General features: G+C 42.0%; 3 protein-coding genes across 7 annotated transcripts; 2 read left to right on the top strand and 1 right to left on the bottom strand.

The window, feature by feature from the left end:
- Positions 1–29,729: 29,729 nt before the first annotated feature.
- Positions 29,730–30,267, top strand: LOC100278520 (F8M12.18 protein). Its single transcript, NM_001151768.2, has one exon. The coding sequence runs from the start codon at positions 29,780–29,782 to the stop codon at positions 30,122–30,124; it is 345 nt and encodes a 114-aa protein (NP_001145240.1). The 5' UTR covers positions 29,730–29,779; the 3' UTR covers positions 30,125–30,267.
- Positions 30,268–50,370: 20,103 nt separating this feature from the next.
- LOC100383162 (RNA binding) lies at positions 50,371–70,857 on the bottom strand. 5 transcript variants are annotated; one of them, XM_008670157.2, is made up of 18 exons: positions 70,386–70,857; positions 69,231–69,301; positions 68,486–68,564; positions 65,591–65,673; positions 60,172–60,223; positions 59,161–59,228; positions 58,884–58,950; positions 58,724–58,803; positions 58,586–58,650; positions 58,388–58,450; positions 56,022–56,178; positions 55,822–55,899; positions 55,195–55,728; positions 54,841–55,020; positions 54,572–54,763; positions 54,071–54,106; positions 53,926–53,972; positions 50,371–50,759 (listed from the first exon to the last, which is right to left on the bottom strand). In XM_008670157.2, the coding sequence occupies exons 1-17, from the start codon at positions 70,723–70,725 to the stop codon at positions 53,934–53,936; spliced, it is 2,184 nt and encodes a 727-aa protein (XP_008668379.1). In that variant the 5' UTR covers positions 70,726–70,857; the 3' UTR covers positions 50,371–50,759; positions 53,926–53,933.
- On the top strand, positions 51,893–52,977 carry LOC103647240 (uncharacterized). Its single transcript, XM_008671801.3, has 2 exons — positions 51,893–52,324; positions 52,405–52,977. The coding sequence occupies exons 1-2, from the start codon at positions 51,893–51,895 to the stop codon at positions 52,975–52,977; spliced, it is 1,005 nt and encodes a 334-aa protein (XP_008670023.1).
- Positions 70,858–72,089: the final 1,232 nt, after the last annotated feature.

Genomic DNA, 72,089 nt, shown 5'->3' with positions numbered 1-72,089 from the left:
GAACCTCGCCCATAAGTTGGACGATGTCGTTGTAAGCACTGTTTGAAATGTTGTGCTTCGACTTTATCGCCATTAGTCTTGTGAGAGTCCCAAGAACTGACATCTGAGTGTGCTCGTGCAGTCTCTCTTCTCCCGCGGCGAGTAGCCGGAAGAATTCTTGAGCATCGCGTGGAAGCTGCCCCGGCTCCTCAGCGTTCATTTCAACCTCCCTACCAAGATCATGCAACATATCGTCCATCCTATCATGATCGTCATCAAGCTCCACCTCCGCGTCAACGTGTCTAATAGACTCTCCATGCCGGTACCATACAAGGTAGTTCGGCATAAACACACTTTTGCAAAGGTGTTTCTCCATTTCTTCCTTCTTCTGAGGCCACTTGTTCTCGCAGCGATTGCAAGGACACTTCACTAGACGACCAGTTGCATCTTTGAAAGCGTGCTCAAGAAAAGCCTTTGTTACACCCATCCATTCATTTGAATGTGCCCCATCCTTTCTCCACCCGTCATACATCACCCTTCGATCACCGTCCATTTTAAAGGCTAAACAAAAGTCAAAGAACATCAACGATCGTCCGTGGCTTAATTAGGTGAACTCCCTATTAGGTAAAGGCCCTAAACCCACCCAAGAGTGTAGGCTGATGCTTGTGATTTATGACGTGTAGCCTACGATTGTCGCTAAATTTCGGCAGCATAACCCCGCTGCTCTCCAAGCACACGCCTGAACATGGTGTGTTGGAGAACAACTGAGTTACACAACCGAAATTCCGCGTAAATCGTAAGACACATATCACAAATCACAAGCATCGGCCTACACTCTCAGGCTGTCCAAAATACGTGGACAATTCCGGAGCGGCAAACCTCACAAGCCAATGTGACGTTCGCCGTTCCCGAACGGGTGACGCATACGGTTCGCTACGGTTAACGATTAAAACTAAACTCTAAACATTAAAACATAACTCGGAGACAAAATATGAATTTGAATTAAAGCAATAAACAGTTAAACTAATCACAACACGACAAGATGACTAATATAAATTAATGACCTCGGAGCCTCGGCAATTATACTTGCCTGATGGCGCAAATGCGGGCGAGTCGAGGCGGGCGACGACGCAGCTGGGAGACCTTCGCGACGGAGCGGGCGGGCGTGTGGGCGGCGGCACGGCGCAGGGAGGCCGTCGCGATGCGGTGCAGCGCGCCTCGGGCGGGACGACGGCGCGGCGAGGGACGGGCGGGGTGCCTCGGACGACGGGCGTGCGGGCAGCGGCGTGGGGCTCGGCGGGGCGGGCGTGGGGCTCGGCAGGCGTGCACGGGCGAGGGGCGCAGCGTGTAGGGGTAGGGGCACGGCGTGCAGGGGCGGGCGTGGGCCTCGGCGGCGTGCAGGGGCGCGGTGAGCGTGGGCTCGGTGGCGCGGGCTCCCTTAGCGCGCGGGGCGGCGGCGTGGCACCGGCGACGCGGGGACCGGCGGCGTGGGCACCGGCGGGCGGGCGCGGGCACCGGCGGGCGGGGTGGCACCGGCGGCGCGGGCACCGGCGGACTCCCTTAGCGCGCGGGGCGGCGGCGTGGCGCGTCGGCGCGGGCACCGGCGGGCGGCGGGCGGCGGGCGGCGGGCGGTGGCGCGGCGAGGGGAGGGCGAGCGTGGGGCGGCGGCGTTGGGTGAAACGAGTGACGCGCGATTGAAACGAGCGGGGCCGAGGACGACGATGTTGGGCCTCTATTTTCGTCGGCCTCACTAGGCCGACGAAAATAGAGTACGGTTAATGATGTATTTTCGTCGGTTTGGCCATGGCCCACGAAAATAAGCGTTATTTTCGTCGGCCTAGTGACCGACGAAAATACGTTTTTGTATTTTCGTCGGCCTGCCGACGAACATATCGATGGGCCCACGAAAATACGCATTATTTTCGTCGGCTTAGGGACCGACGAAAATAACGTCAGTATTTTCGTGGGCCGGCCGACGAAAATATCTCGGCCCACGAAAATTTAGGCGTTTCCTGTAGTGCCACTTCAATGAATGCATATGAATGCAATGCATATGTCCTCTGCCATCATACCTCTAAGGGTATGAAGCCGCATCGTACCCCTCCTCGGGCAACGTATGATGCTAAGTTGTACCGGTACGGTCGGACCATAGGTCACGACCTAACTTCAGATGCAAGTGAATCATGCAATGTATATGGCATGCTACATTTATCAATATACTTCACTTCCTTCACATACAATACAACCTCAAATAATACTTCATTTACCTTCACATACAATACCAACCTCAAAGAATACTTCATTTACCTTTAGGGGTGTGAATTAATCTCATGAGTCATACTCGAATCATAATCATCATCAATATATGATTGATCATCAGTATAATGCAAGCAAGTAAAGCATCACCATAGAGTCCAATTATGAAAGAATTTTATACTTTTGAATATTAGAGTGTAGGCAAGCAACCACCGCTACATTCACTTGCCTTCATCGAAGAAGAAAAATGTACTAGGCATGATCTGGAGTGTAGCCACCTGCTAGCGGGCATAAAACTTAGTATATATATTTCGCAAACATTTGCCAACAATCAACAAATCGCTCCTACACCTGAAACCAAGACCTGGTGGAAAACCTCCCACTCTAAACCACATGCCATACAGCAGCAACGATGTTTGTTAATTTTGTATCTTTAAAATTATAACAGTGGTGATATCAAAAAATACTCTATGAGTATCTACACAAAATACTCTACAACTTCGGCATTCAATGGACAAATTAAATTCTGTCATCTATAAGTTCTAAAACATCTGACACGATAACTGACTGAATCTGTTTTAGACAGCAGCATAGTTAACATTCAAAATTCGATATCTCACAAACTACTCAACCAAAAATCATGAAATTCTGCTGGAAGTAAGAACTTTTATCCCTCTACAAAAGTCTCCATATCTGGGAGAGCCAATTCGGCCATTTACCTGATGAAACCTACTAGTGAACAGACCCGCTCATTTCTGTCAGGCCAACAGAAATAGCCACAGTAAAACAAACATAACTGGAGTTTCATAATTCATATGAATGCACTCTTTAACAATATGGAAAGCTTATGAAATTATCTACATCTTTTCTTACAAACCTAAGGTTTAATTCTGTTTATAAAATTGCCTAAATCGTAAGAGAGCAGTTTCTGCACAGAATTAAGAGACTGAAAAACGGCTATAGTCAAACTGCAATAATCTCTGATCTGATGTCCGATTGAGGTGTTCTTCATGGCCACGGAAAGATCAACAAATTATCTACGACTCATATATAGACTTTTTATTTTTTTGAGGCCACTAAGACCACAGAAAACTGGCATGAACAGAAACTGTCGAATCTGCCATTCTGCAGAAAACTAAATTCGAGATCAAAACCTAACCCCACATCTAATCCAACCTCTAATCCTTCAATCCACATGATCCACAACCTCCAAAAGCACATAATTATATGGAGGAACAAGGATCCCATCCTTACCTAGGGTTTCCCCAAGCAAATCTGCAATAGATGGGGGGTAGAACATCTCCTTGATCCTCTCTTCCTCTTCAATCCATCTTGCTCCTCCTCTTCTCGATCCTTGCTACGTGGGGGGGGAGGAGATCTAGGGAGGAGGAAGAAATGGTGGGCGGCTGCCATCGGAGGAGAGGGGGCGGCCAACCCAAGGGAAAAAGGGGGGAGGGTGGCGGCCAAGAGAGGGGGGTGGAGGGAAAAGGGGTGGCCACCTAGGGTTTTGTGGGAGAAAAGAACCGACGCCCCAAATGACTTCTGCCTTTGCATCCAACGACCCACAACCCTTTCCCACATCCACGCACCAAAGATCAACTTTTGGTCCACATTTTTTTGGGATATTACACTCTACCCCCCCTTAAAAAGAATTCGTCCTCAAATTCGGCCACTCCAAGCAAAACACCTAAGGTACCCCATATAGCACCACCATTCAAAACATGGGTCCATTATTGGTCTTAATTAACACAAGAACTTCTACCTTGGACTAATTGTCTAAGGAAACTACACAACCTGACATCAAGCATGAAACAACATGCAATGAAGCTCAAAGCAAGTCATAGATGCAATCAACACTACAATTTCACACCATCGAATTTGGATGCAACTATACATCAACATCAATGTCTTAAGACATCACTCTTTTATGAAGGGGTAATATGCACTAAGCACAACCCTTACCAACTTCAACAATTAATTTTAATTAAATGGTGAAACATCCACACCCGACGAATGTATAAGAAGATCAAACACTTTACCTCAAAGCACCACGAAACAAGTAGTTCTATTGAAACAAAACTCCTAATCTTCCTAAACCTTATTCTTGCCATCATGAAAAGATAATCATGTAATCTAACATTCTTTGCACCCCGCAAAAGGGAGAAAATCTACAGAACTAATGGAGCAATAAAGCCAACAAGAATCCAATAACATTCTGCGCAGCATAGGTCATCGAAGAAATGCCAAAAGCTCCACAAAAAGCACTGACAGCACAACAACACAATACTTGGTTAACCAATGTCACTATACTTCATCCAACAACTCAACTAAGAAAAATGTCCAAACTAGTGAGGTTAACCTACACATAATATAAGTCTTCATCCACTATAGTTCTTAAACTTACATTTCATTCTATCATACGATGCACTCAAAGTACCAGACATACAAGGTAATAATAACCTTGTAATCCTTCACACGTTTGACAAACATCTCAAGCTGATGTAAAAACCATATCATTTAGGAATAGGTGACTAACCACACACAACCAACTCTAGGCTTGGCACTGACTTCATTCAAACCAATAGATAGGTGGTCCAACAATGGCTCCACAAGCATGCATCGGGGAGAGAACCATCTGATCCTCAACGTATTAATACATAATCCATGGATCCAGAAAATCAAAGATTTATTCTACAACTAGCATGACTAACATGCAACCACTTTAAACCACATCTAGGCTTTGTGGCTACTAAAACACACAATAGAAGAGAGATATGTAAGCCATTCTAGCTAGGTAAAGACTTCCCCCAAAATTCCTATAAAAGTACCAATATTCATTTCTTTCAGAACTGGTTTCTCGACATAAACAATCATTCTTTGCAAAGATAGTTGGAACTATCCACCAACCGCTCAACAACTTAAATTCAAATTGATGGTTACCTTGTAACCCAAAACACGCAATTCACACTCCTCTTAGAAACATCCTCAATCAAGCATATATAACAATATTATTGTAATAAAACTCAACCATGAAAAACATGGTGAAAACAACATAGGCATACTTGTATATCACAGGCATGATAACAACTTCAATCTCACAAAAGACCAGCGATATCAAACACATTAATAAAACAATATAAAGATTTAGAGATAAATTATATCAGTCATTAAGTCATAAACAACTTACCACATCACCATAAAGGAATGGGAAGGGGTGAAATTATTGTCACCTGCACTTCAAAGACATTAATATATATCAAAGATATTTGTACCCATACCCTTCCTATATGTGCAGGTGTGTCAAATTTATCTTCAAATTGCCAAGAATCTAAAGCCTATGCTTTGATACCAACTGTAACATCCTGGGATCCACAAACACCCCGAAATGTACTAAACTACACAACTAACATTCATATATAAAATTTCGACAACATCTCCTTTGAAAATTTGCATAAACGTGGAAGCAACCAAGTATAAACAGATATCATGATAAGAAAACATACTAGACATTAATAATCTGCTAGCAATGGGAAGATAACCATAACGACATGAACTGAATTAACTAGTGTGCATGATTAGTTAAAAACAAACATCCTTTGACAAAAAGTTTCAAATTAAATCATGGTTGTGCCTGGGCAGCGTTATTATGAGAGTGAAGGTGGACGTGCTGCTATTCCCCTCATTCCTAACATGAATCAAGTACCTGCATTGAGTAATGCAAGAGTGAGATGAAACATCTCAGCAAGTGAATTGTTTCGACGAGATATTTAAACCAAAAAAATTGAATTAATCAACATTTTAAAGGGATCACAATTGAGCTCAGAAATACTTATAGATATAGAACTCAATAGTCCCAAAATAACCAATGTCATCTCATTTCCTCGAACAACCACAATAGGTTGTATAACACTTTCCTGCGTCAACAATACCTGCAAATATCACTTCGATGTATGCACAGTAATGCAATGTGTAAGTCCTCTGCCTTCATACCTCTTAGAGTATAAAACCACACCATCTGCAAATACCACTTCAATGAATGCATATGAATGCAATGCATATGTCCTCTGCCTTCATACCTCTAAGGGTATGAAGCCGCATCGTACCCCTCCTCGGGCAACGTACGATGCTAAGTTGTACCGGTACGGCCGGACCATAGGTCACGATCCAACTTCAGATGCAAGTGAATCATGCAATGTATATGGCATGCTGCATTTATCAATATACTTCACTTCCTTCACATACAATACAACCTCAAATAATACTTCATTTAGCTTCACATACAATACCAACCTCAAATAATACTTCATTTACCTTTAGAGGTGTGAATTAATCTCATGTGTCATACTCGAATCATAATCATCATCAATATATGATTGAGCATCAGTATAATGCAAGCAAGTAAAGCATCACCATAGAGTCCAATTATGAAAGAATCCAATACTTCTGAATATTAGAGTGTAGGCAATAGAAATAACAGGTCAGAACGGAAGCAACCACCGCTACATTCACTTGCCTTCATCGAAGAAGAAAAATGTAGTAGGCACGATCTAGAGTGTACCCACCTGCTAGCGGGCATAAAACTTAGTACAAATATTTCACAAACATTTGCCAACAATTAACAAATCGCTCCTACACCTGAAACCAAGACCTGGTGGAAAACCTCCCTTTCTAAACCACATGCCATACAGCAGCAACGCTGTTTATTAATTTTGTATCTTTAAAATTATAATAGTGGTGATATCAAACAAATACTCTATGAGTATCTACACAAAATACTCTACAACTTCGGCATTCAATGGATAATTAAATTCTGCCATCTATAAGTTCTAAAACATCTGACAAGATAACTGACTGAATCTGTTTTAGACAGCGGCATAGTTAACATTCAAAATTCGATATATCACAAACTACTCAATTAAAAATCATGAAATTCTGCTGGAAGTAAGAACTTTTATCCCTCTACAAAAGTCTTCAAAGCTGGGAGAGCCAATTCGGCCATTTACCTGATGAAACCTACCAGTGAACAGACCCGCTCATTTCTGTCAGGCCAACAGAAACAGGCACAGTAAAACAAACATAACTGGAGTTTCATAATTCATATGAATGCACTCTTTAACAATATGAAAATCTTATGAAATTATCTACATCTTTTCTTACAAACCCGAGGTTTAATTCTATTGATAAAATTGCCTAAATCGTAAGAGAACAGATTCTGCAGAGAATTAAGAGACTGAAAAACTGCTATAATCAAACTGCAATAACTCTCTGATCTGATGTCTGATTGAGGTGTTCTTCACGGCCATGGAAAGATCTACAAATTATCTACGACTCATATATAGACTTTTTATTTTTTTGAGGCCACTAAGACCATGAAAAACTGGCATGAACAGAAACTCTCGAATCTGCCATTCTGCAGAAAACTAAATTCGAGATCAAAACCTAACCCCACATCTAATCCAACCTCTAATCCTTCAATCCACATGATCCACAACCTCCAAAAACACATAATTATATGGAGGAACAAGGATCCCATCCTTACCTAGGGTTTCCCCAAGCAAATCTGCAATAGATGGGGGGTAGAACATCTCCTTGATCCTCTCTTCCTCTTCAATCCATCTTGCTCCTCCTCTTCTCGATCCTTGCTGCGTGGGGGAGGGGGAGAGATCTAGGGAGGAGGAAGAAATGGTGGGCGGCTGCCATCGAAGAAGAGGGGGCGGCCAACCCAAGGGAAAAAGGGGGGAGGGTGGCGGCCAAGAGAGGGGGTGGAGGGAAAAGGGGTGGCCACCTAGGGTTTTGTGGGAGAAAAGAACCGACGCCCCAGATGACTTCTGCCTTTGCATCCAACGGCCCACAACCCTTTCCCACATCCACGCACCGAAGATCAACTTTTGGTCCACATTTTTTTTGGGATATTACAAACACCAATTCAAAGTAATGGCTGATGTAGATGCTAGAAAGTATGCGTGTGAATGCAAGCATTGGGAGCATACATGTATGTTATATTGGGTAATTGTTATATACGACAGTTTATTTGTAAGTGACAATAAGCGGACACATCATTTATTTGTTTTGTTGTAGGTCTGCTTTGTGTACATCTTTTACGAACATTTATGCATCTTCAGATTGAACGTATTCCTATGGAATACATCCTTCAGAGATACACCTACTCTGCTATACAAAATGTGACTTTTTCGAGGGATGATAAGAATTTTAAGGGTAAAGACGGTGAGACTAAATCATATAGGCAAAAGATGTTGCTTAAAATGGCAATGAAATTAGTACATCATGCAAGTCTTTCAAGGGCGGGGCATGATAGAGCCCTAGAGATGATGGATGAACTACTTTTGCTACTATCGCGTTTGGAGCCAGATATAGAAGGTGATGATAGTACTAGCAATGGCAAAGGCATCCAGGTATTTGTTGTATTATTTTAAATATCCGTGCATGTTTCATACATGATAATCTAAGTTTTTATGCTAAGTAAATGGGAAAAATGTGAAACTTGCCTAGTACAGGGCGAGGGGGATGATGTAAGAGACATACCAGGAGAAAATCTACCGACTAGAAGGGCTAAGGATGGTGTATGTATATATATATATATATATATATATTATATGATGTTTGTTATGTGTAATAGTGTGTATTTTTAGTAGAAAAATAACTATTTATTGTCAAACCTGTGATTTGTCTGGAAATTCAATTGGTGCCTAGTATACATGAAGGTGGTGTGTGCGATACCCGATGTGCTATGACGCTACAAGTACTGGAACAGGTAATACATGCATATAAAAAAGGAAAAGTTGGTTACAATACACAACAGTAATGGTTAGACCTTGATGCTGATTATGATGTTAACATCAATGGTATGTGTGGGCAGCACGGTGCTGGACAGTGGACCACTGGCATAACAATGAGTGATGAGTGCGCAACAGAACTGGCGATTAAAAAGATTATGGTATTATTTAAAACACATGTGCATGGGTATTTTTAAAGTTTACGTACAAAGAGATGGTTTTATCTGCTAATATTCCAACACTGAGAATTCTTTAATTTGAAAATTGTAGAAGCTAGATTTTAATGTGAGTGGAGTAAGCTTGAAACGACCAGATAACGCGAAGCCAAAGGGCAGAACAATCAGTGAGATAGAACAAAGAGTTATTAAGTTGGGCGCAAAAGGGGTCAAGAAGAAGAATAGAAAGTGCCAAAGGTGTGGCATTGCTGATGGTCACAACAGTCGCACTTGTCTATCTATGGAGGAGAATAGGCTTCGGTTGGCCAGCCTTACTGGTCGGAAGAGAGGGTGGCCCCTAGGTTTTAGGAACAAGGGTTCATCTGATGCTCCAAGTTGGAATGAGACATCCACTTCAAAAAACATCGCGGGGGTATCACAGACAATGATTCGTCTAGTGGGGAGTAGATGAAACACATGTTAGGACATTTGTAATGTAGTAACATATTTGTTATTACACGGATGGACGAATTTGTAAATCTGATACTAGTTGATATTCACAAAGTATGAGTAATAATGTAGTACTGCCTGAAATGGAAAGTGTTGTAAACTGTATATCAATTTTGCGTAATTGTGTTATCAAAATAGTGTAATCTATCACTGCAGAAGATATGGTGGCAAAGACTGGTGAATAATCGCTTTGTAAAGAAAACACACAGCAACACATATGATCTGATAATTGCAGTTTGAACTGAACACTGTATTAAAAAAGAGTGGCTTCATAACTTGTTTAATACACATAGGTCCATGATATACCAACTAAAACAAAAGTTGCAATACAATTCCATATACATGAAACAAAATTTGGTTTCACAAAAGGTTGCTTCATAACAGACAGTTGATCCAGCGACACTACTTGCGTGCAAACTTTACTCTTTGAATTTCTGGAGGCAACGGGAGGCACTTGTTCTTGCTATGAAAATATGAGGTAGTATAGAGAAAGAGATCGTAGGTCACGCGAGTCATCCTGCAGAAAACACATTTTGTCGAACTAATTAGGTTATAAAATAAAGGTGGAACGTAAAAAAACAAACTGTATAACCAAAAAATCACTTACTAGTTGTATATATGCCTTGATAGAACCATCCATGTAGTCATAGTATTGGATGTACCAAATGATGAAGAAGCCACAGTTGTTAGATCCCGCTTTCATGGTGGGACACATAGGTGGCATGTCGATTGGGAAGTTTCCAAATTTAGGAATGCGTGAATTGGGCCGGACTTGTTGCAAAGATTTGTTCAACCTATTCATTATAACCCTAGCCCATGGTAATTTCCTTGAACCTATGTCCATTTGGGCGTAATGATACATCTTCCACGTAGTACCACCTAGTTCTGGACCATATGGATTGGAATCTAAAATGTGAATGCACCGAAACTGAATATTGATGACATACAATGTCCAATGTCACGCACGTAGTATAGGGACCATGATCTGTTTATGATCACAAGTTAGAGATATGAAATGATACCATTAGTGTGTAGGTGAGACATTAATATACTTGCATAGCAGAAAAAATAAGCTTCAAACAAGATAACGCTTTATACCGATTTGCAGTCAACACAGTTGTCCAGCTGAGGCAGTGTCTTGTCCAGGTAATCATCATGGATAACTTGATTATAACCCTGAGGGGACTTGTTGTGGCGTTCCTGCTCCTCAAAGTTGAGCAGAGCCTAAATAAGCATAATTACTGTGTCATATAAATCTGTAGGTAAAGTATGGTAAAATTAGGTGGATAGTAATGAAAGGTTACATACACCAACATTGACGTCCAGTACAAGTATGTTGTTGTTCATGGACGGGCGATGATTTGCATCATCATCGCGAAAACACTGAATGAAACACTGCATTAAAACATTATTGAGACACATCCCATCTACAAATGATTGTTGAATATCGAGACAATTTCCAATATATTCACCGAATTCTATGACATTCCTATATAATAATGTAAAAACATATATGTTAGTCATTATTTATGTAAGAAACAACAAACATGTTCTGTTTGTCTTAATAGTTGAAGACTAAAACTTGTTTGGGTCAATGGTTGGGGAGCACAAAAAATCATGGAGCAACCGAGCATAGTCCATCTCTGTGAACTGTGGCAGTGAGTACACATGTGTAGTGTGCAAGGTGTGTGTTTCCTCTCCAGATGCAACCTGAAAAACAATGCATGTAGAGAGTATACTAGTTTATGATCGAGTTACGTGAAGTTATGTGGTCATAAATGTATAATTAGAGTACTTACATGACCATTAGGTGTCTGATCAAAAAGGGTGCCCGTGTAAGTTTGAGTGTCATGAGATGCATCAATGTCACCTCCCTGCCCTAAAAATCAATGATAGTATGTTTAAAACCTTAGTCAGGTGTGAATTACATTTAATGGAAAATTGAGATTACAAAAGGATAAAACAAATATGAAACACATACATGTTTTTGCGGTGTGGCATCAAACATCGGTAAGTGTGAAGACGTATATGAGCTCATAATGTTGCAGTCTGGTATATGTTGAGGTGGGATGTTTATGTCCCTCAACAGTTTGTTGCCAACATTAAAATGGTAATCCTGTTGACATGATTATGGTTTTGTCTAAGATTTGGATGCAAAGTGGGAAATTAACATATAATGTAACAATGGTGAGATTGTATATAATACCTGCTTTTTAGAGTTTGAGTATGAGTTCGTCTCCATGGGCGCAGTAACGTCCAAATCATCAGGGCAGCCCTCAAATGCACGACGCATTTGTTGTTGCATTTCATGTATTTCCTCGAACTGGGTGCCTGTCAACTCCGTAGTCGGCTGCGAAGTTGGCATAGTCGGGTCCGGAGTATTTTGGGTACCGGAATGTATGTATGCCTCTATAAGAAAAAGGTTTTAGTAATTGAACAGAAACAACTGAAAATGGTGAACTAAACTACATAAATTGAAAAAAGTTACAATGTGGAAGGTCACCTGACGATAGATGATGAGATGTATCTGATGGTTTTGCTGGTTGAGGCGCTTCCGCATCATTGTGTGTGTCGACAGACTCCGCGCGAAGGACATCATCGATCATCTCAGCAAATGTGTCCGCTAATTCATACTGCTTCACAACCATCTTGGTAAGAGTATTTTTGATGGTGGAACACGCTCTGCCAACTTCGGAATCGTGCTCAACCAACTTTTCTACGAATTTCGGCCGGTCACGTGCTTGGAGCTGCTTGATCTTACTTGAAATCATATCCTTAATCAATGGAAGCTGGATATGAATGGTATGATGACCACAAGGGTCGGGACGAGGGACATCAAAAATGTTTTTCCTACCCCTTTGCTGTGAAATAATACATGATAATGCATAAGTCATAATTAATACGTAGAACAAATGGATATAATTATACATAAAACATTTGTCATGCCCAACAGTTAGTTGTGCACATGGATGTCCTGTATGTTTTGTCATAAACTAACCTCGGATTGTACATGGACAGTAGGGACAGTAGAATAGCAAGTTTCAGAGCTGCTTCGGAACTGAAAAAAAATGTAATATAAGTAAATGCATGAAATATACCCAGAAATATATTGAGTGGTGTGAAAAAATGAAGTATATGATGTCTATTGTGGGTTTATGCGGACTGGTACAAAAACTAATAGTGATGCTACAGATATACCACATGCCCATAATAAGTGAAATGCATATTTATGCAGGGTAATAGCTTCATATTGTTTTGTACAAATGACATACCACACAATGGCCAAATGGTTCCCCGCTTTGGCGTGGCTTCCTCTTATCAGCTTTTGTCAGTGCTTGGATAATGTTTTTATCGAAGAATTTTATGCGAGGTGTGCCATGTTTGTTGTGGGGGGTTGCAGCGTCATGCAAGTGGTCCAAATAATATAACTACAAAAATAAAAAATGAATTTATACTATCATGGGTGGTAATTGCGTAACTAAAAAAAGTAACACAACATTTTGCTGAGTATATCATAAATTAGATTCCATCCGAATTGCCAAAAAATGAACAGTCCAACATTATTTACTTACTAGTATGACAATTGAACATCCATATATCGTCGTGGACACGTTAGTAGTGCTTCTTGTATGCCACTTATGAGCAGCTTCGCAAAGGTCATTGAAAATTAAGTGGCACCAGTCTGTCTCATGGAAGCGATCAATTTCTTCCGTCAGTAACACCTCATGGCTAGATATGCCCCAGCTGGAAGTGGGGAACAACAACCTATTGAATAATAACAAAAAGAAGCATCTAATGGAGAGGTCATCGTCGTCTCCTTTTCTTAAACGGTCCTGCAGTGTTGCAACAATGAACTCATCTTTAGACAAACCAAGTTCAGCCCTCAGGTTATTGCCCGCCACTGCTTCATCGATGCCTAGTGGCTTACCACCGCCGGCATTCGGTAGGCCAAGGATTAGGTGGACAGTTTCTTTTGTAATCTTTAGTTCATTTCCTTGACCGGGGCGAATTGTCATGTCCTTGTGGTCCAACTTATCCATCAACCACCAAAGATGAGATCGGCTGCCCAGTGCATCAAGGGTCATGTCGAGGATATTGGAAAACCCTTTTCTTGCAACGGCTTGTCGTTGCCTCTCATTCAATATCTTGATGGTTATAATAACATCCTGGGGGTTGCATCTCACATTGAGCCTCTGAGAAAATGTATGAAAAATTGAAATAAATGGTGTATCAGCCATCAAATTAGCACACAGAATGTATGAGTTTGAAACTAATATAACATGGGAAATGAAAAAATGGTGGCAAAATGTTGCAAACTCAATATGATATTGTAACTGCAGTTCAGCGCATGGGAAATGAACGATATGCTTAGTGTATACTAATTAGTATTTAATATATATAAAAAATACGTAGAACATATAACCTGTCGTGAAGTTTCGACTACTTTCATCCTCTTTGTGCATCTCTTCTGTAAGATTTTGTTAGGAATTCCAGTAGCATTACGCTTCTTCATAGGTGTCATAAAATCATCGTCGTCATCACCAGTTCCAGTTTGGTCAGTGGATTCATGAATAACAGATGGTCTCTCGGCGGGTGCAAGACGATGACCGTCATGATTTGTGTTGGGAGGGTCTCCAGTTGACGCCAAATGCGGTATCTCAACAATAAACAAATCTTGGCTTGACTCGATGGTTATACGTTTAGGATTAGCCGGAGGACGATCCATGGACTTCATGTTGCGATAGGACACTGTTGGAGACTTGTTCTCAAATGCTATGAGTTAAGAACAAGGCAACACAAAAATTTTAATGGTTAAAGTCCTTCGTCCTCCGAAGTATTATCTCCCTTAGGATATAATGATCTTCAGACGAAGGTTATGAAGGACGTACCTTCATCATTGCAGCATATATTAATGAAAGACGAAGCATATGAAACATGATAAATAACATGGATAATTATACAACATCATAATATATCTTTTATTATATAATTGTGAATGAATAAGAACAATATTGAATTACATTTGTACCTTCGGCTTGACAGAAGACAAAAATACAAGTGTGATGCGCAAACGAGTACAAGTCAGCATGAACAGTACGGGGGTATTGTTCATCTATTTATAGACACAGGGCGCAACCTGTGTAAATTTATATTTATGCCCTTGATATTTACTATTGACTTATAGACAACCCAATGAGGACTAGATAGTCTTTTCCCCTTTAAGTCGGTTCCTTTTTCTGCCAATGAACCGAAGCTCCCTTGCGCGTAGCTTCGGAGCAACATCAGCTTTTGTCTCGACCATGCTTTTCACATCGTGTATGGTTTTAACCCGAGTCCGAAGGTACCTATCCATATATTACACTTGGGAAACATTGTTAAATCATGTTTTTGAGGACCTTCGGAAGACGAAGGCCCCCAACAATAGCCCCTCGCAGTATTAATTTGTTAAGATAACAAATTCAGACTGCGATATGGACGAAGGCCTTAAGCCGAAGGTCCGAAAAAACATCTTCCCTTTGCTAGAATAGCAATTATCAATGACAGACGGGGCCCTCCAATTTGCAGCGCACTGGGCGTATAAATATGGACTCACACCAGCTGCATTTGATACACTGTTTATGCCATTTACATTATTTTCTCAATCTTTTAGCTCCTGCCCACTAACGCTCGCTAGATTTTCAAGTCCTCTGAGCTTCGGTTTAAAATACGCATTTTTACCATGTCTGGTGAAAAGATGTCCCAGGAAAAAAAGGTTGTTGTGGAAACGAAGCTGGCTTAAGAGGCGAAGCTGTTTGAGAAGAAGGTTGTGGATCCTTATGTTGCTGGATTTGTTGAGTCGATGGCAAAAAACAAACACAGAGAAAATTACTAAAGAGATACTGGAAGGTTTATCTGAAGATATTGGTGACAGCGATAGCTATGATGTGGAAAGTGGGGATGAAGATTCTGAGGATCGGCCCTAGCGGCCAAGCCATTCAGTCTTCGGAAAATCGACCATCAAATAGAGTCATCTTGAAAACATGAGAGGAAGGTACTTTCGAGACATGTCTATTGTGAGGGCTGGCGGAGACAACAACGTCCCTGCCCCTGAGGAAAACAAAGTTGTAATTTACTGAAGCTTCTTCAAGGCTGGGCTTCGGTTCCCTTTGAGCAAGTTTGTACAGTGTTGAAAATCTTCCAGATCTTCCTCCATCAGATTACCCCCGAAGCTATAATAAGGATGGGGATTTTTGTCTGGGCAGTAAGGAGTCAAGGGCTAGAGCCAAGCACGAAGTGCTTCTGTAGTATGCACAAACTTTTATATGAGACGAAGGCCATTAGTAAAGAACAGTACCACAACAACTTCGGTTGTTATGGATTTATCGCTCGCCCCAACGCAAGCCACCCGGTGCCAACATTTTGGAAGAGATGGCCCGAAGCTTGGATGGAAGAATGGTTTATGTGAAAAATGATTTAAAAGCGAGGGAAGATATTAAGGAAGTCATCATGTGCCCCATCTGGTCCCGCTTCGGTCTTTGAAGGCCGAAGGTCGAAATTGATGACGCCGCCGAAGCGTGTCAGAAGGCCTTCCGTACTGTTTGCTCCTTCATTGGCATAAGAGATTTAATTCAAGAACATATAGCCTTCAGGGTATGGCCGCTTGTGGAAAGCTGGGAAATGCTGAAGGAGACCATCTCTGACTCTAGCGAAGGTGGTTTAGTCCGGCTGAAGTATACCTTTAGGTTTGGGGATAAGTTTGATGAACCAAATGATGACTGGCTGAAGTGTATTGAAGCTACTAGGCATGAGTTACTTGGGGCATATTCCCAAGACTGAGGACAATGCCTTGTCCGTAGCCTTCGGGGGTCGGAATAAGAAAAGGTTGAACAGGGTATTTGATGCTATTGGCTTCGTATACCCTGACTATTGTTACTCGCTGCGAGGGCAAGGGGTGAAAAGAAAGATTGCTGCTTCTAGAAAGGTTGCCGCTTCGGCCATCACAGCTGAGCCAAAGGGCAAGAAGATGAAGATTCTGACTCACCGGCTGCGTTACATTGAACCGGACGTGATACCTGAATTTGGCGAATGGGCCTCTTCAGCTGCCGAAACAAAAGAAACTATTCCGTCTGTGCAGAGCACTGAAGAGCCGGCTGTAATGCCGAAGGTACTTTTAGTCGAGCTAGTTGAGATGAAGGCTGATAAGGCTGAGAGGCCAAAAATTGGAGAAATAATGAAAATGTTAGGGATTTTGAGCCCTCCAACAGAGGCAACAGTGTCGAAGGTACAAAAGGGTTCTGTCGCAACTCCTAAGAGGAGAAGGATGGCGAATGTGTTGGATGTTGTGTTAGAAACAACAAAAACCTTGAGTCCTGCTCCTACAAGGAAAGTTGACAAAGCTGCTAAAGCGCAACCCGAAACTGATACTAAGCAGGCAGAAGTCGAAGCTGCAACAACTCAGACTGAAACCGAAGCTGGGCCTTCAGTGCCTACCGAGATGGAGCCTGCTGACCCTAAGGAAAATCAACAGAGCGGATTGTAACTGAAAAAATCGAAGCTCCTGCTCCCGAGGCTTCGAACAAAAGTATTGATTACGTTATTTGTCATGCTTCGGGAAAAGAACTATCCCAAGAAGAAATACTAGAAGCACAACACTATGCCCCAAAAATTGAAATATCCGAAGGGGGCATTAGTGTTCAATGGTAGTGGCGAAGAAGATTTTTTATACTGTCTCCCGGATAACAAAGAAATATCCGTTTGCTGGGAGATAGATAAAAGCATCGGATTCCCGAAGCTGGAAGACGGTCTTTTGATTTTATCGAAGGACGAACTTGCTGACAGTCTAGCATACAATAGCATAAAGGTATAAAAGCTAACTTTGTATTTGAAAATGAAATATTTTATTTGCTATACTCACTTCTGTCCTCCTCTTGCAGGGCTTAATTCTTAGCAATGCGCTTAGGGCGCAGAAAACTATTGAGGATGAAGGCTATACAATGGCTCTGAACAACCTTCGTTCAGAGGTGATCGAATTAAGAAACGAAGGTCTTGAAAAAGACAAAATCTTAATTTCATTGGTAAACAAAGTGAAAGAAGACGAAGCTAGTTTCAAGGCTCAGGCCGTAATCCAAAAGACTAAATTTGAAGACCTTCGGAAACAGCTGGTAGAAGCTAAAGAAAAATGCGCACTCGCAGAAGCTAACCGAGATATCAGCGAATATTGGAAAAATCATTTAGAGAAAAATGTTAAAGAACTTCGCACATCCAAGGAAAGATGCTTTGAAAAATCCTTGGACTGCGTGAAGAAAATAAAAGCTAGTTTCGCCAACGTGGGTGCCTATTCTACCGAAGAAAACTTCATACGAGGCGATCCCGAAGGTGTTATTGAATGGATAAGTGGGGAGGCCGAGACCTTCGAAGAAATCTTAAGTGATCGCGGGGATGTCTGTGCATTTTCCGGTGCGCGTGGGATTTCAGCTATCTTGGAGAAGGCAGGATGTGATCACATCAAGACCATGGCCCAGGCCGAAGCTGCCTTCTCTGCAGATGACACGAAGGATCCTTCAGCTGAAGCAACCTTTGTTGGGGACTTGTTCTCAAATGCTATGAATTAAGAACAAGGCAACATAAAATGTTAAATATCAAAGTCCTTCGTCCGCTGAAGCATTATTTCCCTGAGGATTTAATGAGCTTCGGACGAAGGTCATAGATGACGAACTACGAAGGTCTTACCTTCATAGTCCGAGGTAAAATAATGCGAAATAAAATATGAAGTATAAAACGTTAAAGAATATTAAGAATGAATAACATCATTTACTCATTTTACAATATAAACTGAGATATTAAAACATGATGTTTGATTACATTTATACCTTTGCCTTGACAAAGAGCAATAATTCTAGAGTAATGCGTTAGCAGTTACAGGATTGCATGAACAGTAAAGGAATATTGTTCACTATTTATAGGCACAGGACGCCGCTTGTAAGGAATTACAATCATGCCCCTTATAAAAGTTTACAACAATGACTCAGACCCTTATGGACTAAAAGGTCATTCTATCTTTAAGTCGGTTCGATCCTTCATCTTCGGATACGTTATAACATCGATGCTTCATGAGTGGTAGCTTCGACATCATGTATAAGCAGCTTTAGCCGAAGCTGTTTCTTCCTGCAGGACCTTCGGCGACGAAGCATGGTCCCAACAACCTTGATGGGCGGAAAATTCTATAATGATATCTGGATGAATGGCGACCGAGAGATGGCTTATGAAATTATAAAGAAAAGTGAAAAAGACACTCATGACACCCGGATAGAAGCGAGACAAGCTGAAGAAGCTGCAGAGCGCGAAAAACGTATAGGTACTGTTTCTTGGCTTTTAGTTTCGGCATTGGTTTTTATGGCTTCGGACTGATTAACTTTTTCCTATTTCAGCTGAATTATCTCCGCCGCCAGAACCGTTCGATCCCCTGGCCGATCCAGAAATGAAGGAAGCACTGGAGATCATTAATATGGCCGAAACTATTGTTGACGAAGTCGTCAATAAATTGCTAAATGAAGTTGTGGAGAAAATCCTGAAAGAAGACTAGCACTTATTGTAAAAACATTTTTAAATGGACAATGTAAGAGACACTAGAATGGACAATGTGCTTTTATTGTAACGAAGCTGTAACATTTGATGTACGTAACTTTGGATCGAATATGTAAATTATTGTAATTTATTTCTCTACGATGCATGAAACTTACATACATACCGTTTTTTAGCCTTCGGCAAAAAACATCTTTCCTTCTTTTCATGCTTCGTAAAGAAAAAAGATCTGTGGTTCGTAAAAATAAAGATATCCATGCTTCGCAAAGAGAGCTCCCTCTTTTGTGTGCAGGCTGTCGAAGCTGTAATTCGAAGTTTACTTCGTGTAACTTTGACAATGTTTTCCGAAAATCGGCTCCGTATTCCATTCTTGTGTCATTGATGCAATATGATGTATGATGTGATGCTATGCTATGTGAAATGATGTGATGATATGATGCAAAATGATAATGATGCCGAAGACACATACTCACACTCCCACACTGGAACACATAATCTCTGCATTCCCTTAGGAACGACTGTAATCCCTTTGTCGTTTATTTTTTGGCTTCACCGTTTATTTTTCGGTGTAAGTTCTGCATCCCCTTAGGAACGTCTTTTGAACTTCTTTGCCTTCTATTTCGGCGGTATAAGTTCTGCATCCCCTTTGGAACGTCTTTTGAACTTCTTCACCTTATATTTCGGCGGTATTTGGCTCTGCATTCCCTTTGGAACGACTTTTGAGCAGAAAACTTACGTTGCGCTCCTTTAGGAACGACTTTTGTAGCTTCGGCGATTTTAGCTCCGCATTCCCTTAGGAACGACTTTTGAGCTTCGTAAACTTACGCTACGCTCCCTTAGGAACAACTCTTGTAGCTTCGGCAAATTTAGCTCTACATTCCCTTAGGAACGACTTTTGAGGTTCGTAAATCTGTAATAGAAGACATATTCCATTCTAATAGAAGCAAAATCATTACAAGAATTTAAAACTAAATTTGCATTGCTTGTTCTTTATAAAAAAACAAAATGACATAGACCATAAAAGCATCTCAGAGGCAGGATATCGCTCAATAGATGTGCTTTGATTCTAGCACAGTACTGTTGACTGTACGAGCTTCGGATCCCTCTCTGAATTCTCGTTGCTGTTGGGGAGGCTAGCGCCCTTCTGGCTGCTGGCTTCGGGAATAGGTAGGCTGCAGTGGTGGTGGCGGTGGGAGCTGTGGCTAGGAAACTTGTGAATGGCTAGCCGAATCAACAGAAGCTGCAGGATGATTGCCCACATATTCTGGTATGTAGGGAGAGTGGCACGAAGCAGTGTGCAGGACCTGCTTCGGCTGATTCTGCTGAGCTTCGGCTTCTGCAATCTCTTTTTGCTTTAGAATAGTGATTTGGGACATTCTTGTAGTATGGCCCTTGTCCTCACCGCAAAATAAGCAATAAATCTTCCTGGGCTGATCCCCATATCTTCCTCCGAAGCCCCTGGTGCCTCTGCCCCTTGGGGCCGGCGGCCTAAAAGAGCTTTGTTGCTGTCCCAAAGACTGTGAGGTGTACTGTGGCCTCTGAAGCTGGCTTCCTTTGTCATCATTCTGACCGGAGCTGTGGATCGATCTGACATGCCTAGGGTGGATTCTTCCTCCGAAGCCCCTGGTCATCTCAGAGAATCTGTAAGCTTCCTCCCTTCTTTGGCGGAAATCGTTGTCAGCCCGGATGTACTCATCCATTTTTGAAGCAGCTTCTCCAGAGTCTATGGCGGCTTCCTGGCGAAGTATTGAGTCGTAGGTCCTGGCCGAAGACCCTTGATCATGACCTCAATGACAATTTCATTGGGCACTGTGGGCGCTTGTGCCCTTAGTCGCAAGAACCTTCGTACATACGCTTGAAGGTATTCCTCATGGTCTTGTGTGCACTGGAACAAGGCCTGAGCTGTGACTGGCTTCATTTGAAAACCTTGAAAACTGGTAACCAGCATGTCCTTGAGCTTCTGCCACGACGTGATTGTCCCTGGCCGAAGGGAAGAATACCTTGTCTAGGCTACGTTCCGGACTGCCATGACGAAGGACTTTGCCATAACAGCTGCATTGCTTCCGTATGAGGATATTGTTGCTTCATAGCTCATCAAAAATTGCTTTGGGTCCGAGTGCCCATCGTACATGGGTAACTAGGGTGGCTTGTAGGATTGTGGCCATGAGATAGCCTGCAGTTCTGCTGCCAAGGGAGAAGCATCATCAAAAGTAAAGGTATCATGATTAAAATCATCATACCATCCATCTTCGTTGAATAAGCCCTCTTGACGAAGCTCCCTGTGTTGGGGCCTTCGGTCTTGGTCATCTTGAGCAAGATGACGCACTTCCTCAATAGATTCATCGATCTTCCTTTGAAGATCGGCCAGACGAGCCATCTTCTCCTTTTTCCTTTGCACTTGTTGATGGATGATTTCCATGTCCCTGATCTCTTGGTCCAACTCCTCCTCCTGGAATGTTGGACTGGTGGCCTTTCTCTTCTGGCTTCGGGCCTCTCGGAGAGAGAGAGTCTCCTGGTTTGTGTCCAGTGGCTGCAGTGCAGCAGCCCCTAGCGCTGTTATCTTCTTCGGCGGCATGACGAAGGTCAGTGCTTTGTCGAAGGTTGTGGAAGTGAGTACACCGGAGGTGGGCGCCAATGTTGGAGACTTGTTCTCAAATGCTATGAGTTAAGAACAAGGCAACACAAAAATGTTAATGGTTAAAGTCCTTCGTCCTCCGAAGCATTATCTCCCTTAGGATATAATGATCTTCAGACGAAGGTTATGAAGGACGTACCTTCATCATTGCAGCATATATTAATGAAAGACGAAGCATATGAAACATGAGAAATAACATGGATAATTATACGACATCATAATATATCTTTTATTATATAATTGTGAATGAATAAGAACAATATTGAATTACATTTGTACCTTCGGCTTACAGAAGACAAAAATACAAGCGTGATGCACAAACGAGTACAAGTCAGCGTGAACAGTACGGGGGTACTGTTCATCTATTTATAGGCACAGGGCGCAGCCTGTGTAAATTTACATTTGTGCCCTTGATATTTACTATTGACTTATAGACAACCCAATGAGGACTAGATAGCCTTTTCCCCTTTAAGTCGGTTCCTTTTTCCGCCACCGAACCGAAGCTCCCTTGCGCGTAGCTTCGGAGCAACATCAGCCTTCGTCTCGACCATGTTTTTCACATTGTGTATCGTTTTAACCCGAGTCCGAAGGTACCTGTCCATATATTACACTTGGGAAACATTGTTAAATCATGTTTTTGAGGACCTTCGGAAGATGAAGGCCCCCAACAGACACCCTTCGTAAAATAACAAATACTTTAGGTAAGAGTATTATAGCATAAAAAAAAGGCATATATACATCACTACCGGAATTTGGCTCTTTGCCGAGTGCCATATTCTTTGCCGAGTGTTTTATTTCGGGCACTCGGCAAAGAGCTCTTTGCCGAGTGCCACGCAAAAAACCCTCGGTAAAAGAAAACACTCGGCGAAGAAGCTCTTTGCCGAGTGTTTTATTTTTGACACTCGGCAAAGAGTTTCTTTGCCGAGTGTCTTTTTTTTACACTCGGCAAAGGGCTCTTTGCCGAGTGTCACAAATACAACACTCGGCAAAGAGCTCTTTGCCGAGTGTTTTTTCTCCAACACTAGGCAAAGACAATTTAAAAATCACATTTTAAAGTAGTAAATTAATTCAAATGAAAAAGTTTTCAACTACAAATTTGTATAACTCATTATGATGTACAATTTATATATTGAACATTTCTTCATATGACAAAATAAAAATAAATTTGTTCATAAAACCTATATCTCTCTCGTAGTTTATGAAACTACGAGAGAGACGTATAGAATTTGTGCATATTGTTAGAACCATCATCTGAGATAAACAAATTATCAAACAACCAAAATAAACTTTATAGATCTTGAGAAGTTATAAAAGTTTATAGTTGACAACTTTTTCATTTGAAGTCATATTGTCAACGAAAACTACGTCTGAATTTAAAAAAATTAAAATTTGAATTTTGAAAACGACTTCGAAAGGAAAAACCACCAACATGAAAGTTGTAGGTATTGAAGAGTTATGAAACTTTGTAGTTGACAATGTTTTAGTTTGAAATCATCTTGTTATGCAAAACTATGTTTGAATTTTGAAATTTGAATTTTTTAAACTGTCTCGGATGGAAAAACCACCAAAATAAAAGTTGTAGGTCTTGAAATGTAATGAAACTTTGTAGTTGACAATTTTTTGATTTGAAATCATCTTATCATTGAAAATTTTGTGTGAAGTTTTTAAATTTAAAATTCAAATTTTATAAACGATCTCGGATGTAGAAACTATTAAAATAAAACTTTTAGATCTCAAAAAGTTATGCAACTTTATAGTTGGTCACATTTTCAAATGAACTCATTTAGTGCCTTAAATAATCAAATTACTCTCGATTTGTTATAGTACATGGGGAATAGAAACGTAATATAAACATAATTGATGTAGTAGTGTAGTGGTATAGGAGGGTATGCGCGAGAGAGAGGTTGCGAGTTCGAATCTCACCATTTACAAAACATATAAGTTTGATTCAAAATAATAGTGAAAAATGATAGGGCAACGGGTAAGGTTATGGGTAGGGTTGGAGAGTTGTTCCTAGAATTTAAAAAATGTTTTGCTGTTTTTTTTTATTTTTTCGATTCTTAATTTGCCGAGTGTTTTTTTTTTTGCCGAGTGCTTTTTGACACTCGGCAAAGTCTTTGCCGAGTGTCCGAAAAAAAGCACTCGGCAAAGAACCCTTTGCCGATGAAATCTTTGCCGAGTTGCCGAGTGTAAAATAGCCTTTGCCGAGTGTCTTAGACACTCGGCAAAGAACGCGATTCCGGTAGTGCATATACTCTTAGGACACTGCTAGGTTATGTATAGTGTGCATAATGTGCAGAACAACAAATGTAGGCTACAATACTTTTATATGTCGTAAACTGTATCTAAAAAAGGAATGCATAACAACATAGATGTGAAAAACACATTTATATATAGTATTCTGCACAAAATAAAGCAGTGCATAGTGTGTACCAACAAATTTGGCAAAAAAATCATAACGGCACCATCTGCACACATAAAAACGGTGTAGTATAACTCTCGGAAACAACAATAAGAACACATGGGATGGGCATTTCCAGTAAGAGAACATCACTAATCTATTGATTGCTATTATAAAATTATAAAATTCGTTTATAAACAACATTCAATACTATATAAAAAAGCAACAGTATGAAACAATTATGCAATTGTAAAATTGGAAGCCCTTAGTGGATCCTACAAAAAAATTACATGTGTTTCCGAATGCGATTCAATACAGTTCAAAGATCGATGCGCTTTCACTTGCCAATGAGGCGGTACTACAGACAGTGATAGATAATGCGAGACAACTAGTGGATTATGCTAAATTAAAGCGTAAATGGGACGGATGAGGATGGGGTGTGGCGAACCTGAAGGCGACGGTACTATGCAGGAGTTGGGGTGCCGGGATAGTGAAAACACTGATTCATATTGTAAACAATTGTTGGATTATGCGAGAGAATGTAGGGAAATGGAACGAACAATGAGAGGGGAGACGAACCAGGGCGGAGAACGGTGGAGGGCAAACGATCAAGGATGGCGATTAGGGCGAGTGGGGCGGTGGGGCCCTCGGCGTTGGCGATCGTAGGAGCGGGTGGCGGCGACGGCAAGGCACATATTTTATTAGGGTTTTGGTGGGGCCACGACGCGTGGGTTGGTTCTGTTCGTACGAGTGGGTCTCGAACGTTGACCACATTGGCTCAGTCGGCTAGCGGGAAGCGACGCAGGACTGTGGGGACCCGTAGTGTGTGCACGATCGGTTGGTTAGTGTGTGTACGGTGTGTTCATATGGAGCATATATTGTTGTGTAAAGGATCATAAACACTGTACGTTTATACAAGCATTAACCCCGAACCACACCCCGCACGTTGTATAAATTGTTGTGTGTACGTCGTGTCCATATGGAGCATAAATTGTTGTGTAAAGGATCGTAAACATTGTGCTTTTATACAAGCATTAACCCCGAACCACACCCCGCACGTTGTATAAATTGTTTTGTGTACGTCGTGTTCATATGGAGCATAAATTGTTGTGTAAAGGATCGTAAACACTGTGTGTTTATACAAGCATTAACCCCGAACCACACCCCGCACGTTGTATAAATTGTTGTGTGTACGTCGTGTTCATATGGAGCATAAATTGTTGTGTAAAGGATCGTAAACATTGTACGTTTATACAAGCATTAACCCCGAACCACACCCTGCACGTTGTATAAATTGTTGTGTGTACGTCGTGTTCATATGGAGCATAAATTGTTGTGTAAAGGATCATAAACACTGTGCTTTTATACAAGCATTAACCCTGAACCACACCCCGCACGTTGTATAAATTGTTGTGTGTACGTCGTGTTCATATGGAGCATAAATTGTTGTGTAAAGGATCGTAAACACTGTGCGTTTATACAAGCATTAACCCCGAGCCACACCCCGCACGTTGTATAAATTGTTATGTGTACGTCGTGTTCATATGGAGCATAAATTGTTGTGTAAAGGATCGTAAACCCCGTGCGTCAGATGGATATGCAGTTGTTATCGTCAATTTATACAAGCATTAACCCTGAACCACACCCCGACCACACCACTATGACAATTTATGTAGCCATTGCCGTCAAAATACGCATGCATAAACGAGGCACACCACCACGCGCGACCTTAGTGCACCCACACGGCACCCCCACCACCCGACCCGTCGCCCGCGCCCGCGGACCTACCCTGGTCGGGGCTCTCTCCAGTAATGGAAGCCCATGTCTTCTATTACCTTATATATATATATTATACTTAAAGCACCAGTTTCAACTTTCGTCCCGCGTCATCTTTTTACAAATAACCCCTCACATCTATTTCAAATTAATTCGTTACACGCCTATAGATGGCCAAACGGCGGCCCGGCACGGGCCAGACGCCCGCGGGCAACAACTCTGGCCCCGGCATGTGCTGACTGTGTCTATAGATGGCCAAACGGTGGCCCGGAGCATCCTCACCCTTATCACATTCAATGGTTTAACAAAAGCGGTAAGTTCAAGGTAACAAAAACAGCAAGGGTGTATTTTTCTATTGGCTCTTACCATGACTTTGCTGATTTCGATGTGGTGAGTATGGATGCTTGCTCTCTTTTACTGGGACGTCCTTGGGAGTTTGATACTGATGCTATTCACCATGGTAGATCTAATAAATATACTTTTATGCATAAGGGAAAGAAAATTGTGTTGCTTCCTATGACTCCCACTGAAATGGTCCACTTAGAACATGAGAAAAAGATTAAGGGTCCGTTCGGTTATTCAGGAATGTACTCTAGGAATGATTTCAGCTGGAATAATTGTATAATTTGTAGTATAAATTGGTAACCTGGAATAGTTCTTAGTCTTGTTCCAGGCTATCCGAACGGGGCCTAATGCTAAGCAAAAAGGTGTTTTGAACTCTGAAAATCAGCAACCTATTAAGTTAAAAACTCCTACTTTGCTAGCCACTAAATCTGATCTTGATGAGTTACATGCCTCTGTTGGACTTTGCTATGCCTTAGTGTGCAAAAATGTTTTCTATTCCATTGATGATCGTTCTATTGCTTTGCCACCGGCTATTGCTAACCTTTTGCAAGAGTATATGGATGTGTTTCCCTCTGAGATACCCCCTGGATTACCACCTGAGTCGCCTCCAGATTTTCGGGTTAGTTCCACCTTTAACATTTCAGATTTGAAGCCATATATGGGTGACGAATATGAGATCGAGTTGAGGACGACTCCAATTCAAGAGGAGGAGGATGATGAGGACATCACTTCTATACATACAATGAATGGACCGATAACACGATCCCGTGCACGACAGCTAAATCTCCAGGTACGTTCTACCCTAGTCAATTGTGTTTCAGAGCTTACGCTTGGGGCCATGGATGTTTTGATGATTAGGTACCTTGGAGAGGACCAGCAAGGACTTGGGAAAGGCCAAGGTGTTGAGGAGGAGCAGCAAGGGCGTCCACAACAGGAAGGAGATCAAGTCCGAGTCGGCTGCGACTCCATCTCGGGTTCCAGGACCAGTCTGCACTAAAATGGACGCCCAAGATGCATCCGGACTCCGATTGCGACGGACTGGATATGGTTGGAAAGATAACGAGATTATCTAACCGACTCAACTGGTTCCACCCTAAAATTCATTCGGAGTCAACGGGAATCGTCGAAACAAGTCAGCGTTCAGATTCTGTTTTGGTGCTGCGACACCGTCTGTTGGGCCGTGTATCGCGTCGGAGCCCATTAGAGGCGAGTCCAGGGGGTCACGCACGCCCTAATACTCTATTTATTCAGCAGCTGCCGCCACATTTAGGTTTGGGTTTTGCTTAGATCAATTCTGTCATCGAACAGTGTCGCCGTCATCGGCTTATGAGACCCCATCCCGTAATCAATACAATTTTGGTTGCGTTTCTTTCCTGTTCTTGCTTGTGTTCTTGATTGCGCTTGCAGGGATAAGCTTTCGTGGCGAGGTCATTCATGTGTCACGGGTGATAACCAACGGAGCCGTGGTATAGTGATTGCGAGGAACCGTTCGCTCGGAGCCTTGGATCATCAACGTCGAGATCTCCACTCAATCAAGTTATCGTATCTCACGGAAGATCGGGCCGCGTCTACTATCAATTGGTACAACTCTGGCCTAGGCACGTCATGCCGGCCTGCTGACTGTGTCGGGCCAGCCCATTAGCCCATTTGATTAAATCAGCGTAAAATGTTAAAAACGGTGAAGGGCGAGAGACACTGGGTGAAGCTATCTAACCAGTAGAACATAATGCTCAGATGTTTTTAATATTGAATATAAATTGTATATATGTATATACATTTTTTGTAAAATAAAAAAAATATAATCGTGTCGGGCCGGGCCAACACTACGAGCTGAGGCTACAGCCCTAGCACGACACGTCGCTCTTGGCTCTTGCAAGTATTGGGTCGTTTCTGAGACACATTGGCGCAATGGACTCTATGTTGTTTGAGGTTGTGAATTGGGTGGAGCAACAATGATTTGTCACACTAACAGTAAAATGAAAGGTTATTTGTTGGTTTTAAACGTTAGTAATTGATACGAAGTAGCATAATTTATATGGAGCGCATCCGATTTTTATTGTGCCTGACTTTAGCAATAACTCCATATTTTGATCTATCTTTTTTATAAGTTTGAGTTTATGTGACTTATTTTAGAAACTTGAGCTTATAAACTTTCTCTTATTTGGTCTCTGTATGGTGAAATTATATCATTTTATAATCTCTGTTCGTTCAGTCAGTCGTTGTGAACTCTTTTCTAATCGCTCACTTTATTGGTTGTGTTGTACCAAGACATATTGCATGGAGTAAACAATAACAACACTTAGCCAAATCAAAAAATATTATACGAAGAGCGGAGACATCAATCAATAAAAAATCTTAAATTTTTTTGTGGATAGTTTATAGGATATTATTGTAAACCGTCGCAAGGCACGGACAATCAACTAGTATATATATATTGGACCCATATATCCCAACAGATTTCTGCCTAATTAGTCAGATAACCACGCGCCATAAAGAGCCTTTTGTCCGAGATAATCTTATCACGGATCGCTTAGTCTACATCTACCCACGTAAATCGTATATAAACCGTATAAAAAACATTAGGTCTCGTTTACTTTCTTTCATTTTGATTTCATTTTGAGGAATTGAAATCTTACTAATGAAATAGACTATTTTTTTAGAATGTGACATTTCACTATTTTTCAAAGTTATCATATAAGACTATCTCAAATTCATGTAGGTGAGAGATAGAAATTGATTCTATAGATTTACATACTATTTTTCCGATGTACAACTTATAGCACACTTTTTTACTTACTTGGCTATAACATAAATATAGTATATAATTATCTCTTTCATATGATTTAAGATAATATATAAATATATGAATTTAATTAGTTTTATCTAAATTATAATTATTAAAATGAAATTCAATTGCAACTAAACCAACTGTCCCCGAAATCGCGTTGCAAAGACACTTCTAATGTTCCGTCGCACTGCCGTAGCAGCCATCAACGATGGTTTTTCTGCTCTCGAGACGTATCCAAAAGACCAGAGCATACGTATCGTGGGCCCGCACGTCGATGCATCGTACGTGTGCGTCCTATATTCTTATTTTACGCATACACTGACCGAACAACAATCGCGCCGGGCTCCGCTTTCTACTCTGCACGTCTGTCTCTACCAGCCATATGGCTGTCTGTGTCTGGCACAGCAGGTCATGGTGTCGCCTGGACGTCCAACACGTGCTTCCCCTACGTGTTCCATTCATGGCGATGGCGCCACGTTGCCACCTCGCTTTGCACCTTATATTAGCACAGACCTTGTTGCCGCATCGCAGCAGGGAGCAGCTCACAAACGCAGGGGAGAGCTAGCAGAGCAACAAACAATGGCCAAGAGCGGCACGGAGGAGTGGCGCCGCAACGCCGACACGCACAAGATGAGCGCGGAGGAGGTGCGCGCGGCAGGGGTGGAGGAGTCGATGCGCCCGCCGGGCCGGGGCCCCGGAGAGGTGCTGCACCAGCGCGGCCGCCGCCCGCTGCCGTACGGCCCGGGCACCATGGCGCTGGTGGGGTTCGGTATCGTCGGCGTCGTCGGCTACCTTGTCTTGTACCAGAAGGCCAGGTCCGGCACGCCGGCCACTGAGGTGGCCAAGGTCGCCGTCGGCCACGGGGACCCCGCCGCCGGCCGGGACCCGGAGAAGCGCCGCGAGGGCTCGCGTGAAGCCAAGTAGCTCGGTCCGTTGTAACCGTAATAGCAGGATGTAGCGTGCGTGTTGTGTTCGGTAGGGTATTCAGTTCTGTTTTTCTGCTTTGCGAAAGACTGAATAAGTTCTCTCCATCGTCCCGGAATGAAGAATCTCAACTCTTGATTTCAGTTGGAAAAAAAAACGACACTAGAAATAAATCTCTTCTTTTTTTCTTTTAAGGCTAGTTTGGAAAACTTATTTTTGGGATTTCTATGTTTTCAAGAGAAATTAGGTTCCAAACTAGCTCTTAGTATATTCGCTCTCTCGTACAGTATTTCTATATACAAGTATTTTTCTATAGTCCAAGTACAGATCACAATCAACAATACAGTACTTGTACAGATCACAATCCAGACAATACAATACAAGTACAGATCACAATCCAGATTACAAAGCATTATAGTCCAAGTGTTCAGAATCCAGATTATAAAGCATAATATTACAAGTCTCATGAATCCTAATTACAAAGCACAATATTAAGTCCAAATGTCCAACTATAGTTCACAGATTGCAGAGCACAATATTACACATAAAAGAGCATAAACTTTAGCAAAGTAGATACTGAATTAGGTTTCGAGCGAGCTGTTGTGCAATGTCGTGCAAAACCTAGAAAGGTAAAAGCTGACAGTGAGAAAAACCTAAAAAGGGAAAAAAGATTACAACCAGCTCCAAAATAAAGTATTAAAGTTTATTATAGCCCACCTTTCAACAAATAAGTTACAATCCAAATAAACTTTCAAACACTCATTCATGACTTGCATCTTCAAGGACCATGCTTTCATAGATAACTTTCTTCCTTTTCTTTAGTGTCCTTCTCCACATTGTGGTGCATATGTGATTCTACTAATTCCTAATCCTTTATACATGACAAAATCTCTACCATATCATTTGTGAGCTGGCGACGACGCTCCTCAATCACATATCATTTGTGAGCTGGCGACGACGCTCCTCAATCACGCAACCAACTAGACTAAGATTCAAAAGATAGACTAAAAGTTAGATTCAAAAGATATAGTAAAAGCAAGAATAGAGTAAAAGTTGATTCAGAAGGATATAGTAGAAGCAAGAATAGTCATGACATCTTTAGCAAGGAAAGAAAGAATAGGATATGTAAGTTTATGTTCATGCCACCAACTCAAGATGTTGAAGTCTTTATTGAACTGAGAGACAATGTCATGATCCATATATGAAGACAACTCTGAGACAGTCTACAGTTGCAAAGGTAGCGGAAGAGGGAGCAATACTATCTGATCCTGATGCCTTTAAAGATACTTCTTTTGAAATATCAAATAATGTTTACAAAATTGCTTAGCCCTGCTTAGATATAAATCTTGTAGGTTGAGTTTGTCCTTTACAATAATGTCTAGCTCAGGGTTTATTCTGAGGAAGGATGACTTTACCTACAAGAATATTTTCACCAGAATCATGGGGATATCTAATGCAAGATTCCCTTTGATGTTCTATTCATCCTAAGGTACACAAATAAGTCATAAGGATGGAAGTGCTTAAATCAAGACTTGGGGTAGGAATAGGTGATGTTTCACCTAGGTTGATTAAGAATTATCTCGAGTGTAGGCCTGCTAATCGAGGACTACTTCGATAGCCACATGCCCTGGTATGGGACAGTGTAAGCATAATCTTAGCCTGGCCAGTACCAGAAAGGACGACCCCGCAATGGGAGTGGAGAGATGGTGAGAGTATATGTGCTCACCTAGCAAGAGGCTAGATGGTGGGGTACTGTTCTCTCAGTTGGCGGGAACCCGTTCTGGCTTGAGATAGCAGGTGGTGGGTTGGCATATGCAAGAGTTAAGTGCTATATATGTCGTGTGGATAGAGATCCCCAACTAGGTAAATCGATTCGAATCGTCGTTATATCCTCGAACAATGGAGACTTGCTCACCGACCTACATCGTAAGTCAGGATGGAATAATGATAAGTTAAAATAATGTTATATTGATGAGATGATGAAATTAGATTAGATGCAAACAAGGTCTATTAATACTTGATCTGGCATTAAAATGTTGAAAGTAAGGACTCATTTTAGTAAGCTTTTCTGCAAAATATTAAAGTTGATTCTTGCTAAAAGCCTTTCCTTGATTCCCAAATCCAGCATATCCTTGAGAGTTGTTTTCCTTAGTCGGGTAAGTGAGAGCATCTAGAGGGGGGTGAATAGATGATCCTATAAAAACTACTCGACAAAAACAAACTTGGTCTAAAGTGGATTAGTGGAATCAAAACCAAATTCGAATGAAGAGCGAGAGAAGAGAGGACTTCTTCACTTAATTGCTCTCACAAGATGAGTGTTAAACTTAGAGCAATATTATAAGTGAAGATACGTGCTATAAAGAATAGAATCGCAGTAAAGTGAAACAGACAGGTGACACGGTGATTTTTATCCTGTGGTTCAATCATGTGTAAAATGCTTGCCTACTACACATTGTGGCGTTCCAATGGACGATGGTAGCACTCAACCCCTCTCAAGTGATCCAAAGATCAACTTGAATACCATGGTTTTCTTTCTTATCTCAAGTTTACCCTGTTGTGAGGAATCTCCACAATTTGGAATCTCTCACACCTTACACAATTTGATCTCAAATGAACTCAAGAGTAGGGGGAGTAGAAACACACACAAGAGACAAAAATCACAGCAACACACGCTCACAAGTTGAGAGAGGAACACAAGAACCAACACAGCGGAATTACAACTCAAACCCTTGCTCAAATCTCAAACTATCAAAGCTCTAGTGTGATCCAAGTGTCTCGGTGTCTTAGGATGTTCAAAGGATGCTTGGTGTAGTGCTCCATGTGCCTAGGGGTCCCTTTTATAGCCCCAAGGGACCTAGGAGTCGTTGGAGCCCCAATTGGTAGGCTTTGGTTGCCTTCTGTCTGTGGGTGCACCGGACTATCCGATGCACACTGGACTGTCTGTTGCACACCGGATAGTGAACAGTGCAGCGGCAGAGAATCACGTGATTGGCTGGTTTCTTGTTCTAGGGGGGCACTGGACTGTCCGGTGCTCCAAGTGACTGTTGGCCCTCGGCTGACGGAGCGCCGGACAGTCCGATGAATTATAGCTGACGTAGCCTGAAATTCTCGAGAGCAGCCAGTTTGGCGGGTCGTGCACCGGACTGTCCAGTGGGTGGCATCGGACCGTCTGGTGCTATATAGTCCAGCACAAATTCTCCTTTTCTCTCTTGTTCTCTTTTGCTCCTTTTGGCTTGTCATCATAAAGTCCCTAGCACTAAGAAAAATATGATTAGTATCCAAAACAATTGACTAAGTGTTCAGAGCTTACCTTTTTCACTTGGCATCATATAGATTTGTATTATGTCATCTTTCATGCTCAATTTGCTTCATGTACCTATGCTCATTTCTCATGTTAATATAAACATAATGTGTTGTGCATTTAATCACCAAAACAATATAGAAATGGACCAAGGGCACATTTCCCTTTCAATCTCTCCATTTTTGATGGTTCATGCCAACACATCAAAAGCAACTCAAAATGCACTAACATATCCAAATGCGAGCTAAAAGTGCAAATTAATGTCAAATTGAAGACCAATTAAATTTTCATAGGATTTGGCATATTTGGATCATTTTTGCCACCAATTGATTTGTTTTCGTAAAACAAATTCATTTTTCTATTTCTATGTCAAACATACTTTGTTTTGGCAAATCAAAATATCTTTCAAGACTAGTTTTGATCAAAAGCTAGAAAACTCCCCCTTTTCCCATAATCAAATTTATCCCCCACAAGAGAGTAGTTTTTGCAATGAGAGGATTTTGATCAAAGAAAGCAAGTATACTTACACTAAAATTTTGAAAAAAATCACAAGTGGTAGCTGATCCAGTTGCTTTGGCCTTAATTTCTCCCCTTTGGCATTAAGCACCAAAACAGAAGAACTAGTGGCCTTTTAACCCCATAGCCTTACAGAAATTGCAACTAAAAACCAAAGGCAATGAGAGAACACAATAGTGACTTGGAACAAGATACATTGATATCGGAATGCAGTGGCAGCCACTTCTTTGTCCAAGTCCACCTTTGCCCTTTCAATCCATCTTTGAGACTACATTATAAGTACTCAAGCAAACACATTAGTCTCAAATGGTCAAGTTGTAGTACATCCTCCCCCTAAACATATGCATCATTTGCACAAGGACTTGTGAGGTCCGAGGATAACTTGTACAACTTGAGCACCAAAATAAGCAAGTAAAGACTATGATGTTGAAAAGAACATGATCAAAGGCATAAAACACATGTATGCTATAAATCAATTCAAGTTCCATGAATCTAAGACATTTAGATCACCATGCAGCCTGCAAAACCTCTTATCATCTAAAGGCTTGGTGAAGATATCGGCTAGCTGGTTCTCGGTGCTAATATGGCAAACATCGATATCTCCCCTTTGCTGGTGGTCTCTCAAAAAGTGATGTCGGATGTCTATGTGCTTAGTGCGGCTGTGTTCAACAGGATTATCCACCAAGAGGATTGCATTCTCATTATCACATAGGAGTGGGACTTTGCTCAGATTGTAGCCGAAGTCCCGGATGGTTTGCCTCATCCAAAGTAGTTGTGCGCAACACTGGCCTGCGGCAACATACTCGGCCTCAACGGTGGATAGGGCAACGGATGTTTGTTTCTTAGAGCTCTAAGACACCAAGGACCTTCCCAGAAACTGACAAGTCTCCGATGTGCTCTTCCTATCAACCTTGCACCCAGCATAGTCGGGAATCTGAATATCCGATTAAGTCAAAGGTAGACCCCTTTGGATACTAGATTCCAAGCAAGGTGTTTGAACTAAATATCGAAGAATTTTCTTTATGACCACAAGGTGATATTCCTTGGGTCGGATTGAAATCTAGCACATATGCATACGCTAAGATAAAGCAAAGAACCTATCATGGACCGGTATGCCTTTTAATCAACGGACTTACCTCCCTTGTCAAGGTCCAAGTGTCCATCGGTTCCCATTGGCGTCTTAGCGGGCTTTACGTCCTTCATCCCAAACATTTTGATCAAGTGTTGAGTGTACTTTGTTTGGGATATGAACGTTCCTTCCTTAAGTTGCTTCACTTGAAATCCAAGGAAGTAGTTCAACTCGCCCATCATTGACATCTCAAATTTCTGCATCATTACCCTGTATTGGAGACTTGTTCTCAGATACTATAAATTAAGAACAAGGCAACACAAAAATAGGTTAATAGTTAATGCCCTTCGTCCTTCGAAGCATTATTTCCCCCAAGGATTTAACGATCTTCGGACGAAGGTTATGAAGGACGCACCTTCATAATCACAGCATATAACAATAAAAGACGAAGCATATGAAACATGGAAAATAACATGGATAATCATATGACATCATAATATATCTTTTATTATATAATTATGAATGAACAAGAATAATAGTGAATTACATTTGTACCTTCGGCTTGATAGAAGACAAAAGCACAAGCGTGACGCACAAGCGAGTACAAGTCAGCGTGAACAGTACAGGGGTACTGTTCATCTATTTATAGGCACAGGTCGCAGCCTGTGCGAAATTACATTCATGTCCTTTACAACTAGTTACAATCATGACACAAATTATCATGGGCCAATCGGTCTTTTCGTCTTTAAGTCGGTGCAACCCCTCGTCTCAAGGCGTGTCGTTATGCCGAAGCTCCCTGTATGGTAGCTTCGGCGTTGCTTCTGTGTTGATCTTTCGAAGGTGTTTCTTCTTACAGGACCTTCGGCGACGAAGCAGACCCCCAACAGTAGCCCCTTCACGGTGCTAGATCATTTTTCGTAACGAGTTTGATCCGTGAAAATTTCTCTAAGGCTTCGGAATGCCGAAGGTCCGAAAAACACCTTCCCTGAGCTCGTTGCCGAGAAATGATTAAAATATTCTGAACGCGAGGTGGCCCACCATGCAGTGGGTATGCGCGATCTGGCGATTCACCTCGCACACGCCGAGTGGTCCACCGTTCAGTGGGTGCAGGTAACTGTTCAGCAGGTGCGGACGACTTGACGATTCACCTGCACACCTGCAGCACTATATAAACAGACGGGTAGGTGTGAATTTACCACAGCATTCATTGACATTGTACTATTGTGCTGCCGAAAAATTTAAGCATAGCCGAAGCTTGTTCATCGCATTCTCAAGCAAAGCATCATCTTGATTTAGCTTCGTCATAAGAGAAAACTTCGGGAAAACTGTAAAAATCATCAACTTCATCAAAACTGCAAGAAATTCAACATCAGATGGCCAGAGTATGTTCAACTGCGAGGGTGACCCGTGACGGAGAGGAGGCCGAAGCCGTCGAGACTGCCCCAATCTCTGAAGTGATGAGAAAATCGGGACTGGTTGTGATAGAGGAAGCCACTGAACAAGGTGCACCTGCTGCCGAAATTGAACAAGATGTTGAGGAAGAAATCGCTGATGAAGAAGAAGAAGAAGATTATAGTATTCTGATCCCGTCAAAACCTAGCCACTTAGATTTTGGTAAATCTACCATTTCTAAAGCTGATATGCCCATGATGATAAAGCTGGGCTACTTCGGAGAAGCTGATTCGTTTTGTCGGGGAAGAAACCACTCCGACACCGAAAAATGATGAGGTGGTAGTTTTCAAGAGTTTCTTCAGAGCGGGATTGCAGTTTCCCTTGAACGAGATGATTGGGGAAGTTTTGGATAATTACAAAATCTTTCTTCATCAGCTGACCCCTAACGCTATCGTTAGGCTCAGCGTCTTCATCTGGGCTCTCCGAAGCCAAGGAGTAGACCCGAATGCCAAAGCTTTCTGTCAAGTGCATGAGCTGCATTACCAGACGAAGGCTAGAGAAGATGGGCTGCATGAAAACTTTGGTTGTTACAACTTCGCATATCGCAAGGATATGAAGGCCCCGGTGCTTAGCTATCGCACCAAGTGGCCCACCGGTTGGAAAAGTGAGTGGTTCTATGTCAAGGCCTATGAGAAGAAGAGGGAGAAGCTGAAGATGCTAGTACTGAGCCCACGAAGCTTAAGCTTCGGGTTGACTAGGCCCCTGTGCCGCATGACATCGGGGTCACCATGCCAACAAGCTGTGGCAGAATTTAGGGTGGTAGTCGAACAGATCAGCACCAGAGATCTAGTTCAAGAATACTTGGGTAACAGAACATCTCCGACTTTGAGTGAATTTAGCATGCCGAAGCTAAGAGGAATGAAGAAGGGACTTGAGATTGTGCGACTTCCTTATCGTTTTAAATTTGAGAAACAATTTAAAGAACCTTGCCAAGAGTGGCTGGAAATGATTGAAACAGTGTGTAATGAAGTGCTGGGAAATTACACCAAAAAAGAGGATCAACTGATGATTGTGGCCTTCGGCACCCGACCAAAGCGAAGGTTGAATCGAGTGATGGATGCCTTGAACTTTGAATACCCTGACTATGAGCGATTGAACAAGGGTGCTGAAGGGCAAAAGAGAAAGAGGATTGTTAGTGTTCTGAGCAGACAAGCTGCTAGGATGGTGAAAGAAGATGAAGAAGCTATAAAAAGATAAAATCTAGCCCTGAGCCGGAGGTGGCTGTTCCGAAGAAGAGAAAGGCTGCAACTCTGAAGCCAAAAACAACTGAGATAGAGGAAGAAACTCCTTCAACACCTTCTGCTGCTGATGTAGAAGAAATTTAAAGGTAATGACCGAATCTTTACCTATCAAGCTGCTAAGTCCACTGGGGCCGCATCTGACGAAGCTTTTATAGAAGAAGGAGGAACCTTCGGCAGCGAAGAAGGTGGTTGGGCCAAAAAGGCGAAGGATTGTTATTGTTATAGAAGCTATTGAGGAAACATCACCACCGGCCTCAGGTCAAATATAACACCAGCTGCTGAAGCTGCTCCTACCGAAGCTGCTACTGTCGAAGCTACTACTGCTGAAGAAACCAATCTGAAGAGCACATTATCTGATATTGATAGAATGCGCTTGGATATGGCCGCGGAAGAAGCTACTGCAGCCGCCAAAGAAACCCTGGCCCCAGTGCCTGAAAAAGGGAAGGAGATCGCCGAAGATATTTCGGAGGAAAAAGGCTTCAATTTTCAAAATATAATTGGTCAAGAGTTATCTAAGGCTAAAAAATAGGAGCTGCAGGAGTATGCTATATCCTGTGGCTACCAGCCAGGAGCGCTGCTCTTCGGCGGAATTAACGAAGAAAGCTTAGGATGCATCCGAGATCGAACTGGAGCGAAGGTTATCAGCACTCTGTCGAAGAGTGTTGGTTTTCTGAAGCTTGAAGCTGACATCAGTCGCTACCGACGACAGCATATCGTTGGCAGTTTATTTTATTCTAATTTCAAGGTAAAATTTTTCCTTCGGCTTTTCACTATTTTACGATGAAGGTTATTTTTGCACAGAGTATGCTACTAAGTAAAGCCTTGAGGATGCAACAGGACCTCGAAGATAAGAAAAATGAGGTTATAATTGAGGGCTTGGAGAGCAAGATCAAAGACCATGAAGCTGCTCTTGAAAAGAAAGATTTTGTTCTCCAAACAATGGAGGGTTCATTGGCGGAGGCCCAAGCCGAAATTGCCAAATTAAACAGTGAACTCCTCCTGAAGTCGGAAAGCCTCGAGCAAGAAAAGAAGAATTTTAATACGAAGCTTGAAGCCAAAGTTGAAAAAAGTTTGAATTTGCAAAAATCCTTGAAGGAGCTCCAGGACAAATGTTTAAACTTCGGCAACCGGTGCGTGCAGCGGCTGAAGCAGGTCTTCAACTCAGTTGGAGCCAGTTCTGAAAAATTTGAACCTTCGGTTGAAGACCTGCCAGGCACCTTCGAACATATTGAGGGCGAGGTTGATGCGCTTGATGAAGTTATAGCTGGGCACGGTGATTTCTGTGCCCTGCTAGCTTGTCGCTGCACAGCTATTGCTTTCATGAAGACTGGTTGCACGCACGGAAAGATCGTGAACAGACCTAACTTCAGCCTATCACCAGCGGATTTAACTGACATCCCCAACCTGGCCTGAAGCATTGGAAATAGATTCATAACACAAATCTGAACAAAGGTTGGGCGAAACTTACCTAGTGATGAAGCTCGAAGTCATCTCAAGCCGGTAATAAACTCGTACATGTTGCTTACCTTCTCCTTGAGATTTGTGTTTACCTTATACCGCTTTGCTATGTACAGGATGACGAAGCCGAAGAGCAATGATCCGAAGCTTGACGGGTAATGATGAAGTGATGAAGCTGCTGCAAAAAGCTCTAGAGAAATTTTTGAATTAACTTTTTAAAAGATATTGTAATTTAGGAATCAAACACTTCTCTGTAAATTTGTCCATACCTTGTAATATATTTTTACCTTCTCATCCGTGTATGAATTGCTTTGACGTGGACGAAACTTGTTATTTTTTTAGCCGAAGGCGAAAAACACCTTCCCTTCTTTTCGTACACAACGAAGCGTAAATTTGCTTCTTTTGTACTCATCGAAGCCTTGTCATTAGAGTCGAAGCAACTGTCTGTACACTATGATATGGTGATGATGATCCTACGAATGTCTAAATGAATGTGTATGAATGCAAAGAATGATGTGATGTAATGTGCAAATGAATGTCCAAACACATGCTTACGAAGCCACACCCAGACTCTGCATCCCCTTAGGAACGACTTTGGAGTCTTCTTCACTGTTTATTTTTCGGTGTTCACCGCTTAGTTTTCGGTGTAAGTTCTGCATCCCCTTAGGAACGTCTTTTGAACTTCTTCACCTTCTATTTCGGTGGTATAAGTTCTGTATCCCCTTAGGAACGTCTTTTGAACTTCTTCGCCTTATATTTCGGCGGTATTTGGCTCTGCATTCCCTTAGGAACGACTTTTGAGCAGAAAACTTATGCTGTGCTCCCTTAGGAACGACTTTTTGTAGCTTTGTCGTGCTCTGCATCCCCTTGGGGACGACTTTTGAGCTTCTCCCTGCTTTTTTTCCTGCACTCGATAGTGCATGCTCAGATTTTACATTTTACATTCTTTTGGGGGATTTGGCTCTCGTGGAGCTAAATAAAAAAAGGAAAAATTACAAGCTATGGCCCCATTAAAAACCTTTCTCTCCCTTTGGAAAGGAAAAGGGTGCCATAGGAAAAAAAGATTACATCAAATTACACATAATATTATTGAAGCTCATCCGCATTCCAAGATCTAGGAATGTCGTTGCCATCCATATCCTTCAATCTGTAAGAACCGGGCCTTGACGAAGATACCACCAGAAAAGGTCCTTCCCACTTCAGCTGTAGTTTGCCTACTATGTCCGGATTGACCACTCTCTGAAGCACCAAATGCTCTGGCTTAATATTTTTCAACCGAACTTTTCTGTCACGCCATTTTATTGTTTCGGCTTGATATTTTTTGATATTCTCCACAGCCTGAAGCCTGGTCCCTTCTATAGTATCTTTTGCTATGTGATAATCATCTTCGTCCTCTGCCGAAGCTGCTGTTCTTATTGACCCCGCTTTAGCTTCTTCTGGGGTTATAGCTTCGTCACCAAATAATAATTTGAACGGCGTAAAACCTGTTGATCTTGATATGGTTGTATTGTGGCTCCACACCACTTTAATCAACTCATCTGGCCACTTTCCTCTGGGCTGATTGAAGATTAGCTTCATTATTCCCGTCATTATAATGTCATTTGCTCTTTCGACAAGTCCGTTTGACTCTGGATGCCTAACGGATGCAAAATAAATATTGGTGCCAATCTGATCACAAAAATCCTTGAAAGTTTTGGCATCAAATTGTGTTCCATTGTCCACAGTTATAGCCTTCGGCACACCGAAGCGACAAACAATATTTTGCCAGAAGAATTTCTGGACTGTAACCGAAGTTATTGTAGCCAAAGGCTTCGCTTCAATCCACTTAGAAAAATATTCTACAGTCACCACAACATATCTCAAATTGTGTTGCGCTGGTGGAAGTGGGCCTAACAAATCTAGGCCTCATCTTTGCAACAGCCAGTTGGGCTGTATTAGCTGAGTGAGAGATGAAGGTTGTTTCTGGTCTCTTGCGCATTTTTGACAATTTTCATATTTTTGAACTAGCTCTGCTGCATCTGAAGCTGCCTTCAGCCAGTAAAATCCTTGTTTAAACACTTTTCCCAGCAAAGTCCTAGACCCAATATGAGATCCACACAGACCTGCATGTATCTCCTTCATTAATTCAACACCTTCAGCTCTTGATAAACACTTGAGAAGTGGAGAACAGACTCAATGTTTATATAATTCCCCTTCTATTGTCACATACAGTCTTGTCCTTGCCTCCATTCTCTTATTATAAGCTTCGTCATCTGAAAGGCAATTACCTTGGAGGAAAGATATAATTTTAGTCCTCCAATCTTCACTATGTACTGGAGAAATGGTAAGCATTGTTCTCTCCATGAGTTCAACCGAAGATGCCTTTATTGTTTCAAAAAATACTTCCAAAGGTAGAGGGAGCCCCTGAGCCGCTGATTTGGCTAGCAAATCTGCATGCTCATTTTCACCTCTTGGAAAATTCTTGACAGTAAAACCTTCGAAGGAAGCCTCCAATCTTCAAACTGTATCTAGATATTTTTCAAGCTTCGGGTCTCTTGCCTTGCTACTTTTGTCGACATGGCCAGAAATGACTTGAGAATCAGTTTTCAGGATGGTCCTTCTTATTCCCATTGCTCTCAACTTCTGAAGCCCCAACGGAAGTGCTTCGTACTCAGCAATATTATTTGTGCAACTGAAGTCAAGCTTGGCTGCATAACATGTTTTGACTTTTGAAGGTGCCACTAGGACAGCAGCCGCTCCTGCACGAAGGTTCCCCAAGAACCATCGCAGAACACTGTCCAAGCTTCGGTGTCTTTGTTTATTTTTTCTTCGTGAGCCCCTGGCATCCAATCAGCGATGAAGTCTGCTAATGCCTGGGACTGAATTGAGGATCTATGCATATAGTCAATGGTGAATTCATTAAGTTTTGCAGCCCATTTTCCAATCCTTCCAGTAGCTTCTCTGTTCCTCATAATGTCCTTCAGAGGCTGTGACGAAGGAACAATTATGCGATATGCTTGAAAATAATGTCGAAGCTTTCTAGAGGCCATTAACACAGCATACAACACCTTCTCCAATTCTATATAATTTTTCTTTGACAGACTTAAAACTTCGGAGACGAAGTACACTGGAGCTTGCTTTTTGACTTGGCCATCTAGCTTCTCCTGTACAAGTGTCGCATTCACTGCAGAATGTGAAGCTGCCACATATAAGAGCAATGGAGCCCCTGGCGAAGATGGAGTTAATGTTGTTAAATCAATCAAATATTGCTTCAACTCTTCGAAGGCTTTTTGCTGAGCCGGGCCCCATTGAAATACTTCGGCTGACTTCAGTATTTCAAAGAATGGCAGATTTCTTTCTGCTGATCTGGATATGAATCTTTTTAATGATGCTAATCTACCTGCCAGCCGTTGAGCCCCTTTCTTTGTACTTGGCGGTTCCATCTGAAGGATAGCTTCAATCTTGCTTGGGTTGGCTTCAATTCCCTTCGTTGATACTAGACAGCCAAGGAACTTGCCCTTCTTCACCCCATAAACACACTTTTCTAGATTTAACTTCAAACCAGCTTGCCTGAAATTGGCAAATGTCTCTTGCAAATCAGCAATGTGATTTTCTTGCTTTGTGCTTTTAACTATGATATCATCAACATAGGTCAGCACATTCCTGCCTATTTGAGAATGAAGGACTCTGGTTGTCATTCTGCTAAATCTTCCTCCAGCATTTTAAGCCCCTCAGGCATCCGAAGATAGCAATCTGTGCCACTGGGGGTGTTATGAAGCTAGTCTTCGGCTCATCTTCCTTCTTCATCCAGATTTGATGATAGCCTGAGTAACAGTCCAGTAGACTCATGAGCTCTGAAGAAGCTGCTGCATCCACTAGAGAGTCTATTCTCGGCAATAGGAACTCGTCCTTTGGACAAGCCTTGTTAAGATCTGTAAAATCAATGCACATTCTCTATTTACTGTTGGCCTTCTTCACCATAACAGTGTTGGCTAGCCACTCTGGTTATTTCACCTCTCTGATAACGCCAGCGCTAAGATGCCTCTTCACTTCGTTCTGAGCACCTTCAGCTTTGTCGTCAGACATTTTCCGAAGCCTTTGTTTTCTTGGCCTGAAAGATGGATCCACATTGAGTGAATGCTCAATGACATCTCTGTTGACACCGCAAAGATCATTGGCTGACCAAGCGAAGACATCTTTGTTGTTGAATAGAAATCTTAGCAAATTCTTCTCCTGCTCTTCAGATAACTGAGACCCCAGCAGTACCTTTTGTTCTGCTATATCTTCACATAGAAGCATAGGCTTCGGCTAATCCGCCGAAGCAGCCTTCTCTCTTTTGTATCTATACTGCTCACAGGCTTCGGCTCCATCTATATTATGGATTGCCTTTGAATCTGTCCAGTTTCCTTCGGCCTTTCTGGCAGCTTCTTGACTCCCATGAACAGCAATGACCCTTGTTCCGAAGGTATCTTCATGCATAGATATGCTGGATGAAGTATTGCTTCGAAAGCATTAAGTGTCCCTCGACTAATGATTGCATTATAGGGGTACTCCATGTCAACAATGTCAAAGACAACTTGTTCAGTCCTTGTATTATGAACGAAGCCGAAGGTCACTGGCATTGTGATTTTGCCAAGTGCTGCAATTTGCCTTCCTCCGAAGCCATAAAGAGGGTGTAGCATCATGAATCTTATCCTCTGGTTCTTGCATCTGTCTGAAGGCCTTAGCAAATATGATATCCGTTGCACTGCCTGTATCAACCAGAACATTATGGACCAGAAATCCCTTGATGACATAAGATATGACCATAGCATCATTATGAGGGTAATCTTTGAGCTGAAGGTCCTCCTGGGAGAAGGTGATTGGGATGTGGGACCATTTTGACTTGATGAAGGGTCCCTGCACCCCAACATACTGTACCCTTCTCTATGCTTCCTTCTTCTGCTTCTTGTTAGTTGGCTCTGAACCTGAGCCGCCTGTTATCGGAAGCACCAGCTTCGTAGCCGAAGATACTTCGGCTTGGTTGCTGAATGAAGCCATCAGCTCAAAAGTGGAAGTGAGTTCACCGGAGGTGGGCGCCAATGTTGGAGACTTGTTCTTAGATACTATAAATTAAGAACAAGGCAACACAAAAATAGGTTAATAGTTAATGTCCTTCGTCCTTCGAAGCATTATTTCCCCAAGGATTTAACGATCTTCGGACGAAGGTTATGAAGGACGCACCTTCATAATCATAGCATATAACAATAAAAGACGAAGCATATGAAACATAGAAAATAACATGGATAATCATATGACATCATAATATATCTTTTATTATATAATTATAAATGAACAAGAATAATATTAAATTATATTTGTACCTTCGGCTTGATAGAAGACAAAAGCACAAGCGTGACGCACAAGCGAGTACAAGTCAGCATGAACAGTACGGGGGTATTGTTCATCTATTTATAGGCATAGGTCGCAGCCTGTGCGAAATTACATTCATGTCCTTTACAACTAGTTACAATCATGACACAAATTATCATGGGTCGATCGGTCTTTTCATCTTTAAGTCAGTGCAACCCCTCGTCTCAAGGCGTGTCGTTATGCTGAAGCTTCATGTATGGTAGCTTCGGCGTTGCTTCTGTGTTGATCTTTCGAAGGTGTTTCTTCTTACAGGACCTTCGGCGACGAAGCAGACCCCCAACACCCTGCTAAACTACTCACAAGACTTGATTAGTAGAACCAAATATTATGTCATTGACATATATTTGGCACACAAACAAATCACCATTACAAGTCTTAGTAAAAAGAGTAGAATTCGCTTTCCCGACCTTGAAAGCATTGGAAATGAGAAAATATCTAAGGCATTCATAGCATGCTTTTGGAGCTTGCTTAAGCACATAGAGCGCCTTAGAGAGCTTATCAACATGATCGTGATACATGTCATCCTCGAAGCCAGGGGATCGCTCTACATATACCTCCTCCTTGATTGGTCTATTGATGAAGGCGCTCTTCACGTCTATTTGAAACAACTTAGAAAATGGTGAGCAGCATAGGCCAATAATATGCGAATTGACTCAAGCCTAGATATAGGAGCAAAAGTCTCCTCAAAATCCAAACCTATGACTTGGGCATAACCTTTTGCTACAAGTCGAGCCTTGTTTCTTGTCACCACCCCGTGCTCATCTTGCTTGTTGCGAAACACCCACTTGGTTCCCACAATATTTTGATTCGGACGTGGCACCAAGCTCCACACTTCATTTCTCTTGAAGTTGTTGAGTTCTTCCTGCATGGCCAACACCCAGTCCGGATCCTGCAAGGCTTCTTCTACCCTGAAAGGCTCAATAGAAGAAACAAACGACTACTCACAAAAATTAGCTAATCACGAACGAGTAGTTACTCCCTTGTTGATGCCACCCGAAATCTGATCCACTGGATGATTCCTTTGGATGGTGGCCCGTACTTAAGTTGGAGGCGCCTGCGGTACTGCTTCCTCTTTGTCCTTTTCTCCGTGTGCTCTCCCTTGATCCATGCCTTTATTTTGAGGTACGTGTTCCTCATCTTGAGTTAGGGGTTGCACCATTGTTGAGGAAGATGGTTGATCATGTTCTCGTTGTTCCTATGGTCGCACATCACCTATTGCCATAGTACTCATTGTGGCTATTGGAATTTCATCTTCATCTATATCATCAAGATCAACTTGCTCTCTTGGAGAGCCATTAGTCTCATCAAATACAACATCACTAGTGACTTCAACCAAACCCGAAGATTTGTTGAAGACCCTATATGCCTTTGTATTTGAATCATAACCTAGTAAAAACCATTCTACAGCTTTGGGAGCAAACTTTGAATGCCTACCTCTCTTAACCAATATGTAGCATTTGCTTCCAAATACACGAAAGTATGAAACATTGGGTTTGTTACTGGTTAGGAGCTCGTATGATGTCTTCTTGAGGAGGCGATGAAGATAAAGTCGGTTTATGGCATGGCAAGCCGTATTCACGGCTTCCGACCAAAACCATTACGGCGTCTTGTATTCTCCCAGCATCGTACTTGCCATGTTGATGAGTGTCATGTTCTTCCTCTCTACTACACTATTTTGTTGTGGCGTTCAGGGAGCGGAGAACTCATTCTTGATGCCTTCCTCCTCAAGATACTCCTCTACTTGAAGACGGCTTCAGCCCCGGGAGAAGACTCTGCCTCGTCCGAGCTCGCCCTCAGCCAACTGCCCTAGCAACAACTCCCCGCGAATCTCGCAGGAGACCACTCCTGTCATGCCTTTTGTTCTCTTAAATATTTTTTCCGTGAAACATGATATCTGCTATAATATTCAAATCTTTTAAGGACATGTTTGGAAGCCAGTTTCTAAAAAAACTGGTTTATAAAGACTCAGTTGCTTCTAAACATGTCAATCTATGCTTCAACTTTTAGAAAGCTAGATTTTCAGTTTCTAAGAAACCAAGAAGCTGTCATTTCCTAGCTAAACCTATTTTTTGTCGAACAAATTACCTACTACCTAAGTTAGTTTGGTAGAAATTACTACCCTAAGTTAGTTTGATAGAAATAATGTTAATTATGCATGTGGTCTTCTTATGCATGCTTTGTCCAATTTTAATGTTTGATTATTATTTAAAATTTTAAATTAAAAATATGAGTTCAAGCTATATTTAAAATAGACACTAAAGAATAATGAAGGAAATAACTGAATCATTTATTTTTAAAATAGAGAAAGCATAGACTTGGCTTTGTGTATAAAAATCTAGAAACTAGATTTCAAGCACGCACATCTAGTTTTTTTAACAATACTAGAGATGGAAACTGTTTAAAAAACTAGAGATTGAAATTAATTTCTTAGAAATTATTTAAAAAAACTAGAGATGGAAATTAATTTCTTAGAAACTGTTGTGCTTAGCCTAAATATTTATTTTTGAAAAACACGGTCTTCTATGAAATGTAAAGGCATGTTTGGTTTTCTAACTAAGACGTCACAATCTGCCTAACCTTAGTCGCTCGAATTGAAGAACTAAGGTTAGGCAGAAAAGTTAGGCATGTTATGGCGTCTTAGGTAACAAACCAAACAACCCCTAAATGTTTTACAAGACCGCGGCTGGAATGGGCAACGATATAAATGATTCATAATTTTTGAATTATACGTTTTTCGTAATAATACCGATGTAGAATTGAGTTGATTGTCCAACGTGGAATAGCAGACTGAGGTTTCCCGTCTAATTTAAACACTTCGGGCTAGTTTGGAAGCGAAGAGAAAAAAATTCCCTTGGAAACCAGCCCAGGAGGGGATTTTAGATGCCACCTTATTTCCCGGAGAGAATCTCCCCTCCCGGGTGTATTTTCCTGGCATTGTTTGGGAAGTAAGGGGCTAAATACCCCTCTTAAGCAAAAAAATACATCAAAAATTTAGAAAAAATCAAACAAAAATAAGGAATATTTAGAAAACTCATAAACAATAAAACATCACTAAAAATCCAGAAATATGAAGCATGTATCAATACTGCAATGCCCACTTAATATCATCATCACATAATATCATCTAATATTCAATGAAGCTAATAATCCATCCATCATCACGTCACATAATATCATCATCTCCATCCACACGTACAGATAGACAATATAATATAAAAATGAGTATTAGGAAGTTTGGCAGTAGAATAAGACATCTAAAACATGAACGTCACATGTCAACTTAATGTGTTTTAGTTTCATGCCAGCTTCCTTCTCCATGTCTGCTTCATGTGTTGCTTCCACTTAACACACTGCAAGTAACACCAATTGACACACATTTTTAGTTTATATGGTTACACAATTATATAGTTCAATGCTAGTAGCATAGCATAGCAGTGTGGTTAAACAATATATAGCAGTAGGAGTTAGTAGCTGAAATGAATCAATTTAGTATAAACACAATGAACATTATCTTAGAAAGACTAGATGTGAAGTAAATGTGAAATACAAAAGCAGATTATATATATACACGATTGCAAATTCTTGTAATACAGTGAATACATGTAAGCCCATCTCTTCATCGCCACATTCACCTCACATCACATGATAGTAGCGAGCGCTCTACAAGAACTGTGGAGAAAAATAATCAGCAATAATCATATAAACAAACTTCAATTGCATAGAAACTAAGAATTAGAACTTACCTAATTTTCCTCTTCAACCAAAGTAATCTAGCATTGTGGTTTTTTGACTTCATAAACACCTCTCTGTTTATCGCAGATTCAAAGACCTCCATTGCATATGATCTATCCTCATCAGTGAACCCATCAATTATATCCAACTTGTCTAGACACTTTTATATAGACACTTCTTCAATACCTTCGAGTGTTTTGGATGTGGCACTCCTCTTAAAATCCACAAAACTTTCAATGGCTGCTCCAATTTGGCTTTGCTTGCGCTTTCTCCCATTTCCACCTTCTACATGTCTTGATTGAGCTTCATTTGATATTTTTTGCCATTCCATGGAGAATGGGTTTGTGTGGGGGTGCAAGGGAGAGTGGCTTTGTTCAGAGGTACTCCTGTTCGAATGAGCAGAAGCGGAAGCTGTAGCAAGAGGTCCACCAGGAGGGGCAGCAAGAGGGCCACCAGGAATGAAAGAAGGTGGTGGCATTTGCTGAGTGGATGTGAAATTCAAATCTCTTGTAGCCACAATACCTAAAAAGATAGCCTAGGACACTTTCCCACTGGTTTGCAGTCAAAGAACATGAAAAATAATCAATTAAATCCAAGAGTGAAGGAACAGTTGGTTACCTTAGGTAGCTTATCTATTCAAGGATGATAATTCAGTTATCCTGGACCAACAACCTGTCACATAACATGAAAGGAACTTAGAAAATACCAGAAAAGCAATTTAGTTCAGTTAAACTGCATTGGAGTGTCACATAACAGGAAAGCAGTTCAGTTCAGTTAATCAATATAGCTCCGGATACGTCATTATGAACCACACTTAATAATGAAATTACAAGCGCACAGAACTGAGAAACTATGATCATCTCTTGTCTCTTAGATAAAAAAATAGGTAAAGAAACTGAGGTAAACATGAGCTCCCTGTAAAAGTTGTTTTTTACTGGTGGTTCTATTAGCCACTACAAACTTAATTTACCACGCTATTCCAATAAAGACCAGAAACACATATATACATATACAGCCGGAAGGTACATGAAGACCATTCAAATCTGGGATCATTCGATCACACAATGGGTACAGATGAAAGGATTACGTGGTCGTCTCCTAGGAAAAAAATACAAGGGAGAAAAATAAAGTTGGCCAGATTATAATCCATATAGAACATGTGGAAAAATGTATATCCTATTTATCCCGTGTCCTAGCTCACACAATCAAATTCAGAGTATCAAACCATATAATTATCCGCGCCCATTTCAGCTTTCACAGCGAAGCATAAAGAATCAACAAAATAAATTCAGATTGCATACGTACAAGAATAAAGCATAGTTAAGGAGGAAAACAAGAAATAACTGATCTAACTTATCTGTGCCGCCTCACTGCTAGTACTAAACCCATTGATCTTAGCATGTGACTTTTTATTATAAAATATCTCTAGATTAATTTTACCGTGGATTGTATGTATTAACTCGGCCACAACACTGCTATTAAAAATTCCTGGATCGTAGTAGGAATTTATAATAATCTTGGCATGTGACGCTAGTAGAGGGAAGCATAGTTAATATCCCTGGATTGGAGGAGGCTGATTTTGGAGGAGGCTGATTATAATACCTCACTGCTAGTACCGAGCGGAACTTGAAAGAGAGCAGAGGAGATGACAGAGCATGTGTGAGTAGAGAAAGAACGCAGATGAGAGCACAAACCCTGTGAGTAGAGGAAGAACGCAGATGAGAGCACAAACCCTAGTCAACGTCGTCTGTGGAGGAGGGAGCAGTCGTGACCATGTCGAGGGAGGGAGGACTGGGGATGACTGCAGCGGCGTTATAGACGGCAACAGAGTGGACGAAGGCAGCAGAAGTCCGACTCGCGTCGCTCGCGCCGCCTCCCCCTCGTATGCGGGGAAAGCTGTTCGGCCTCGCTGCTGGTGGAAAGCTGCCCCGGATATTTTGGTCGGGTCGAGGGAGAACTAGCCCGACAGATTGGCTTCCAAATAGGCCGGAAAATTTCCCTGGGCACTATTTCCACGCGGGCTTCGCTCCCCCGAAAAAGGCCGAGTTCCCCTCCGGAAATCTGACTGCCAAACTAGTCCTTCGCGAGTCAAATGTCCGCTTACTCTGAGAAATGGCCAGCGAGTCAACATGAGTTCCTCCTAACCCCTATCAACACAGCACACGAAGAACCAGAGCGTCACACGTAGTGCCGAACATAACAAATCATGCCACAGTCGAAAATAAAACACAAGTGACGACATCTACCAACTAGGTACGGACACCAGCACGGCAGCACGCTGAAAAATATACACGAGTACATGACCTAAGTTGCAACAATGTACACATACGGGATCTACCATCTACGTATCAGTCTAAATCTAAATCCGGAGTTACACTCATCAGCGTTGGCGAAAGGCTGTGCAGGCACTGAAATTGGGCAGCACAAGGGCTTGTACACTTCCCCAGTCTTTGACTAGCGCTTTATTATTGCGACCTGAAAAATGGAGGGTAAAGTGCGAGCAAAGCGTTAGAGCTGGAAACGCAAGCCATTCATTGATCAGCATCCTATCAAGATCAGAAAAGGAAAACATAAAGACCGTAAGCTAAAAGCCAAAATAGGACTATTCTCTTTTTTTTAAAATAAAGAAAAGCAGACCCGTTGGGTCTAAAAAAGATACAAAACGGAGGAAAGATTTTCCATTGTAAAAGTCGAGGTTGCATAGAAACAGCAACCTAGGATACTTGACAACAAACCTTTTCATCCCTTCGGGACAAGTCAAATTGGTGCTTGCTTGTTGCATTTTACATAATTGGATACTTGCACATGGTGTAGATGAGGTTGTTCCTCTAGACTACTTCGGAGTCTAATAGGCTGTTTGGTTTGAGGAATGAGCTAGTCCATCATCTTCTCACTCTTCACTTTTTTTTTGTTTGGTTTATGGAATGGAATGAGTTGATCCATCATCACCTCATTCCTTATAGTTAGTTAGTACTAATATGAGGAATGAGGTCATCCCACCAAATTTGAGGAATGGACCCATGATGCACCACCACATTTTGGATGGAGTGATTACTCAAACCAAACACCCCCTAAGACTATCTCTAGCAGAATCTATCCCTATTTCAAACTCCACTCTGCAAACAGTGCAATCTACAGTGCAAAACAGTACTTTGCACGGCCGTTTACACGGCTTGCTGGAGATGGCCTAATAATATTGCATCCCATGGCCATGGTGTTAAAATGGATGACAACTCTGCTTGTGTATCACTTAGGGATGAATTGGCTAATCTTATGAGGGCAAATAGGGGCCACTCCTAGAATCATGTAATAGGTTTTATGTTATTTCTTGAGTTGTGATACTATCATGGGCACACTGCTGTGATGAATCTTTTTTATTACCTAAGGCAACGAGTAAACTGTTGTGGTCAATCTTTTTTTATTGGCTGAGGCAATGAGCATATTGATGTGATGAATTTTCTTCCATTAACTGAAGCAATGGGCATAATGCTATGATGATTTTTTTTACTAGCTGAGGCAATGGACATAATGCTATGATGATTTTTTTTTACTAGCTTCACCATCTTGAATTTTTTTTTCATGTTGGGTTCAACCATTGACATTAGGGCATGGAGGAAAAACAAGAAATTATGGAACTATATGAGAGCATTTCTAATGCTATAACACGAGCTGATGCGCAAGCTGGTAGCCAGCCTGTAGGTGCTCCTGCAGCTGTCATTACCGCTGCCCAGCAAGCAAGGCAATCTATGAGGTGGACCAATGTCATGTCCTCATTTGTTCTTCGCCGCTTCTGCCAACTTATCTCAACCGGGGTCAGAACAGATAAGGGTTTCAAGGAGGTCCACTTAAACCAAGTCGCTAGGGACCTTCAGGAGTTCACGGGAAATAATGTGACTAGGACTCAAGTCTATAACCACTTGCGTAAGTGGAGGAATAGGTGGCTGAGAGTGACCAAGCTTAGAGAAATGAGTGGCGCTTTGTGGGATGAGGATAACTCCATGATCAGTCTAGAGGAAGAGCACTATAATGGCTATGTTAAGGTGTGGTAGGCATGTTGCATAACAATTTAACATTTTCAGATTGGATAGTTTCTAATTAGTTCACATGCATTTCATTTTAGGCTCACCCTAAGGATGCTGAACTCTTGAATAAGCCAATAGAAAACTACCAGCAGATGCAGATTACATTTGGCAATGGACTAGCCACAGGAAAGTTTGCTATGGGTTCTAATCAGCCTTTGGGATCTCCATCTGACTGGTCTGAGAGCTCTCTTAAGTATGATGAGTCTCCTAAAGGGTTTGGGGATGAAGACAAGCATCAGGATGTTGGTGGCAAAGCTGGGGGTAGTGGCAACCACCAGGATCCTGGTGCTAATGCTGGTCGTAGTGGTTCTGGGGTGGGCAAGAAGAGAAAGAGGACAATGCTAACTGAGGAGGATACTACTGTGCTTAGTGGCATGACTGCTGCAATCAACAATGTAGCTGAAGCTATTAGGGAGACCAAGGTTGAAGATGTCCATCCTGACCTCTATGCTGCTGTCATGTTTGTGTCTGGTTTCACAGATGAAGCCTTGATTGTTGCCTACTCTCATCTAGCAGACAACAAGGCTCTTGGGTCAGCATATGTGCAGATGTCTGATTCTCACCGTGTGTTATGGCTGAGGACTTTCTTGGCCATGCACTACTACAACTAGTTCTGAATGCTTTAGTGCTGGTTGATCAAACTTTTGTCCAGGCAGCAATTGGTGGCTTATTTTGTGCAGCAGGAACCCCTACTTAGCACTAGTGCCCCATTTTGTGCAGGATCCTAGTGTCGACATATTTTGTGCAGTGAATCTGACCTTGCATTCTTTTGTGCAGTTGATCTGGTCTTTGCATTCTATTATGCACTTGATCTGATCCTGCGTTAATTACATAGAGACTGTTGCATAACCTATTCTATCTAGGCTCTCCATTGTGACTGGATGTGGCTGATATGTTGTACTGGGTTTTTGCTGTTCTGATGCAACTTTATTAATCAGAGCTGATGACCTTTAGCCAATGTTCTTGTTGTTCTGATGCATCTTTACTAATCTGAGCTGTACACAATCTGAGCTTATGTCCATTGCCAATGATGTACTAGTTTTTTTACTTTTGATTGTATTCTTGACATTGGGATAGTAGTGGTGAGCTCACCACTGCTGTGCAGGGGTGCCCACACCAGAATATATGCAGGCGTCCAAACAAACCCATTGATGCATCTGTTTTGAATTTACATATACAAACTAGCAACCAATCACCATCTCCATTTGGCCAGATTCCCTGGAAACAACAACCAAACAAGTCCCTCTTGCATGCTTGGATCCTGACTCCAGCCAGCCTGGTTGCCTAATGCGAGCCAGGTTGGTTGGAGAAGGAAACCAATCAGGCCCCTAACGACTCAGCAAGAGCTCTCACCACTGACCAAGTGACCATTCCTACCCTTCTTTTTTATAAGATATTACGATCTAAAGTATATCATTCATTGTGGCTATTGCACTAATTGGTTAAGAAAAACTACATTTCAAACAACAGATAATGAGAACTTTGGGTATCACAAATTCACGTTTCAGATCAAGGGGACATCCACAGATGACGGATGGAAGAACAACGATTCTGATTACCTGCAGACTTAATTTTTCCAAGCACGTTCTTGCGCAGCTGGAATGCCCTACAATTTGTCACCAGAATAAGAGTTATGACTCGAAATATGAATATAGTAGTCACAGTGCTAAGGAAACATTCAGATAATGCAATAAACTAGACTACCTGTTGAATCCTGTTGGGATCAATGGAACCAGCTGCCTGAAATTGAGAATAATTTAATTCCTGCATAAAAGTTTAAGCTACATAAATTTAGAATATAACAAATTTTATTATATGATAACACATAACACCATAAGAAGAAAAAATAAAGGGCAAGGCAAATTTTCAAGAACTGGCAACTAAAAAGATGGTAATATAAGAGCCGACAGCTCAATACATATAACTGTTATATCCTTATCCTCTTTTGTATTATGCGCACTTAAAAAAGATAGTAAAATAAAATTTTACATGAAATTCAAAAGCAACTAATTCAAATATATAGGATGTAATCTAGTGAGAACAATGCTAAAAAGGAGAATGCATTTGAATAACTTCAGTTCATCCAAGAGATCTCTTTTAAGTATATCTGGACACAAGCAAAATACCAACACAAAACTATAGATTGCTATCTGGAACAAAAATAATATCCCACAAATCAGAACTATAACGGAACAGCATGTGCACCTGCTGTTTCATATGCATTTGTGTTTGTCCTTGTGCCTGGGGAAGCTGTTGAATCGGTTGCATGGATGGAAGTGATTGACCCTGTGGCGGTGACTGCAGTTGCTGTACAGCGATATTCTGTTGGTGCTGTTGAAGCAAAAGCAGTTTCTGCTGCTGTTGCTCATACAGCACATACTCTTCAGGCTTCTCCCACTGCAGGGACAACAGTAGCTCGTAAGAATAAACCACACAATTTGCTAAAACTTAACAAGTTGAGAATCATTCCTCACCTTACTCTCACGAGTAATGCTATTGTAGTAGTACTTAAAACCTTCAGGGGAGGTATGCTCTGTCCAGTTACATGTTGAAGAAACTGCAGATGAACCAACCTGCTGCGAAATTGCATTAATTTTTGTCGGAATAATGGCACCCGGATCACCAGTGTTACTGGATTGCACTGGCTGCCCAGACTGAAAATGAAGAATTACATAGAAGCTCTTAATGCATTTTAACTGAATATGTAACAGATCCAACAGAGAACAGCAACAGAAAAAAATGATGACAATGGAAGCACAAATGCACAGTGGTTTTATATCATTAAGTATTTAAGTTGCTGTCTAATGTTGTAGCTATGAGAAAATTACCTGCGCAGAGGGTTGCTGATTTAGGTTAGACTGCTGCTGCATTAGTTGTAGCTGTTGCTGAAGCTGATAAATCGCCTGCTGTGAAGACTGATAACTAGACTGCAAAGCTGCCTGCTGTTGAAGCAGCAACTGTGGCGCTTGTGAAGGCATCTGCTGCATCGACTGCTGAAGCATTTGGGGAGCAACACTGGTGGGAAGTTGCTGCTGGCCAGGGACAGCTTGCATTGGATTGGATTGTCCAGATGGAGGGGCATGTAAAGCACCTAGAGAAGCATTCCGTTGCATCAATGGCTGTGATGCAGGAGGTTGACCAGGTAATTGCATAGATGAAATATTCTGGCCAAATGAAACAGGTCCCGTGGATTGTGGGGCCTGAAGCTGCCCAATCTGTGGAATATGCCCCTGCAGAGGCTGTCCTGGCTGTGCATTCTGCAGTTGTACAGCAAAATTCTGTGGTGGACCAGGTGGCTTTTGCAGGGATGGGATCTGTTGGCCTCGTAGATGGTGTTCTTGTACCATGGGAGTGTTCATGCCCTAAAAAGCGGAGTGTTCATCACTATATGACAGAAAATTTCCATTAAAGGAAAATCATGAGATAAAAGGATGTAACAATATTCCAAATTATACCATGTGTGACGAAGTTGGCACAGCCGTCTGATTTGACAAGGAGCCATTTCCAGGGAACATCGGAGGCCGAAAAGTAGCCTGTCATGTTTTGGAGCCAATGATTGGGAAATGGACTAAACAAAAGTAAAACCTTAACAATGAACAGACTTGAAACATACAACAGAAGTAAAACTATAACAAAGGATCGACTTGAAACATACAGTATCTGCTGATGTTACAGTGCCACCACTAAGTGCCAAGGGGTTGTCAGATCCAAAATTATTATATTGGTTAGGTGCCATTGGCCTTGGACTTGATGGACGCCAAGATTCAGGAAGCATATGCTGACCCCTAGATTCATCAAGATTGGCTGTTGGCCTGCATTACAAATAATGAATAGCAATAAGAAACCTCAGATGAACTGCTAAACTTCTTCAAGTACTCTGTAAAAAGAGGCAAACCCAGTGCCGGAGGCTCCCATATGAGGGGGATCTAGGGAAAGGGATAAACTGAGGCAAGCCTTCCCCCGTAAATGTGGAGAGACTGCATCAAAACCGTGACCTGGTGAATCAGTGAAACAGCTCTCACCACCACACCAGGCCTGCCCTTCTCTCTAAGTATTTAGGCAGCTGTTTGGTGGCATGGGATAAGGTCACTAGCCCTTTGAATTTTGCGGGACTTGGAATCCCCAACTTACAATTCAAGGGCTGGGCTTTACAAATGCCATGGTTGTGGTTTCAGAAGACTGGACAAAACAAACCGTGGGGTGGTCTTGACCTCCCTATTCAGTCGCAAGTCAACAAATTATTTGATTGTTCAATGGTCACTCAGGTGGAAAACGGCAGTAACACACTCTTCTGAAGTGATAAGTGTCTGAATGGAAACTCCATTTTATGCCTTGCTCCGGAAGTGACTGCTAAAGTTGATAAAAGGCTATTGCTTCCAGACTGGTTGCCCAGGCTCTTCATCTCAATTCGTGGGTTAGAGACATCAGCTCACCACTCTCCAGTTGGTATTCAGCAGTACCTCCTCTGATGGGATGCTTTACAACAGGTGGTCCTGACCAATGAAGAGGATAAACATGAACCGAGGCATGATGTTTCTGGTCGGTTCTCTTCGAAATCCTGCTGTAAGATTTTTCTCATGGGGTCCATCAAGTTTGAACCTTGGAAAAGATTGTGGAAATCTCCCCCCCCCCCCCCCCCAATGCAAGTTGTTCCTTTGGCTGGCCATAACAAATAAATGCTGAACAGCTGACAGTTTACACAAGAACGGGCTTCCATATCCTGAAGCTTGTCCTCCTTGTGATGAAGACAAAGAAACAATTCAATATTTCCTGACGTCTCGTGTCTTTGCTCGGCAGTTTTAGTACAACATCTTGTCCCCCTTTGGCTTAGGGCATCTCACTCCAGTCTCGAAGGCCTCCACCTTTGCACATTGGTGGAGAGAAGTGAGCTCTAGGAGTCACAAAGACATGAAGAAGGGCCTTAACAGCGCTGTCATACTCGGGGCTTGGTGTCTATGGCTGCAGAAGAACCAGGTTGTTTTTGATAGAGTCACCCTCCTTCGGAAAGATGAAAAGTAGCTTCCTAAAAGAATTATCCTGTTGGGTGATGGCTGGGGCAAAGCAGCTAGGTGTCTTAGGACTAGCTGATGCCCTTAAGGAGGTCAGGTCGAGCCATAATTGATTGTTTTTGTTTTAATCTGCTGTTTGTTTTGTTTGTCCGTGTGTGCGTGTGGGTGCAGGTGTCCCTAACTTGTACCTCACTTGTAAGACCCTTTCTTCTATCTTATCTATAAAGATACACAGTTCTCCTACGTTTTTGAAAAAAAAATGTAAATATAATATGTTTAGCCATTTAGACCTTTAGGACAAGCTAATTAGTTCGAAGATAAACAAATAGCTTGACTTAGATGACATATATAAAAAAGGAGCAGAAGATATGATTAAGAAATTAGTTCAATTGATTCTTAGACAGATTAGGTAAGGTAGAAAATACACAGAAGCTAGCACTTGTTTCACTTTCAGTCATTTCATTGTTGTCTATATATCATAATACCTTATCCATCCCTACTCTAAGGGCTTGTTTGGTTCAGTTTTTTTCTGACGAGCTTTGCTGAGAATTTGTCTGTAGGGAGAATCTGGCTGTGGGGAGAATCTGAGTATCGTGGGGATTACGTCGGAGAAAGATGAAGGGGTCCATAGGGTTTAGGTCTAAGAAGTGACAGATTCCTCCTATCGTGACGACTTGACCGATTGTGTGTTCACGCTGATTTTAGATGATTTTCACCAAAGTGATTCCCATAGAAGCAGGCTAAAAAGTTGGGTGTTTGGCAGTCCACAACAGCTTCTGGCGATCAGAATCTGCATTTAAACTGAAACAAACACGCACTAAACATCTTTTGCAGATTATTTCAGAGCTATTGTGTTATTCCGGAGTTAATATTTCGTTTCGACAAATGCACTTCAGTAGACACCCTTAGCATCAGCAACTCGTGTGCGAGGGGACCATGCCAGTTTCATCTCATTAACATCTTAATTTAAATGTTCTTGAGAAAAAATACTGAATAAGTAGTGAACTGACACCTGATAACAAGTGCTGCATCCGATCGAGGACTGAAACCAGGACCTCCAAATGCAGGGCGACCCCTAACCAGGAAGGTAAAGCAGAAAATAGGAATGGTAATTATTATACTTGTTTCATCAAAAAAATGATTATACTTAATCTTGAGTAAATAAAATAGCATATGATATGCAACAAAGACAGTCACAGTTGTTAATCACCTTGATTCTCCAGGTCTAGGCCTCTTAGGATCAGCAAATCTAATGATTAATGGTTGCTCGCACCCCTAATACAGAAACAAATACATCATAAGTATCCAGAAAGCTAAACACAATATGGCAGTTGGCAGAGAAATTTACCCTCATTGTGTAAGTCCCACTAAGGGCATTCATAGCTTCCACTGCTGCCTCTTTTGATGAGAATTTGACAAAGCCACAACCTTTATATTACATATATTACAAGTTAAAACAAAAGGTTGCAATGGAACAGTATAACTAAAGCAAACACGTATTCACAAACCTCGGCTCTGCTTCACGCTATCTCTCATAATGTAAACATCTTCCACATGACCATATGGGGCAAATATCTGAAAATTGTATGCCTTTATCATCAATCCTTGGAAAAGCAAGCTACTAAATTTGTGTTAATCATGTCCTCAAATGCAGATAAGAGTACAGCATCACAGTTGATTATTGACACCGAGCAGTACTTTCTAAATCTATACTACCCTCTCAGATAAGCAAATCGCGAAATCATCAAGGAACAGAAAGGAAAATAAGAAATTCAACCTACTTACCTCTTCAATCTCCTTTGGAGTTGCTTGCTTATTGAGGGACGCAACAAATAATTTGTGCTCGATGGCCCCTAGTAAATTTGTCACAGAAACTGATGAGATTGCCCAATAAGTACCACAAACAAAAGATCTGAAGAAAAACAACTATTTTAACGAACCAAGCTTAGTTTGCTTTCTAAATATGATTACATAACTCAGATTACAAGAACAAAATAATAAAGAATCCTTGAATGAATAGTGTTTTCAGATAAAGAAAAAAATGCAGAATCAGAATAAAAGTCACATGTAAATTGATCAAGGAACACATACATGTAACTGTGCAATGTAAAAACAAGATTGGGAATGCACAATAAATTTGCCACTGCATACTAAAAAACTCAGGGGTAAGACAACCCCAGGCATTGTATTAAGAAGAGCCTCTCATACAAGGTCAAGAAAACCCCCAAACCCATGCCCCACCCATACACAGTGACACCGTAGCCTATGAGAACGACCACGGCCAAGGCCAAACCTTAGACCTATGCTTTAGTGTAGAACAGACGTGGGGATTATTTTTAATCCAGCCTGAAATTCGCTCCCACGGGGAGTCAAACTCAAGACCTAAAGAGTACTGCTCAGATCACCTAACCAACTCAGCTAGAGACCCATTTCGTTGTCTTTGCATACTAGTATGCTATAACAAACAATGTGATAAGTGACATGTAGAGATACGGTGCCAAAATCTAGAGAAGCTGGCACTATGTAGAGGTATTTGTGTGTGGGACTATGGGTGTAGAGGGTGTTTTGTACTCTCTTATTATTAATGCAATGTGCATCTCTCCAGCATAGTCGAGAAAAAAGAACTAGTGTTGAATATGCACCTTTTGAACATATGGTTTAAATAAAATAATAATCATAGAATTTTCAAAAAAATGTGCATATAAAGCAAGGCATGTTAAGGTTGCCTCAAAACCAGTATAATATACAACATACACAGGTCATTAATAGGTAAACTACTAAAGATCATAGCATTACCATGTCGTTCCCTTTCACCATCAGCATATCTAACTTGAATAGGGCCCATTGCCTAAAAATAAAAGGATTTATAGTAAATAATCAGCAAATAAAGAACAGTGCTTAACAAATAGCTTACAAGGTACATATTACAGTGTGTGGGAAAACCCTAATCTATAGATGGGCTTCAGTGTTACAAGAGGTACATATAGTCTACCCCTAATTGGCTGGGCTCTAGGCCCATAACACACACATAATCTAACACCCCCTGCATTCGAAACTCTAGCCACGACAAATGTTGACTGGATCGAAAATCCAAGAACAAGGGAAGACCCTTAGTGAAAATGTCGACAAACTGCGAGTGCGTCGTGACATGATGAACACGAACATCCTTGACGGCCACGTGCTCACGGACGAAGTGAAGATAGATCTCAACATGATTCATTCGCTGATGTTGGACGGGGGTTGATAAAGAGATTGATGGTGCTGACGTTGTCGCGGTAGATAAGTGTGCTCCTGAAGAGGGGGTTGTAAAGCTCCAGAAGGAGCTAGCGTAGCCAGCACGCCTCAACCACACCATTAGCAACAGCCCGGTACTCGGCCTTAACACTAGAGTGGGAATCCCGGGCTACCGCTTGGAGGACCAAGAGAAGAGGTTATCCCCAAGGAACACCGTGTAGCCGAAGGTGGACCGACAGGTGTCCAGGCACCCAGCCCAATCAGAGTCGGTGTAGACAACAAGCTCAAGTGTGGAGGAGCAACGAAGAAGCCAGTAGTCAACAGTACCCTCAAGGTACCAGAGGATCCACTTGACCGCGCGACTCCCGGGGATCGTGCATGCAGATACATACCTGCTAGACCACATACGCAATGTCGGGTTTGGTAAAGGTGAAGTATTGAAGAACGTCAATAAGGCTCCGATAGGCAACGGGGTCACTGAGAGGAGAGCTTGGCATGTGTGTCCACCGAGGTAGCACACATCTTAGTATCTTACAGTCTAGCATGCGCTAACAGCATGCTAGCGCGCTCCATGATATCTAGGGTGTACTAACGTTGATGGAGAAAGAGGCTAGTCGGGCAATGCTAAACAGTGATCCTGGAAAGTAGTGAAGAGGACCCAAAATCTTCATTGCGAACTCATGTTGAAGGGCGGTAATGATCCGATGCAGAACCAAAGAAGATGCAATGAGCACAATATCATCAACATATAGTAGGAGGTACATGGTGTCACCGCCACACTAGTAGATGAACAGGTAGATGTCAAACTTCGTTTTGGGAAATCCCAGCGAGAGCAAATAAGTGGTGAACCGACTATACTAAGCTATGGGGCATACTTTAGGGCATGGAGGGATTTGTTGAGTTTGCATACCATGGAAGGGTGTGCAGGATCAACAAAACCAGTAGGTTGGCTGCAATAGATGGTTTCTATAAGAGTCCCATGGAGAAACATGTTTTTGATGTCCAACTGATGAATCGGCCAAGAGAGGGAGAGAGCCAAGTGAGAGCACGGCACGAACGATAAGAGTCTTCACCACAAGACTAAAAGTCTCATCATAATCAACTCCAGAGGGTTGAGTGAAGCCTTGAAGGACCCAGCGAGCCTTGTACCAGTCCAGAGAACCATCCTCCTTCCGCTTATGGATCTAGACCCACTTGCCAGTCACCACATTGTCATCAGGGAACGAGGCACAAGTCCCAAGTGTGGTTGGCAAGGAGGGTATGATACTCTTCCTCCGTAGTGTGACGCCAAAGAGGATCGATGAGGGAAAGGTAAATGGAAGACAACACGAAAGATATTGGTGAAGAGAATGTCGCAAAAAGAACAAAGCAGTCGATCGGGCGAAGAACACCAATGGCATGTCGAGTCACCATGGGGTGAACATGGCGGGTCTCGGTGAAGAAGAGGAGGGTGGTACACCATCGGCTTAGACAGAGAGCGAGGCGGGGCACACCCGTGCACATAGTTGATATGCATGCACAAGATCAGCATACCGTGGAGAAGTCATGGCCGACGAGAGAATCGAGCAGGTGACCGTATTGAGGGCAAGGTTGGAGGAGTCACGGTCGAAGGCAGTGTCGCCGAGGTAGCGGGGGCCAGAAAGGAGGCACGTGGGTCGACTAGGGGTGGTAGGACAGCCTGGGAAGTTTGGGTGCACAGGGGTTATGGGGGGGCACTGGTGTTGTAGGGGGGAGAAGACTAGGTGAACCTGCAAGGGGAAAACGAGGTGGCTGGCGACAGTGGTGGTCGAGGGCGACGAGAAGGGGAATTCCACCTCGGCAAAAACAATGTGACAGGAGATCAAGAGGCGATGAGTGGTAAGATCAAGGAAGTAACCAAGGATAACAGCGAGAGGATCGAAGGACAAGCTTATGGGGAGCAGTGGCGGAAAGGTTGGGATAGCACATACCCAAAGACACGAAGATGTCGTACAAGTGGTGCCAAAGAGAGCAAAGTGGAGTGTAGGTGGGCTAATCGCCTTAGTAAGAAGGCGATTGAGCATGTAGGTGGCGTGTGGAGGCTCTCAGCCCAATAGCGAGCAAGAACGAAGGCCTAGATGAGCAAGGAGCACATGATGTTGTTAGTAGTGTGAATCAGACATTCAACCTTGCCAAATTAGGAAGAAGTGTAAAGACAAGACATACAGAGTTGTACACCATGGAACAAGAAGAACGGCCAAGAGTTGTCGAACTCCCGACCATTGTCGCACTGAATGATTTAATGGTGCGACCAAACTAAGGTGGAAACCAAAGCGAAGAAGTGAAGAGCCGAAAACGTATCAGACTTCAAACATAAGGGGAACGTCCACGGATAATGAGAGCAATCATCAAGACACCACCAAGGCACCAAGTAATACTTAAACCGTGTCCAACAGTTCACCCATATGGTCACCCAAAACATTGTTTTGCACTGTAGACTGCATTGTTCGCAGAGTGGAGCTTGAATATGGGTATGGGAATATGGGTATGAAGATGGGTAAGCTGTTGGAGATGGCCTTATAACCTAAAGCACTGAAAACAGAAGAGGGCCACAAGTCATATGTATGAGATCAAAATTAAGCACAGCCTGAGAAGAGAAGCTAGGGAAAGGAAGTCAGACATGATGACCTAGCTGACAGGCGTAGCATAGATGCTCAGAAGTGCCCCTAGTACAAGACATGACCGAACTACTACACAACTTAGACAACACGTCAGGACTAGGATGACCGAGTCAACGATACCAAGTGTTGGATGGAGTGGTAGTAGTCAAGGTGTGCAATTGAGACAAGGACCAAGGTCGCTAGTGTAGCAGAAGCAATGGGTGGTGGACTGGACGCAGGTAGCCACAAGGTGTACAAGGAACCAGAGCTATCACAGCGGGCGAGGAGACTCCGCGTAACGAGATCCTTCACAAACAAGCCAAAAGGATCAAACTCAATAGAGCAAGAGTTATCGATGGTAAACTGACGAACAGATAAAAGATTCTGAACAATGTGGTCGGGGACGACAAGAACTTTGCATAGACGAAAGGGCCTGGGAAGGACCGAATCACCTACAGAGGTTCTAAAGGCGACAGTACTCGATGACGGAGAGGTCCCCGTAGACAAAGTTTCTGAAGGCGGCGTTGAGGTGGAGAGCACGAGCCTTGTGGTTACCGAGGAACTGGTCCTTGATGGCAACCCAGTCCTAGCAGACAGTGCCACCACGCTCGCAAACGACGTTTTGTAGCTCAACAGTTCCCATCCAAAGGATCCACGAGAGGACCAAACTATCCATTCACCGCCAGGAGGGGATATTGAGGGATGTCATGTCGGTGAGGATGTGGTCATCCAAGGTGTAGCGCTGCAGCGTGAGAAGGGCGAGGTCGCGCCATCAGGAGTAGGAGGAAGTCGGATTAAGGAGGATGGGAACCAGATATCATATGTTAACACCCGTCGCCTGGTCGTGGAGGTTGGTGATGACGGCCTTGTACGCCGAAGAGGGGATCGATCATCAGGTACGTAGGGGGAGATCGAGGCTTGGAGAGCCAATGAGATGGCGCTTAGCCTCGACAAGCTGTGGGGCAAGATCATCCACCCGCGTGCATTCGTGCTCCCAGGCAAGGACTACAACCCACTCCCATTCGCGGGCAGCTACCACAGGAATTGGGAGGGCTATGGCAAGGGTGGAGTGGGTAGCCACAATGTCGAAGGTGGGACGAACAGTCGGCGAAGGCACAAAAGACAAAAGGGGCTAGGACGAGGCACCCAAGATGGTGGGAGACGCGCCCAGGATAGAAGCGACGTCCAGGCTGCCCACGTCCAAGCCCGACGTGGGTCGTGGCACCCAGGCCAGCTTCAGTCAGGCCCACACCTAGGCCAGTGGCCCTGCTGGGGCAGCCAGGCCAACAAGGGCCGCCTAAGGCCTAGTGATGGTGGGAGTAGCCCAGGCCCCGATGGCAATGACGTCGAGCCCTATCCCTAGGGCCAGCAGCCACAAGAGCAGAGGCGGGCGAGCCAAGCCAGGAGGAGCAGGGGAGGGGCGGCAAGGGCTCCCCAAGCTCCAGCGACAACGATAGCACCATGGGGAAGTGCTCACGTCCGAGCGGCGATGGCGGCATGGAGGTGAATGCAGGGGCGGTGATAGAGAAGAGATGATCGTTAGCAGCTACAAAGGCCCATCAGCGAGTTGGAGAGGGGAGTAGAGGAGGCGAGCCTATAGGGGGATGGGGAGCATCAGCCCTGAGGTCGTGGCCAGCGACGACGGCCACCAGTGCCTGGCAGCGACGGCTAGGGGAGCAGAAACCTGGTCGGATAACATGTTAGAGTGAGTGGAAAAACCCTAATCCATATATAGGCTTAAGTGTTACAAGAGGTACATATAGGGTGTGATTGGTTGCCCGACCAAAGGCCAGGCCCGGTCGGTGTAACCTCTGTTTCACTTGGTTGGCGTACAAGTGGAGGAGCCAGGCCCGCACGAACTTTAAAGCGTCCAAAGCCAGGCTGAGTCGAGAAGCTCGATTTGGAGATCTCAATTGAGCCAAGCTGGGTGGAAACATCATGTTTTTACATATCTATTAATTAATACATCTAATTAATATATCGATTTTATTTTTGTGATCTTCGCATTTTTATGAACAAACTAGATCCCACTTGATGTATAAAATATTTTATTTTATTTTTTATCTCTTTCCTAACCCAACCAACCAATCAACAGTTGAATCCAGCTTGTACAACTAGAGAAAGAGTAAAAAAACAGCAATAGTTGCATGAGCTCAGCACGGCCGCACTTGGCCTGGCCCTGGATGCCATCCTGGCTGAGTTGGGAAGGAGCAACCAATCAGCCAAATAGTCTACCCCTAATGGGTCGGGCTCTAGGCCCATAACACACACAAATAGTCTAGCAACCAATCAGCCCCATAGTCTACCCATAATGGGTCGGGCTCTAGGCCCATAACACACACAAATAGTCTAACAATACATACTCCAGGTAAAGTGTAGTGGTTGTGCAGACCCCTGATGGCCCTCTCCGCCTCCTCAGAAGTAGCATATTTAACGAAACAACAACCTGGGAATGCAAAATGTAAATTACCCAGTCAGATACTATTTTCTGTATACCTCATTGTGATCTGATATATAGTAATATATATGCCATAATAGTTAGTCAGTAAACAGCAGGCACGAAGAAGATATGTTAGATTTAAGCAGGCACATAAACTTCGCCTAACATTTGTTTTATATAGCTGTTCTAAACAATTAAGAAAACCACCAAGACCGTTTCACAGTTCAAGAGCACCATTCAGGAAAGCATGAGAAGCGTACAAAAATATTATAAAGACTTCGCAGAACATGTCATAATATCAATTTAAGTTATTCTCTGTATTTGAAACACCAACAGACACTCCTCAACTTAGAAGTTACACCTAAAACATAAAACATCAGGTGCATCAGTTTAACACACTACAGCTGGTTACAATAAAATTTTAGTGACACTGTGACACCCAAATGCATTACATGGAATGAAGAAAATAAGTGCACTTCACACATCAAAGGATAGCCAAACTCCTCAGATGTGGTATAATTAGAACTGTGTTTGCGCTTAGGATGACATTTCGTGCAGAAAATGCAAACGGTGACAGGGCCTTAACACAGCACTGATGCACCAAAATTGCAAATACAAGTAGTAATAATCATACATGTCACGGAATGAGCAACAAATATCAAGTGTTGAAGTTATAAGAAACTGGCCATCAACATGTCCAAGAAAATTGCTAGGGTTGAACTGCAGAAGGTTTAGCCATGCTCCCAGTATATTCAATTTATAATGCAGTAAAAATTATTAACAAGAATCCATCATCATCATCCTCATACAGCATATTCTGATAGCAGTAAGTAACAATCTCACATAGCAGTTGCCAAAAAGTCAAGCTTCAATAAGCTGATAAAAGTAAAACAAAGCAGCACTGTGGTGATTAAACTAGGTACCACGACAAGCTGATATCTTGTGTATATACTAAATTAAACATAAAAGACAAGCCATCAAAATGGTTTGACCTTTGAACAAGCAAAATCACCAAATTATATATGGTGTTCCATGGTGACACTTCTAAAGCAGCATCTGATGAAGATGCATTCAATAGAAAATGAAAAAACCGTGAAGGGCATGGTAAATAATACGCAAATAGTCTAGACAGAACACAGAACATCACTCAGAGAAAAGAATGATACAATGAGAGGCTGTGGCAATGACACAAACGGTTTCTAGAAAAAATTTGTTACATAATGCAGTTAATCACGGATGAAAAGAAACAATCAAATCGAATTCAATGCCAATTCAACCAGTATATGATAGCATGCATGAAACCCTTTAGGTAGAAAGTATAAAGTTATTAGTCCATTAAATGAGTATCATCTGTCAGAAGAAAGCGTCCACTAGTTGCTGAGCACCAAAGTACACCAGCACCAAAGTACACCAGCAATAATGACAAACAGATTCCATCCATCTAACGCATCCACCATGTGATCTTAAACTGCAGATTGGTTCACATTGAAGTGTCAAACCAAATCATGGATGATGAAGGCTTTGAATACAGATGTGCATTTATATCACATAAGTAATGTGGCCAGAATCAGTATTCAGCTTCATTTTTTTTCCAAAGATATCATAAGCAGCAGCAACAAAGACCAATACAAGAGTTCAGGCACAAGGACTTTCTCGCGCATTCTCATCAGCTGCGTGTCAAATGATCCAATCCAGTATAGGCTTAACACTGACCCTTCAGACAGCGGTTACACAGATAATATTTCTGCGAGCCAAGTACTTTAAGTGACGATCATCACACAGAACAGATAAAGCGTCATTGGCTAAGTGACCATGTTTACATTAGATGTAAGACGCACAGCACTGGTACATCACCATGTGTCATCAACATTCAAATCCATGTTACAGAACTTTAAGGACCATTGTGAACTACATCAGACAAGCTTACCGTTAGCTGGAAGAATTATTACAAAAATTACATTTATGTAGATATTTCATGCCAACAGAAAATATCACCATAACCGCTGTCGTGTCAAGCAACATCATCCAGTAAGGGAAACACTAAACACGTCCAAAAGTTACACCCAAATATCCACAAATTGCATATAGCAAGAACATACCACAGTCAAAGCCACAACTCACAAGATTCATAATATTCAAGTACCAGGTTGTCAAACCACCCATGAAAACATTGGTATCCATCAAATCAGATGAATCTAGATTGACGGTGCGCAACATACAATTTCCAAACAGTAGAAGGTCATCAACACCACACACCACCTGCCATCAATCGTGACAGCAATATGCAGCTATACCGCATCATCCAATAACTCATATCGAGGGATTCAATCGCTTACATTAAGGAATCCCACATCATATGCAATTCATGATTACATGGATAATAAATCTTAAACCATGAAAGGCAGAGGATGAGAATTTTGTATTAATTCATTATAAGATTATATAAGTTCTTGCAACAAAATCAAGGCACACAGATGCAAAGGTGAAACTACAAGCTCATTGTTCTAGAACTACAGGACATCCAGAAGGTCAATATCATCTAAACACAGCTGTTGGTACCAAATTTGCTGCCTTGTGTAGCAGTGAAGTTGTGGCTAGTTAGGTTCCAGTAATCAGCGGGCAGTTAGTCGCGTCCATTCTAGTCTTCTACTGAATCCACAGGAGACGGACAGAATGGAAGCGCAGGAAATGAAAATCAACAACCGCCAATCTAACTGAGAGAAGATGCAACCTTGTTGCTCCTATAACCTCTCAGAAACCTGAAAACAAAAGAGATACTCAATTGTGATAATACAAGAAAAACAAAGACATAGCATACCTTGTTGTTCACCGGTCTTCCTATCCTTAATTAGAGCAACTTCAAGAACATCTCCATGTTCCTCAAATAAAGGACGAACCTGAAGACACAAGAATGTGTCACAAACTGAACAATACAAAAATATAAATAATAGAAAAATAAAGCATCACAAGCACAGAAAAATGCATATTTGACTAGATTTATTCAACAATCAACTTGTTAGCCAATAAGAAAGTAACTGATACAATGATCACAATTGGTGGCTGGAACTGACAAGAAAAGGTGTAAGAAATGATTGTCTTGATGCCGCTTTGACTGAATCCTAAAAATCCAATAATTCACTCAAATTTATATATCTATGAACATTATATGACAAAAAAGCTTTTGAATCTTTTATCTTATATAAGCTACCTTCAAGAACTTAGGCCCTGCTTGGATCCCATGGTCACATTAGCTCTTGAGGCTCCAAACAGGTCTAAGTGTTATCTAAAGTTTAGCCAACCTCACAAAACCTTTAAACCACACAAGTGAACTGAAGTGGTCTAAAGTTTTAGTCCTTAACTTTAGCCAACTTTGGACCGTACAGGATCCAAACAGGGTCTTAGTTAGAAGCTTCTAGTTTGTTTTGTGCACGGTGATAAACAATGATAACACACCATAAGTACAAATAAAATCGTGTCCAGAATAAAGTTCAAATAAAAGATGCTAGAAAAAATAAAAATCATTACGCAAGAAGACAAGATAGTAGCATGGAAGTAATGCTCACGTCTTCTTCAGTCGCTGTCCTCGGAACAGATCCGACAAAAAGTTTGACATAGTTACTTCTACTATCATGATCTGCAGGAACTTTCAAGAGTAATATCAATATTTGACAAAGAAATGGTGAGAGATTAGAATTAAAATTATTTTTTTCCACTTAAGCTCAATCACATACAGCACTTTTCCATATGGTCTTCCTACCATGGAATGATAAATTCAACATTTTTTAGCAATACCTTTGCTGTATAATGTTGGATTGAAAAGGAAGCTTGAGTTAAAAGGAAAATTAAATAAAGTTAAGTAACCCAACTCTAACTAAAGTTTTGAGATGCCTAACGGTTGTTTGGAGACCAAAGGTAAACCTATTCACAATTGAAGTTTTGAGTTCCTTGTAGTGTTGGATTAAAAATAAACTTTAAACTTAAAAGGGAAAACTAAAACAAAAGTTAAGTACCTAACTCCAACTAAAAATTTGAGATGTCGGGTGCAATGTTTGGGGACAAATGGTAAACCTGTCGACATTTGACAGTGAAGTTTTGAGATGTTTGGGGACCAATGGTAAAACTAACCATAACTGGCACTTCCACAATCTAATTAGCTGAATACAAATGTCAGAATAAACAGATCTGTCTAAACTAAACTGCAGATTCTACAAATTTACAACATATTATATCAATAAAAAACCTAAGAAAATAAATCCAATTTCATATTGTTACAAAAGTTAACCATGCATCGAGGGAGAACTATAGCTGTCCCTCCCTTCACATGTAAAAAAACTGGACAAGGTGCACCATCTACATCCAAAAACACTTAGCAGCTCGTCTACTCAAAAGGTCCACTTAGCAGCTCGTCTACTCAAAAGGTTGGGTGGTCTTGTCAATCATGCACATTCAGCTGTGACCGTATTACACATCTGAATCCTGCTTGGCTTTCTGAACTTCAGCATACTTGTTAGGTCCAAAAATTGACTTGTCAGTTCTACCAAGTAACTTACGAGGATGTTGATTGAATTTGCATCAATAATCTGATGTAGCAAACCCACCTTTCTATCAGCACCAAAACCCTAGCTACGCTTAACCAAGCCCAAGTTCCCCATCATGGGATGGCACAACTTTTAATAATCGCATAGCAGCCAAAAGACCCACATACTTTTGGAACGAACCTTGGAAATCCCCACGGCCTCCGCCTCTGTTGCCGCCGCCGTAACGTTGCCTCTGGTCGCCGAAGTCGTTACCAACGCCACTACCGCCTCTGTACCCTCCACCGCCGCTAGAATAGTCGGAAGAACCACGGTAAGGGTGGAACCTCCCGCCACCGCCACTGCCACCGCCCCCTCCACCACCTCCATCTGCCGCGCCGCGGGAGGAGTAGCGATTGGGCGGGCTACCCCCTAATCCGCCGCCGCTGCTGCCAGACCAGCGGGAGGGACCCCGCTGGAACCGGGCTCCAGAGCGGTCTCCGCCGCTCGAGGGGCCGCCGGAGCGATCGCCGCCGCGGTGCATGTCGCAGAGCTAGGGTTTTGCGGGAAACGGGTGGAGAGCACGAGAGAATGAGAGGAGAGGCGATAGTGGGACGGGCTGGCGATGCACGCTAGATCGCTAGTACTTGCTATTGTAGTAAGGAACTGTTCGTTTTTTTTTTTAAGGATGGGAGCTCCAAATTGATTTCTAGTCGGATTATTTCTATAATTTATATAGATTTGATGAGTTGGAATGAATCCGGGTTTATTTCTATACAAGCGAATGGGCCCTAAGGCGGTCTCCAGTCGATCCATATCACGTCTTATATCTTACTAGTTAGTTGTTTGTGTGTTGCTATGGTATCTATATATCACACAGGTATAACTTGCTTAAATTAGATATTTGATTGATCTATCTTTTATATAATAGAAAGAAACATGAGCTGCTGAGGTAGAGGATGTGTGCTCTGATCCAAACGACCACGGTTTAAACTCTAGCATCCACCATTTTTCCAACAAACAGCTAAAAAAAGATGCACTCATGACAACAGTGTCAAATATAAAATTATGCAAACATCTTCTTTTGATGGATATTATGTGTACAAATCCACTCGAGAGTGTCATCACATTAAAAATACTATTTTTATATATATAGTCAGATTGAATAAAACCCCACAGATGATAACCAAGCCTACAAAATCCCCAAGGAATAGCAGATTATATACGTCTTTTTGGTACAATTGGACAAATAGAGATAAAATATCATCTTCTGTGTGCATTGAGAATTAGTATAAAACATAGATATAGAACAACAAACATCACTATGATGTATAAAATCCATGTGGAAAAATATCATTATAACACTAATATTATATTGTCGATATAAATATGTAATATTGTTATAAATACGCCGACTCAAATAGAATGAACTGATGCCGAACAAACATTATAATATCACATAAATTTTAAAGAATCAATATAGAATTTTGAATGATAGACAAATATATCGACAACACTAATCTCATACAATAATTTAATCTTTTTAGCGATATTGATAAGTCTATGTTGTATGTTTGCAAGGATGACATATCAACATGAATTGTCCTCGTAACTTAATAGACCGCTCAAAAAATTACTCCCAAGAATCTTTGCATCCTACATAAATCATAGAATAAGGACATGCAATAGCTTCATTCAACATAATATGACATAGTTCATACAAACTACATCAGACATCATAATTCATACAAGATAGTAGGAAACAGTTCATACAAACAGCTTCAAACAACATCACTACGATTTGTATCATACAAACTATGTCATTACATTAACATAGTACACAGTTTATAATCGAGGACTACGCCAAACTCTGGCACAAGAGTGAATCTTGGTCCAAACCTTCATCAA

The sequence above is a fragment of the Zea mays genome, chromosome 2 (genome assembly GCF_902167145.1).
Source record: "Zea mays cultivar B73 chromosome 2, Zm-B73-REFERENCE-NAM-5.0, whole genome shotgun sequence".
Classification (NCBI taxonomy): domain Eukaryota; kingdom Viridiplantae; phylum Streptophyta; class Magnoliopsida; order Poales; family Poaceae; genus Zea; species Zea mays.
Note: the sequence above shows the minus strand (reverse complement) of the source record. Positions and strands in the feature narration are given on the sequence as shown.

Coding starts and splice junctions, on each gene's coding strand:
- LOC100278520 (NM_001151768.2), top strand. CDS start 29,780: ATGGCCAAGAGCGGCACGGAGGAGTGGCGCCGCAACGCCGACACGCAC.
- LOC103647240 (XM_008671801.3), top strand. CDS start 51,893: ATGGAGGAAAAACAAGAAATTATGGAACTATATGAGAGCATTTCTAAT. Junction 52,325..52,404: donor ACTATAATGGCTATGTTAAG/GTGTGGTAGGCA, acceptor ATTTCATTTTAG/GCTCACCCTAAGGATGCTGA.
- LOC100383162 (XM_008670157.2), bottom strand. CDS start 70,725: ATGCACCGCGGCGGCGATCGCTCCGGCGGCCCCTCGAGCGGCGGAGAC. Junction 58,804..58,883: donor TAGCGTGAAGCAGAGCCGAG/GTTTGTGAATAC, acceptor TGTAATATAAAG/GTTGTGGCTTTGTCAAATTC. Junction 56,179..58,387: donor GATGCAGCACTTGTTATCAG/GTGTCAGTTCAC, acceptor TTTGTAATGCAG/GCCAACAGCCAATCTTGATG.